This window comes from Trichosurus vulpecula, chromosome 5, assembly GCF_011100635.1.
Source record: "Trichosurus vulpecula isolate mTriVul1 chromosome 5, mTriVul1.pri, whole genome shotgun sequence".
Taxonomy (NCBI): domain Eukaryota; kingdom Metazoa; phylum Chordata; class Mammalia; order Diprotodontia; family Phalangeridae; genus Trichosurus; species Trichosurus vulpecula.
This window is the reverse complement of record NC_050577.1, coordinates 309389925-309458943: the sequence shown is the minus strand read 5'-3', so window position 1 is coordinate 309458943 and position 69019 is coordinate 309389925. Positions and strand designations below refer to the sequence as shown.

At 55.1% G+C, this 69019-nt stretch overlaps 2 protein-coding genes across 4 annotated transcripts; one reads left to right on the top strand and one right to left on the bottom strand.

Annotated features, from left to right (window-relative positions):
- Positions 1-16978: 16978 nt before the first annotated feature.
- On the top strand, positions 16979-26680 carry NUP50 (nucleoporin 50). The gene is made up of 8 exons (XM_036759167.1): positions 16979-17267; positions 17515-17593; positions 17886-17969; positions 19234-19417; positions 19980-20648; positions 20842-20923; positions 23427-23545; positions 24524-26680. The coding sequence occupies exons 2-8, from the start codon at positions 17525-17527 to the stop codon at positions 24724-24726; spliced, it is 1410 nt and encodes a 469-aa protein (XP_036615062.1). The 5' UTR covers positions 16979-17267; positions 17515-17524; the 3' UTR covers positions 24727-26680.
- A 1422-nt stretch (positions 26681-28102) lies between these two features.
- On the bottom strand, positions 28103-61769 carry KIAA0930 (KIAA0930 ortholog). Of its 3 annotated transcripts, none has more exons than XM_036759163.1 (10): positions 61478-61769; positions 40096-40253; positions 38383-38490; positions 37993-38070; positions 37290-37391; positions 36619-36759; positions 35747-35941; positions 34542-34704; positions 33934-34092; positions 28103-32175 (listed from the first exon to the last, which is right to left on the bottom strand). In XM_036759163.1, exons 1-10 carry the CDS (start codon positions 61674-61676, stop codon positions 32135-32137), a joined length of 1344 nt encoding a protein of 447 aa, XP_036615058.1. In that variant the 5' UTR covers positions 61677-61769; the 3' UTR covers positions 28103-32134. The 3 variants fall into 3 exon arrangements, with proteins under 3 accessions (XP_036615058.1, XP_036615061.1, XP_036615060.1); XM_036759166.1 differs by having other exon boundaries at positions 33934-34089; positions 61478-61554; XM_036759165.1 differs by having other exon boundaries at positions 38383-38487; positions 61478-61554.
- Positions 61770-69019: the final 7250 nt, after the last annotated feature.

Below are 69019 nucleotides of genomic sequence, written 5' to 3'. Positions count from 1 at the left end.
GTGGAATTTTTTTTGTTTGACTATATGTTAACAAGAGCACTCTTTTTCTTTTCTCCAGTGAGAGAGGAAAGTTAGGGATGGAGAGAGACAGAGAGAGACATGGAGACAGAGACAGAGAGAGAGGAGAGAGACAGAGAGAGACAGAAAGACAGAGACAGAAAGACAGAGAAAGTGACAGAGAGGGGGAAAAGAGAGACAGAGACAGAAAGAGAGAGACAGACAGAGAGAGAGACACAGAAAGAGACAGAGAGGAGAGAGACAGAGAGGGAGGGAGGGAGACAGGAGGGAGAGAGAGAGACAGAGAGTTCATTGATTTCTCTATTTTTTGTGGAGAGAAAAAAAAACAGAAGGAAGACCAGACAAACAGATAGGTTTATCATAAAAGGGAAAGCCAGCTGAATATAACAGAGACTTACATTTTGATGCACAATCCTCTTTTTCTGGTCTACTCTGTATAAACACATGCTCTTTCTGATTTTGTTGTTCAGTCATTTCTGTTGTCCAAAGCTTTGTGAGCCCATTTGGGGTTTTCTTGGCAAAGATACTAGAGTAGTTTGCCATTTTCTTCTCCAGCTCTTTTTGCAGATGAGGAAATTGAGGCAAACAGGGTGAAGTGACTTGCCCAGGGTCACACAGCTAGAAAACATCTGAGGTCAGATTTGAACTCAGGAAGATGAGTCTTCCTGACTCCAGACCTGGCACCCTATGCGCTATAGCGCCCCCTAGCTGCCCCAACCATTCTATTTGGTGCTGGTTAAATATGGAATAAAAATTAGAATTAGGAAAAGAAATAAACATCGATAGTCTAAATTCTCTTATTTTAAAGCATTATAGAATGAATTGAGAAGCAAAACCCATCAATATTGCTGCCAGGAGGTCCATTTGACTATTGGAATGTGCCTCTGGCAAGCTTGGGCAGCTTAGTGGTTTAGTGTTAGAATGCCAGCTCTGAACTCAGGAAGATCCGAGTTCAAATGTGGTGGATCATTCTAAAGCAGAGGTCTGACCAAGACAGGTCCCTGTGCTTGTGTCCCAGACTTGACTCAAGCTGGTCCCCTAGTAGATTAGTTCCAATGCTAGAATGAAATTAGACTCTCTCTAAGGAGACATGCTTAGTCACAACAGAGGAAGGACATTCAGGAAGAATATAGTGTGAGGACACCATGTTGAGTCCTGGTGTTGGTGATGCTGTCAGGGAGGGGGGAGAGAGGAGGGGGGAAAGAGAGAGAGAGAGGGGAGAGGGAAGGGAGGAGACATAGGAGGAGAGGGGAATCGTTGGGAGGAGGAAAGGGGAGGGGAAGGGAGAGAAACAGAATTCCTTGAGGCCTTTTATGCTTGGGCAATCAGGAAGCCATGTCTGCAACTTGAGCCAGTCCTCCAAAGCCAAGTGTCAAGAAGAGTGTCATCAAGTCTCAGCTGTGTGACAGAGGGCCTCAGAAAGAGACAGGCCAGCCCCTCCAGCAGGGCGCCAGGCAGTCCTGCGCCTACACACCCAGGGGCTCCCTGTTTCCTCTAGAATCGACTAGAGAGTCCTGTTTCACTTTCCCATCCCTCCACAACTTGGCCCAACCCAACTCTCCAGTCTTGCTATCTACTGGTCCCTTTCAGTCATTCAGTCAAAGTGGAGTTCTTGTACTTCATACATGGCACTCCCTTTCCTATCTCCAGGCTTTTGTATTAGCTGTTCCCCCTTTCTAACTACACTTCCTCCTCACCTGTGCCTCTTAAAATGCCTGGCTTCCTTCAAAACTCAGCTCAGTGTCCAACCCCTACAGGAAGCCTTCCCAACCCCTCCAGGTTGTGGCACCTTCCTGTCCCAAAATATTCCCTTGGATTTACTTTGCACTTACCTACTTCCGTACATAGGCATTGGGCCCCCGGTAGAGTGTCAGCTCCCTGTAGGCAGGGGGTGACTCATTTTTCTCTCTGTAGCCCCAGCACACAGCACAATGCCTGGCTGGTAGAGAGTGCTAACGAAATGCCTGTGGCTTGACCGAAAGGGTCTGCGCATGAAGAGGAGGAGGATGGGTTAGAAGGTGGGATTTGGTGCTTCCACTGCTCCCACTGAGCCCAAAGCCAGCCTTTGACCCCAAGGTCCTGATGGCCCTCAGTCGGTGGGACAGTCAGATGCCTCACCCTTGAACGGTGGCTCACCCAAGGTGCCTCACCAAGACCTTGGCCAGTCCACCCCCATGGTAGAGGACACAATGGCCACCATCTTAGCTCAACCGGGCATGCTCACAAGGCCAGCCCAGATTACACCTTGTTAGGGCATGAGGGGGCTTGCTCCCCAGCATCCCAACTGGGCCACCAAAAGCGCCCTCCCACGAGTCAGAAGCGCAAGATCTCCAGTACTTAGTACAATGCTTGGAACGTGGTAAGCACTTAAACACTCTTTGGCTTCAGATCCCAAGGCAATGTCCCCAGTCCCAAAGTCCCCATCCTGGGAGAATAATATGCCCCCGCAAGCCGACTTCCCCTTGGCTCCTCCTAAAACAACCCTAAAAACCTCCCTCCCTCCTAAACCAAACCCGAGAACTGAACCAGCACAGGTGCCTGACTCGCGAGGGAAGGATCGGAACTCTCCGGCGTCATCTAGTGGCTCCACACGGGGGAGCCTTGGAACACATCTGTACTACTACTGTAGCCCTGTCCTATGGCCACTGTATCCTGAGGACCAGATAACTTTCTTTGGAAACTGAAGTTGGAGGGAAGGGAAGGCGGCATCTCTCAGGAGACAAAGCTGAAATACTGTTAAGGACAGTGTGTCTGTGGGAGGCCAAGACCACTGGGTCTGACTGTGAAGAGAGGATGAAGACAGCCCAGTTCAGGAAAAAGCCATCGAGGGAGAAGATCCCTGAACAAGGCAGGCACCAGCACAAGTCCCTCATTCGCTGGCTGACTCCGGGAAGGTCACTTCCTCTCTAACGCTGTTTCTTCATCTCTCAGATGGAGATCCACCCCATCCAATGTTTTGGGCTATCAACAAAAGCCCCCTTTTCTAGAGCAGGCACCCCTTACTAGGGGAGGCGCCATGCAAACAACTATGTACAGACAAGCTGTGCACCAGAGACAGGGGAAATCATCTCCAAGGGAAGGCACCGGGATTTGGGGCGACCGGGAAGGGCTCCTTGGAGGGTCGGCTTTAGTCTAGTTTGTAGGAAGCCAGAAGCTAGAGGCCTGGCAGCCAGCCAGAGCAAATGCTGTGTGGGAGGAACAGCTCCAGGGCCAAGGTCCCCGCATTCCCAAGCATTGGGAGGGGAGGAAGGTGAACAAAGACTGCAAAGGTCCAAGGTTAGGTTAGGTTAGGTTAGGAAGGGTTTTATATTTATATTGGATCCTGAAGGAGTTTATCGACTAGAATCTGGTCGAGCTTGGGAAGGTCCCTTTGCCTCTGGAGCCAGGCAGCATGAGGCTAATCCCCCCCCTCCATGTGAGTGAGCCCTTCAAACACTTGAAGCTGGCTCTCAGGCTAAGTAAACCCTATGCCTCCAGCCACTCTTCATGCCACCATCCTGGCTACCTCCCCTCCAGCCTATTGACATCCCTTCTACCAAGGAATGCCCAGAACTCCACCAGACACTGTCCAGATGTGCCCAGAACACATGCCACTTTTGGCAAGAGGACTTCTCTCAGAAGAATCCTGAGATAATTCTGTAGCACAAGATTCAAGCCACGGTTCCACCCTCTGCTATGTATCCTGTGAGCCTCAGTTTCTTATCTGTAAAAGGAGGTGGGTCAAATTAGAGGCTTAAAATCCCCAGATGTTCAGTCTGAAGAAAAGCCTTGAAGTTGGGGAGGGGAAAGACAGCAACCCCAAAGATGGGAAGGGCCGGCACACGGAGGAGGGATTCGATGTCTTCCACTTGGTGAGGAGACAGAAGGAGGCCCGTGAAGAGAAGTTGCCAAATACATGGAAAGCTTCCTAGCAGTGGCCATTGTCCCAAAGTGTGATGGACCACCCAGAGGGTTGGAGGGCATCCCCACTAGCCGCTGATGGCCAGCTGTCAGGAACACAGCAGAGGCCACTCCCGCCCACATACAGATTGGACTGGCTGGCCTCTGGGCCTCCACAACTCCACCCCAGAGATTCCATGGCCCTGCTTAGAGCCCCTGTTAGGGAGGCAGCTAGATGGGGCATTCCCAAACACAGGGCATTCAATAAAGTTTTTTGGTGGCTGCTCTGCCCCCCAAGAAAGAAACACAGACACTGCCCCTGAGGAGGCCACTCCCAGGACCTGGCTAAGGTTGCCAGGGGTCTGACAGCAGCCATTGTGAGATACTGCCTGGGTCACAGTAGCACCCCTTGACATCATGTTTGAAGGTCCCTTCCTTATGGCCCAACCTAGGATACTGAAGAGCCTGCCTGGAACGGTGACAGGACCACATCCTCGGAAGCAGGGGTCGGCCAATCCCACAAAAGCACCTAGCCTGCTATGAACACCAGCCAGCAGCATCAGAAATGAAATTTAAACTGAACCTAAAATACGTCGAGTAAGTAGCTGCCTTTCTCCACCCACCCCCAGCCCAGGGTAAGCAGGCCCAGGGGCTCATAGTCCCTCAAAGACTCCTCCTAAATGGCAGCCTCCTCACAGCAGGCTTCTAAGGCCCACTGACACATAGACAGATGTTCAACAGATTCCATTCTAGAACAGGGACAAAAGGAGAGTGCTGTCTGAGTGGGCCCACCGCAAAGGAACCCAAAAAGGTCGGAGTGTGGTCCTTGGATTCTCACTCTGAGGGCCAGCTATCACCCCAGGGGGTTTGGTCCAAGGCCTGGCTGTCCCTTCACATCTCTCCCCACATTAGGGACTGGGCACGGCCACAGGCTGAGAGCTTGAGGTCTGTACTGAGAAGGCCTCAAGGCCCAGGACTAGTGGGGAGATAGGGACAGAGTGATGGGAAGAGCTCAGAATCTGAATTCCAGACTGGCTGGGGTCCTGCCTCAGACACTTAGAAATACAAAGATCAGCTATGTATTTATTCATCACCTACTAAGTGCAGAGGCCTTAGGAGCCCCTCGAGGCCGGGACCCATACTCTAAGATATTCCTTGCTCTCATGAAGCTTCTAAATAGAGTGCAGGGTGGGAGAGGGAGGCAGGGAGAAAGGTCAGAAGCCAACACAGATAACCATGATTTCCAGTAATGGTAGGGGACACACACACACACACACACACACACACACACACACACACACTCACTCAAAAACTGCATAGCCTAAACAAAGGCTTTGTGTTGGCTCTTGAGGCTTGAGGTTAGGATTTTGGTTAATTCCAAACTCCAGAAGAAAGCAGAGGTTTCCTAAGAAGGAGGGCTTTTCTGTTGGGCAGTCCTACAGCATAATGGGCGGCAGAGGAGCACAGACCTGGAGCTAGAAGGGGCCATATACAGGTCATTGAACCCCAGCCCTCCATTTGCTGAGAAGGAAACAGAAGCCCTGAGAGGGTCAGGCTGGTGCAGCTAGTTGGGCTGAGCTAGATTGGACTGGGCTGGGCTGGGAGAAGCTTCCTGGAGGTGAGACTGGGTGGTGGGGGGCGGGGCCTCCAAGGATGGGTAGGAGAGGTTAGAAATAGAATGAAGCCCTTTCTTGGGAGAGAAAGCCCCACATAAACAAGGCTGGAATCCAGGCTTCGGCCCCATCCAAGTGCCCAAATAACCGATGAACGGTCCAGGACCAATGATATTTGGTCCTGATCTGTATTATATTTTCTGTTAATGGATATATGTAGGAATAGCCCCCCATTCTCACAGTGAGCATCAGGCTCTAACAGCTCCAAATAAGCTCTCACAGTTTATCAGGTGAGACAAAGGATGGGCTTTCTAAAGCAGTACGTATGGATTTCACCTAGGCCACTGGAAAAGCAACCAAGGAGTCATTAGCACTTCATCTGTATTCGCTAAGCTGATCCAAGCATGTATTTACCCAGCACAGGGAAATGGCCCCCTGGCACCCACTTGGGTCTAAGGGGTAAATACTCTGCATCCTTCTGGTGGCTAAATCCAAACTCCTAGGCTAGACCACGAGAGCCCATGGAGAGCTCATGGGCTTAGAGGGCCACACATTTTCGCTGTTCTTCAGGAAGGCTCCAGAGGTTACAGGCCGGACCAGGAAAGAGACAGGTTCCTAAAAGCCTCCCACAATCCAGCTTCGGCTCCTTTCAGGCTGAGTTTCATACCATCTCCTGGGGCCCTCTGGTTCATTGCTACACTAGACTTTGTAGCTGTTACCTCTCACCTCTTTGCTCTTGCACAAGCTGTGCCCCCTGCCAGGAATACTGTCCTTCGTCCTGGCCATGCAGAATCTTTCTCTTCCTGAAGGAAGGCACCTGCAGTGCCACCTCTGCATGAACCTTCCCTGATCTCTCTTCCTCCTCAGACTTTCCTAGCCTTCTTTGTCATGCTGTCTCCTCCTCCCCCATCACATAACCTTGTATTGAGGACACCAGCCGGACATCACCCTCAGCCGATGACACAGTCCTTGACTATTTATCTCCATCTGCCCAGAGCCTCACACTGCCTTGAACATTAGAAAGGTCATGAAATGCCTGTATTTTTGTTAAACTGAATTTTCTTTCCTTTAAACCAAGGAGGAGACAGAATCATAGCCTACATTTCTGCAATCAGAATCCTTTGAAATGACCTCCTGAATGAAGGCTGGAGCAAAGGTGACACTCTCCATTTGATCGATGAGCAAACAGGCCAAGGGCAGAAGTTTGTCCCTGACTCCCATTGGGCCATGGACGATCTTCTCACTAAGCCTCCTGCCCCTTCATCGCGGCTCGATCTTAACAGAAGCCCAGAGGAGGCAGGTGGGCAAGGATGGTCACTTTATCTATGACAGGCATGACAGTCTTACAAGTGAGATCCCGGGTCTGGGAGAACACCAGCAGCCAGAGTCAGTGTGACTGACTGCCCAGAGGCACTGAGGGCAGAGCATGGCTCCTTGCTTCCCCTAGAAAGAGGCCTCAGTTTGCAGAGTGTCTTCTCTTCACCAAGAGATCTGGAGTCTCAGGAAGAGGGAGGGGTCACTAGAGGGTAGGCGAGAGTCCCAGAAGTCCCAGGGCTGGAGCGGAGACATTCCCTTTATTTCAAAGGGAAGGAGGTTCCCAGAGAGACAAAGGCCTTTCCCAAGACAGCTTGGTATCTGAGTGTCACAGTGTGCACCAAATTGAAGACTAGACTCAGAAGGCCTGAGAGGCTGAGGCTGCACTTACCTGCTCCATGGAGTTCAAGACCTTGATGTGCAGTTGACCCTTTGGGGCACGATCCTGCATCTGAGGCTGTCCCAGGGTTCCCTTGGAAGACGTAAGAATTGTGGAACCTCAAAGAATGACTGTGGGGCCATGTAGTCCAACTTCCCCCTCTCCTGCCTCATGAAAGAAACTGCCTCCTCCTGGACACTGCGACAGAATGGGGTGGGCAGAGACCCAGTGCTGCAGAGGTGACTTCTGTCAGGCCCAATTCTGCCTCCCTGTGACCTGCACACCAAGCTCCTAGGCCTGCCTGACATCTTCTGTTCTAAGCTCCCTCCCAGCCCTGCCATCTCCTGTTCTCAGGCCCCTCTCAGCTTTGCCATCCCCTGTTCTCAGTCCCCTCCTAGCTCTGACATCCCCTGTTCTCAGGCCCCTCTAGCTCTGCCATCTCCTGTTCTCAGGTCCCTCCCAGCCTTGACATTCCCTGTTCTCAATCCTCTCCCAGCTCTGCCATCCCCTGTTCTAAGACCCCTCCCAGCTCTGCCATCCCACTGTTGACTCACATTAAGCTTATGGTCCACTAAAACTCCCAGATCTATTTTTCAGGTGAAGTACTATCTGGCCACACCTCTCTTTGTGCTTGTGAAGAGGACTTTTTGAATCCATGTATGAGACTCATTTTTCCCTGCTCATGTTCATCTTATTCTGTTTTGCCCAGTGTTCTAGCCTGCTGAAATCTTTCTGGACCCAGATCTGGTCACCTCCCATTTCCGCCATCCCTTCAGCTTTTCATCACGTGCAGACATGCTCAGCAGGCCACCTATGCCTGTTTCCAAATGTCAAACCTCCCTAGATCCCTAGGGCACTCCACTAGAGGCTTCATCACCAGGCATCACTGCTTGGCCTCTTTTCCACCATACCAGGATTACTGCCAGTCACACCCCTCCCACGGGGTCCCGCTATTGTCCATCCTGCCTCTCTGATTCTGCATCATGACAACAGGGGGCAGCAGAAAGCAGACTAGACAGTGGTCAGGGGGACCTCAGTCCCAAATCTCGGCTTCCCCATTTCTTTGGGCTGTGTACCCTTTCGGAGGCTCAGTATTCACCTTGAAGGTGGGAATCATGCTCCCACCAGCCTCCTTGCAGCTGTGAAAACCCTTGGTAACCCTTAGCGGATTACAGCTGTGGGGACTGTGGCTCCTCTCTTCCCTGCTGGAGGGCTCAGGGAGTCTTCCAGACCCCACTGCAGGGCACGTGATGCAGGCTTCTCCCAGCCAGATCTCCGTAAGCCCCCTCCTGTCCTGCGAAGGGGGCAGAGCAGGACCAGAAGGACAGGGAAGACCAGTCCTGGCCCTTCTGCACACACAAGACTGCAGGCTCCCACCAGGAAGGGACCATCTTCTCCTTCCTCTGTTCCCCAGGGCTTAACACAATGCCCGGCACAAAGCAAGCACCAGAGAAATGCGCTCTATTCCTAGTATTATTTGGAAAGCAGAATATCACCTTTTTAACAGAAATAAAGCAGGCTTAGGAATGGGCAGCCTCCATCCTTCTGCACACCTGAAGCCAGTGTGGCCATGGATGGGACCAGGTGCTAATGAATAGAACCCCGCCCCCCAACCAATTCTGGGTGGGAGAGATCACCACACCTTGGGTGCTACAGGAAGGCTTTGGGATGGGAGGAAGGGCACTCCATCTTCACCTCACTATCTGTGTGGAGGGGAGTGGCTCCTGGTCTCTGACCAAGTCATCAGTCAGAGAAAGTAGATGTCTGCCCTCCTTTTGGCTGAGCAGCCCCATCTACCAGGCTCATTCACCATCACACTGGTGACAGATGTATAGAAAATTCAGGTGTGTCTCATGTGAAAAAAAGATCTGGGGGTTTGAGTGGCCCACAAGCTCAACTCATGCCCCAGTTGGAGCTATATCTGTCTGGAGGACGCGATGGCTCAGGAAGGACATCCATAATAAGCCCTTTGACGAGTCCAGAAAAGGGTGACACCAGGACGGTCGGACTGACTTCTCACGCTGCCCAAGTATGTCCCACGAGGTGATGTCCCTTACTGTCCTGGGGTACGAGAAGAAAACGACGCCTTCAGTCCCATCTCTTCGTCTGCGCAGTCACATTTTCTGTCTTCTGGCTTAATTTAGATGGAGTCAATGTCAGTGCGGATGGCGCTTCTTTCTTTCAGTGACGTCGCTTGGCTGCCGGCCACAGATTGTATATTTAGAATGCCAGCAGTAAAATTACTGTTTGGAGGTGGCTTCAAAGCGTGTGGTTCTCAGCCTCAGAGTCTGCCCCCTTTCCCAGCACCCGCCTCTGCTGCCGCAACGGCCAAAGGGGCCACCTGGGCTCCAGGCTGCCTAGTATTTTTATCCATTTCAGGGGTTGCCACAGCCAGGAAGCTCATTCCCTCTTGCCGCCTGCCTTCTGGGGACAAGTGTCCATGCTCAAGTCCTTAGAACAGCGAGCCGCTCAAACCCTGCCTAGTTTGGTGCAAAGACACACAGAGCTTGAACTGTGGCAGCCAACACTGAGAGAAGCCCGAGGGGCCCGGATGCCCCCAGATGCCCCAGTCAGGCACCCAGGAGAGGGACGGTGGACTGGATCCTCAGGGGAGGCGTGAGGACACAGCTGGCTGGCTCTGTTTTAGCCAGTTTTAGGCAGCAGCAGACCACATCTCCATGGCCACTGACTGGCTTCAAGTTCTTAAAAAATGTGTTTTCTGAAGGCTTTTTTGGTCTTCTCATCCTGTTTCCCGCCCACCTCCACAAAGCTGAACTCCCCTCTGTGACAATGAAAAATGATTCAGCAGAAAAGAGCGGCCGCACAAAGCTTGTCTGATGACTTATGCGCCATCCCCTCCCAGGGGTCCCCCTCCTCTCTGTGCTGCGAGGGAGGAGCATGTGGGGTTGTCCCTTCTCTGGGACTGTCCCTGGTTCCCTTGGCTCTACCACTGCTCAGACTTCAGCTTCCTCTAAGGCATCTTCTCACTGGAGTCGCCACAGTTGCCAGGTGGATTCTCCTGGTTGTCTTCATTCTTCATCAGGTCACACCAGTCTTTCCCCTTTCCCCAGAGTTCCTCCCAGGTGCCCCTTCTTAGTAAGCCCCATAACATTCTTTGGCACTTACGCCCACCCTTGGTAGAGAGTGCGCCCTCTGAGCCCATGGCAGGCTATGAGGTGGCCCCTACTGCATCACGGGCAGATCGGGGGTGTTAACAATGGGCTTGTGCCCGTGAGGATGATGGCAAGCAGGCTCTTCCCCCAGCACATCTGTCCCTTCTGGGGCAGGTCCTTGTCTAGATCAAGCACCCATACGAGAGGACAAATTCATGGCACAGCTTCCTCTGGGCAGGCACAGTGCTGGGCACTGGAGATCCACCCATGACAATCCCTGACCTCAAAGATGTGGCATTCAAAGGAAGGAAGATGGCACCCAAAGAGGCCCGGGGTGCTGGGCCTGGAGTCAGGGAGACCTAGGTAATCACTTAACCTCTGGTTCCCTCAGTCTTCCCCTCTGTGAAATGGGGATCATAATAGCACCTCCTCCCTTCCAAGGCTGTTGTAAGGGGGAAATATTTGTAAAATGCTTGCAAACCTTAACACTGTGTAAACGCGTGCTAACATTATCATTGTAGCAGGCATAAATCAAGGGAACAAATCCTTCTACACAAGGCAGAATGTGAAGCTACCATAATAAATGTCTCCAGGTGACACAGTGTGTTGGAGGATCATGATGATTTAGAGCCTTCAAGACCAGCTGGTCTAATCCTCCCATTTTATAGATGGCAAAATTGAGGCCTGGAGAGGCATGGACTTAACTGTAATTGAGAGGCTGAGAACCTGGAACAAGTTCAGAGAGCAGGAAAAGGGATTCTGGGAAAGTATCTCAGAAGAAAGAGGCAGTTTCACCCAGAACCCCCCTCCACTTCCAGGGTTACCACTGCATTTTTAGAGGTGGAGAGGCAGGGCAATTGGGGTTAAGTGACTTGCCCAAGGTCACACAGCTAGTAAGTATGTCCAGTGTCTGAAGTCACATTTGAACTCAGGTCCTCCTGACTCCAGGGCCAGTACTCTACTCACTGCGCCACCTAGCTGCCCCTACCACTGCATTTTTAGAACACTCTCATGTTGGTCCCCAAGCCTCTGGTGGCTATTGGCACTGGCATCCTTCCCGTCAGAAGCCCCAGCCTTCCTTTTCATAACTTGGCTCTTCGTTCATCCCATAGGGCCAAGCCACACGTGTGCCCCTCCCCTGTAGGACAGCCCCTCGAACACGTATGCCCAGCGGTCATCTCCCACCCACCACCACCTTCTCATCTCTCACCTTCCTGGCTGCCCCTCTGGCTATACTCAGGGAGGACCGTCATTTCCCTTCATCTGCATTTACTGCCTCTCTTAACCTGAAAAGCACATTCAAGACCTTGGCCACATGCCAGTAACCAAAATGGCCTTCATCTCGTCCCAGAATTCCCAGACCTTTTCCCCACAAACTGGTTTCTCATGGTGCCTCACCGTCCTATGCTAGTAAAGTCATGTGTGCCCCTGTTCCATTGCACCTTCCTCAATTCAGCCTGTCACCCTAACCTATGGAGACCCTAGCTATTTAAGGAGTCAGCTCTCCTTCCCAGCTTCAGTACGTCTACAGGAAACTCAATTCTGCCACGTGTCCTCATCATTGGTTAACAAAGCAAACACTGACAGGCTGAGCAGGCCATGGGCCGATCCCTGGGGCGCTCCCCTAGAGACCTCCCTCCCTGTTGATATTGGCCCATCAATAATAGATCTCTGCACGCGGTCGTTCCATAAAGCAAACCTTCATAGCTTTTTCCCATCTGCCCTGAACCACTGGGCTCCCATCCCTTGGTACAAATGAAAATCACCCACCAAGAAGAACTGGGCCAAAGCAGGCATGAGGTGCCCCCAGAGGCTGCGGGGGAGCTCTCCATCTGTCCCTGGAGGTCTCTGAGAAGGCTGTTGTCGGCTCCATGAATGCATTCCTTTGGGGGTCCGGTGTGGACTCGACACTGCTGAGGCCCCTTCCTGCCGCACTCTGAGATCCCGGGACTCTGGATCGCTGTTGACTTCAGCCGAGCCCAGCCCATCAAGGCTGACTCCCCTTATGAGATGGAGTGAGTTCTGTTCACCTCAGCCCCAGAACCACGGTTCTGAAAGCATCTTGGTCATCACAATGCAAGAAGACAAACCCCATTGCTCTAACAGCAAGATACTGGTGTGTGCTGTAGAGCGTAAGCACACCAAGGGCAGGGCCTCTAGTGCCCTCGGGTCTATCACCAGCATGTTGGAGCTACTTTAATGAACACCTGCTGACTGACTGACTGACTAATCCTATCAGTCCTTAGGAAAGCAGCCAGATCAGTACAGAGCCAATGGATGAATCCATTCTGGGGCCTGGGAGGGGCCTCAGGGGTGCTGGAGTCAGCTCCAAGGGGCTTGAAAGCTGGTTGTTAAATGTTCAGTGGGAGCATTTCAACCTTAGCTATCGGCAAATAGTGAATGTCACAAACTGGGGCTTGATTTACTGTTTTGTTCATTCTATAGACTTGAGAACACAATGGAGAAAACTATGATGCAGATTAAACTGAAAAGTGTAGGGAGGAGAACCAGTGATTAAATATTTCCCAGCACCCCAGGGTGCTGAAGAAGCCTCCCTGCATTTGGTCAGGTCTTCTCCGTTTGTTGGAGCAGGAGTCATGTTAACAATAAGAGCTCAGAAATGGGAAGGGATTTTCAGCTGAGGGAGGGATCCTTCATTCCTAGGAATGGAGGCCTGGGGTGGCTGGAGGCAAAAGAGAGCACACACACAGGCCCTGTCCGGGGTCCTCAGCCTGCCAGAGGCAGAAGAGCAGACAGAAATTAACCAGAACAGCCAGTGTGTTTGGGGGGCTGGCACAAGCAGAGAGTGGGGGGAATAGTAAGGCCAGTAGTCTGGCAGAGGAGCCACCACTTGGGGCTTTGTGGGGCTAGTTTGAGAAGATGGCGAAGAGCGCATTCACAGGGGTCTGTACTGGTGTGAGGTAAGACCCCGGGCAGCTCCAGGACAGAGACACAGCAAATACCAACCAGCATGGGGAAGCTGGGGGGCTTGCAGGGTCTTCTAAGCCCTGACTTTCTGTTCTAACTGAGCTCACTCCTCCTGACCTGACCCAGAATCCTCTTGTTTGAAGGGTGTACCAGTCAATGAAGGCTCAGGGTCCCCAGCAATCCCCTAGGCCTTGGAGCAGGACCTCCAGGTATATGGGGCTAGATCTAGACTTGTTTTCAGACCCAATTCCTGTGAGTGCACAGCTGTCCAGAGGTACTACGCCCCTGCCTCCACTACCCAGTGCTTGGTCACATTCCCACAAGAATGTAGCCTAGAGAGGGGCTCCCCTTGGGTCCATCTCCCCTTTCCCCACATATAAAGTCACCCAGGACTGTGGACAGACATGCAACTGACCAAGTGGCCCACGGTTTCAAAGGTGTGGAGGCTATACAGTCCTCTGACGCTCTAGAATGCCTGAGCTCAGCATAGAGAGAACAGGAGGCTGCATGTTTCTCAGCATCCGGGCTGGAGGCCAGATTTGCTCTCTCTTTTTCTCCTTTGAAGAAGCTTCAGGATACCACAGACCTGGGGGTTTCTAGGTCACAGCCCAGATCCTCATTTGCTGTCTGCTCCCTGGCCCTGGCACAGGAGTCTGATCCAGTGGTCACCTAGACACATCTCACACCTCTGGTAGAAACAAGAAAATCCCGGGCAGGACTGCAAACAGGTGGCACCTACTGACCGCTCCCAGCCACGGATTGGGGCACGCTCTCTCACTGGTCTCTGAGCCTATCAGGGCTAAGCACCTACCATGGGCCAAGGAAAGTAGTGGTTGTCGATAGTTTTATAAGGAAAAGATAAAAGTAACAGTCAGTGGAATGGAAAGGGAACATGGGATTTGCCAATTCTTTGACAGGCTGAGTGGCTCAAGTCCCACATGGCCCTATCCTCACTGTGAGAGCTAGGGGGCTGCTCGGAACTTTGCAGGGCTCTAAACAAGCAGTAGAAGGTGGACATTTCTGAAGCATTGTGCTGGACACAGAATATAAGCTCAAAAAAAGAACCAACATGGGCTCTTTGGGAACTGCCTTTGGAGAGGGGAGGTGGCCAGTGCGCGTCTATAGAAAGACTGGCTGGGCCAGAGCAGCGGAGGATGAGGCTGGAAAGCTAGTCTGGGGCCAGCCTGGGAAAGGCCTGAAAAGCCAAGCAGATGCCCAAGGGGGGCCACGAGTGCTTTTGAGTAAAGAAGGGGCTGGTCAAACCTGTGCCTGAACAAAATGGAGCAGAGAGAGACCAGAGAAAAGGAGGCTGGCAGGAATCCACCCAGTGGAATCGAGAGAGAAGCAGTGAGCCAAGAGGTGGGAGCAGGAACAGCATGAGCTGGACCTGGGACAAGGGCTAACCCAAGGCTGGGAGCCAAGGAGACCCCTCGAGGATGGAGCCTTTGGAAGAGCAAGGCTGGAGGGAGAAATGAGAGGAGGAGCTCCATTGGGATGGTCTCTGTGATTACAGGTTACACACCAGCTGTTGATTGGGCCCTTGGCACACAGCAGGTGCTCCACTAATGCTTGCTAACTGATCTGCATGGATGAAAAGGTTCACCAGAGCCTCTATTCCAAGTCTGTCCTGGTGAACTCCAAATTCAGGATCTGAGCCTAGGAAACATTCTGGCCCAGGCCTTGGCTCCATTGTCTTGGCAGCCCCCTAGCGATGGACTGGGGAGCAGGCAGCCTGCTATCTCAGGGCTGGGGGCTCGAGGGCCCACGCTGGGCCTGCTGGAGGCTCTGTGGCCCTGTAACAGTCACCACACCTCATGGTCCTAAACCTTCCCTCTCCTAAACCTCCCTATTCCTGCTAAGAGTACCACCACCCTCCTACAGGCTAGTCCTTCCTCCTTGATGAGCAGCGCTCTCCAGCGATGGCAAGCACTTCTTTTAAAGGGAGGACAGGGGACCCTATCCCAGGCTCTCCTCCCCTCGTCCTTCTGCTCCTGCTGAGGCCAGGCCAGGACTCTCCAGACCATCCTTCACTCGACAGAGCCAAGAATCAAAGCTCTGGAGTCGGTTAGTCGGCTTACTCAGTCCTCTCATTTTTAAAATGAGGAAGGTGAGGCCTGGAGAGAAGTGACCCGGCAGCGAATGATCTGCTGTGTTCAGGAGATGTGGCCAGTTAAGCTCACGGCCCCAGGTCACCCTGGGAGGACCCGGCAGAGCCAAAGCAGGACTTTGGCTCATGATTCAGCCTCCCCTCCTTGACGGGTCACAGGCCTGAAGCCAAGGAACCCAACAGTTACTGGCTGGGCAGCAGATGCCGAGGCCCCACCCCTTCCCCAGTCACATCATGAATGTGACAGCTGACTCTGGGGAGGCCCCTCGGCCAGTGGCACCCTCTGTAAAAGCTGCTTCCCAAAGGGGCCCCCCTAGAAGGACTGAGGAAGAAAAATGTTCTCTAAGAGCTTGGAAAAGCCCCAGGGAAGGTGAGTGGGACAGTTCAGGACCAAAGGAAAAAGGGCCTCTCATGGGGTGCCCAGAAGCTGAACCGGAACCAAGGGGACCTCTGTTCCACAGAAGAACATCTAATGTCCACCTGCAGCTTCTGCCCTGAACGGAATAGAGCCGGTCCACCCAGCTTTAGAAAGCGCCCTCCAAAACCTGCCTGATGTTCACCTTGGATTCCAAGGGAGGAAGAGAGAGGTGCGGGTGTGGGAGAAGCCCCCCTCAGAGGCTTACTAGCTGCATGACCCTGGCCAAGTCTGTGGGCTCAGCTTCCTCACCCACAAAACGGAGAAGATAAGCACGGCCACGCCCAACAGCTGTTGTGAGGACCAAGCCCAGACCCGGCACCTAGTAAGCGCGATCGTCTAGATGTTCCCCGAGATCTTCCTGCGGGGCACTCGGAGGACTAGGCCGGCTGTTCAGCAAATGTCCGAGCTCGTAGGGGCTTGGCTATGGACTGATGGGAGATGGAACGATCAGAGCACCGCGCCATTGCCCAGAACCTTTGGGTCTGCTTCTGCAAAGCAGTGAATCCCATCAGAGGCTCCGCCCCGGCCTGTGACCTCGCACGCAACGATGGCTCCAGGAGGGGTCAAGGAGGACATCACCGAGCCCGGGGCGGCGCACAACGGGTGCTCGCCAAAGAGGCCGTCTGTGGAGCAGTCACAGAGGGCGAGCGCCCCGGAGCTCGGAGGCCATACGAGGGCCCTACGGGGGGCTCTCCGAAGACCTCTGGAAGTGACTGGGTGGCACAGGACCTTCCAGGCAGAGGGGGCGCTGCGCTCTGGGAGCCGAGCACGATTGAGACAGCTCGAGGGAAGGGGTGTGCCAGTCTGGAGTAGGGAAAAGCACTGAAGGCGGTGGCTGCCCAAGGTGGAAGCTCTCTGGCCTCCCTTCACCTTCTCAGCCTCTAGGTGGCTTCTTAACACCAGGAGTGCGTGATCGGAACCACGCGGAGGGCAGGGTCTGGCTCCGCCCCCGCCGTCGGCTGCTGCTCCGTGATTGGCCAGCTAACTGGAGACGGAAGGCTCCGGCTTCCTCTCCGACATCCGGTCCCGCCCCAAAGTTCCGGGCGGCTGGGTCACGTGAGCACACGCCGACGCGGGCACGCACTGCACGCACGCCTTCCCGCCCTTCCGCCCATCGGCCCCTCCGGCGCCGGCTTGAGGGGAGAGAGGAGGCCTCGTGGCGCGCGGGCATCCGTTGGCGACCGTTGGCGCGCCTGCGTAGCGTCGTGCGGCGGGGCGCGGCGCCTGCGCGGTGAAGCCGGGAGGCGGCGCCTGCGCGCCAGAGAAGCCGACGCCGCTGCTGTGGGACGCGCATCTTTCCCGGTCCGCTCAAGTGGCTCGAGCCCTCCCCCCGGCCCCCCCCCCGCCCCCTTTCGCTCTCGGTGACCCCCCCCCCCAGCCGGGGCGCTCACGCGATGCGGACACGCGCGGCGGCCTCCTCAGGCTGAGGCGGAGTCGGAGGCGCCCGGGGCGATGCTGCGCAGCCAGGCCCGGGGAGCGACGAGCAGCCGCACGGCAGGTGAGGGCGAGGCCGCGGCGGGCCGGCCGGGGCAAAGGCGCGGGGGACCCTCCCCCACCGGGCCTGGGGCCTCGAAGGCCGACTCGGCCAGCCCTGGGGGGAGGGAGGTAGCGCCCCCTCGCGGCAGAGCCGGGATGGGGGGAGGGGCCGTGCGGGGTACACCGAGGCCCCCCATCCCCGGGGGGGGGTCCTCAGTCCCGTTCCTCTCTCCTCCCTCCCACCCTGACCCGAGGTTCGTCTGACTCAGGTACAAGAAAATGGCCAAAAGAAACGCGGAGAAGGAGCTGACAGACCGGAACTGGGACCAGGAGGACGACGTGGAGGAGGTGGGGGGGGAGGGGAGGAGGGGGCGGGGCAGTCTGGGGCGGGGGGGGGGGGGGGGGGGGAGGGGAGAGCCCTGGCCCGGGCACAGCCTTCGCGCTGCTCCTGCAGTGTGTGTGTGATGGGGCCGAGCGCCCCTCGGAGCCCGCGCCCTTTGGGGAGCACCGAAGCCGTTCCAGGGCTGGGAGTCAGGGCCTCTGAGTGGGCCCGGAGGGGGGAGTGTGTGTTCTAGACCGCTCTAGAACCAGGCCTGTCTCAGGACGGCTCCGGCCCCTAATCCCCTTCCTTCCCCCGCAGGTGGGCACGTTCTCGGTGGCAAGCGAGGAGGTCTTGAAGAACAGAGCCATCAAGAAGGCCAAGCGCCGGAGCGTGACCTTGGAGGTGAGGCTGGGCCGCACGGCCACTCAGGCCTGAGCCCCAGGGCCAGGCGGTCCTTCCCTCGGCTTTCTGGGTCTCAGGCTCGGGGCCTGTCCCGCCAGGCCGACGGGGCACCTGCTTCCCTGGGCTCTTTAAAGGAGAGGAGGTGATTGGTGTGGATTCCTTGGCCCAGGTTTCCCGTCCTCCCCCCAACACTTTGTAAAGGAGGCCATGCTAACGAGGGCGGGGCTTGAGCTCCCCAGCATCGAGTCTGACCCTGGTCCTGTGGTCCTTCCTGTGTCCTCGTCGGGCTCCCCCGGCCTCTCTGTGGCCTTAGCTGTGACTCATCCCATCCTATCTTGAGCTTTTTTATCAACGTAAAGGACTGAACCGTAGCAAAGTCATCTTTGTATGAGCCAGTCAGACGAGCAGAGAGACACGCCCTGGCAGAGACGAGCCCACACGGCCCCTCAGCTCCCACCACCACCAGCCCTGGGCTCGTGGACGGAGCTCGGTCAGGACGGTTTGTTTCCTTGCTTTAGACGGGGTCCCGTCCGGGCATCCCAGCTGGAGGCCGCTGGCCAGCGGGCATCAGGGGAGGGAGGTGCCTCTCAGCTCCTGTTGTGCTTGGGGAGCTCTCTGGGCCGGCCCCGCCCCTGAGCTGTGAGGTTGAGGTTCAGCCCATTATTGAAGACCCCGCAGGACACCGGAAAGCAGCCAGGCTTGGGGACCCAGTTTGTTTTTTTTTTTTTGCCAGGGGAGTCTAGTGTGATGTGATAAGTGCCCTTGCCTGTTCCCAGCTCAGCTTTTACGCTAACCCATCTGAAAAGCTGGTTAATGGTTGGTGAGGGGCCCTCTGCTGACCAGTATGTCAGAGGCGTTGGGGGCGCACAAGATGCACAGCACATTTTATGGAGGCGCTGCCAGGAGTAGAGAGATTCACGGAGGTGTCTTAGGAAGGATTTGAATTCAGACCTTCCTCCCTCGGTCTTCTGCCCCATCCATTGTGCCGGCTCTGCCTCAGTTTCATGGCAGTGGCACAGGCTGTTTGCATACAGGAGACCCCATTTTGTCATTATGCACAGAGACAGGGAGTCCAGGGTAGGGTGCAGTGCCTTTTTGGAGGAGGCTGTAGCCAAGCAGAACCTTGAGAGAAGGAGGAAGGTGTAGAGAGGGCAGGGGAGGGGAGGCGAGGTGCCACTCCCCTCATCTATTCTCTGCTGTCACGGGGGCACATGCACCATTCATGCTATCATCTTAACCAGTGATTTTCTGCTTTGTCTTTCAGTCTGAAAGCGGAGGGGCTTTTAAAGGGTTCAAAGGCCTGGTTGTACCCCGTGGAGAAGGAGGAGGGCTTTTCGGCAATGGCACCAGCATCAAACCTCTGGAAGGCCTGTCCAACGGTGGTAACGTGTCTTGTGCTCCGACCCCAGCCCCTGCCAAGGTTACGGCAGAAAAGAAGGTGACCTTTGGTGAGTTTACCCCGTGTGTGAGTCCCAAGCCTGTTTCCCATTGGAGAGGGTGGTCATTGGACGGGAGGCTTCCACGTGGGCACCTGACTCTGACCAAGCCTTTGCGGCCTACCTGTTCGTCCCCATGGCTCTTCCATGTCCAACGCTTAGTGGTTCTGAGGGAGATGGTGGGAATTCCAGCTTGACTCCCATCTATAGAACTGGAACCATGTCTCTCTGGTGCCCGGACCCCAAAGGCTCCCCACTTGGCCCCAAAGGGTGACATGGTCAGAAGGGGTAGCTGGGTACGAGATGTGCCATTGGGCCCTGCCAAGGAGCCGTCAGAGATGGCAGCAGAACCTGGGGAGCAAGGGGGGTCCTTGGTTTCCTTTCCACTAGTGAGTCAGCACCAAGGAGGCCAGGCACTGTTTACACTTTGCCTCAAAGAAAACCTCGAGTGAGGCGCACCTTGGTTACTGCTTGGTCTTTTGCCCTTCCTGTCCAGAGCAGGCTTTGGTGTTTAGGGCAGGGTATGGGAGGGCTCCACCATCCTCTGTTTCAAAGGCCTCTTCTTTCTGAACAGGCCGTGTCACAGCCAACGGCCCAGTGTCTCCCGTGGGAATGGACAAGGCCACCAACGCCAAGACCAATGGGGACAGCCAGCAGCCTTCCTCCTCCAGCCGCGGTGCCCCGGGGAAGGCCTGCAGTGCCAGTGCCTACCACAGACAGCTCGCTGCCTTAAACTGCTCTGTGCGAGACTGGATCGTCAAGCACGTGGACACCAACCCGCTCTGCGACCTGACACCCATCTTTAAGGACTACGAGAGATACCTCATGAGCATCGAGCAGCTGTCCGGCAGCGGCAGCAGCAGCGACAGTAGCTTGGAGAGGGAGGCCGGCCAGCAGCTCCTGGTGACCGAAGCTGGGCCTGCACCGTGTCAGCAGCCCCAGGACGCCCCCTTTGTATTTGATCCGGACAGAGGCGAGGGGGCCACCGACAAGCAGGCAGAAGCTCCGTCAGAGAAGAAGGCAGCCCCAGCTGTGGGAGCAGCCTCCGTGGCCTCCTTCCACTTTGGCCGCAAAGTCGACAGCTCGGTCCTGGGCCCCTTGGGCGCCGGCCCCATGGCAAAGTTCTCCTTCTCTCCTGGGAACTCAGGCATGTTTGGCAAAGATAGAGCCCAGCCGAGTCCTGTCTCTTCCTTCACCAAAATGCCAGTGAGCCACCCGGACGCGTCTGCTTCTGAAAGCAAAGGTAACGAGTCTCCCTACCATGCTGGCAAGGGGTGTGGGCGGGGGTCTCTAGTTACAAAGATGGGGTGATCTGGGGCAGTGGGTGGTTGGTGGGGGAGGTGCTCACATGTTCCCTCGGGGGCCACGGGTGCTCAGAAGTCAGGGCAAGGGGGCAGTGCCCTGGGCCTTACCCCTTGGCTGTGGGTCTGTCTAAGGTGCTGAAGAGGAAGAGAGCGAGGAGCCACCCAAAGCGATTATCACCGAGGTCAAAGAAGATGATGCCTTTTATTCCAAAAAGTAAGTGTGGCCTCCAGCGCCAAAGGCCACCACACCTGAAACAATGGGTGGGTTTCTCCTTCTGGAGGACGAATGCGTCCTTGTATTCGGTTCAGGACATGGTGATTCCCTCGTGCCCCAGCCCACTGGGGCACCCCCAGCATGGGAGGAGGGGACAGACCATGGCCCAGTGGGGTTGCGAAGGGCCTCTGGAAGCCACCCTTGGCTCCAGGAACTGCCACATAGGGTGGGGTGGGGCAGCCTGGATTCCAGGAGCAGATGGGGCTGCTTGGGAGGTTAGGGAAGAGGGCCTGACAGCTGGGCCAGGGTCTGGTTTGTCTCCAGGACTGAACCAAGCCAAGGTCTTGTGGCACCACCCCTGGGATTCTCCTCCCGGCTGCCCTCAGTCCAAAGGACTGCCATGGTTCAAATGCGTCTTTGTGTGATTCTGAGAGTGGCTAGCGTAGTGCCGGATCTGGAGCCAGACTCGAGTGCGAATGCACGCTCCTCCTTGGTCTGTTGGGCCCCCTCCCCCTTGCAGAATCTTCAAGCCAGAGCTTTAGCCCTCCAGGGATTCGCTCCCTTGTTTCAGGCCCAGGCACGTTCAGTGGTCTCTGAGCTCTGGTGGGAAGTGACCAAAAGGAGGCTAGAACATTCACAGACCAAGAACTGGGTTCCGTTCCGCAGCATCATGTACATGAGGGCTAAGCAAAGAAAAGGCAGAACCAGCAAGAACCCACGAGTGCCTGGGTCGTCCTTTCGGCTGCCTGGCGGCAGCATTGCCTTCCCTGAGGCTCCCTGAGTGCGCCTCTGCTCCCACCCCTCCCAGGCTGGTCTTTGGGGGTATCTGCAGAGGGCTCCTAGTTAGACCTCCTGGGCCTCTCCTGCCCTGCCGGACTCCTCATGAACTCCCCTGGTCCAGTTAGTTCAGCACATGTGGTGCCCCAAACAGCTTGTGACCTTCGTCCCCCAAGACCTCCCTGCCCCTCCAGGCCCAGGGCACCCCCACCATGCCTCATCCCTCAGTTTCCTGGCCCCATATCTGACCCCACACGTGTCAGAGCTCGTCGTTGGTCCTTCCACTGCGCCATTGGCATCCTGCCCCTTCTGCCCCCTCTGCCCCCTGCTGGCACAGACGCACCCGTTAGGCCGCCTCACTTCTTACCTGACACAGTTGTCTCCACCCATTCCATTCTGTCCTCTTAAGCCGCAGCCCAAGGGGTCCCTCCTGGGCATCGAACTTGAGGACAGAATTGGGGTGTTTTTGCAGAAATGCTCGTTCCTTTCTTTCTGTCCAGGTGGTCTCTAGTCTCCTCTCCTGTTTCTTGTCTCCACTGACCTTCTCTCAAACGTGCTCTCCTGTGAATTTCTCCTTGGTCTATGTCCCGTTCCGGCCATGGCCCTCATCCCACCAAAGAGGTCAGTTTTCCCAGTTTAGGGCATTTGACCTGCAGCCAAGGGCCAAGAGCTGCAGGCCTCATCTCTGGCCTCTGCTGAGTTCTTCTCTCCTGGGACGTCTCTGGCATCTCTGCTGTTCTCTCCAGTTGCAGCTGTTCTCTGAGTCAGTTTTCTCCCTCCCTTGGTTGGGTCTAAGCTCCTTGGAGACCTGGTCATTGTGCTCCTGCAGCCTTCAGTTGACCAGGAGCTGGACCTCTGTAGACACACCATCTTGTTGGGCTCCTTGCCCAGTCTACCCTGTTCTCGAGACACATACTTGTGCTGATGCCCCTCACATGGGTCCCCAATTCTTTGCTCAAGACTCGGCCGTCTTTGGCGTCACTTCTGGTTGGTGTGAAGATGGCTCTTGAGGCAAAGGGCTGGGCTGCTGACCCACAACCCTGGGCCATCCCGAGGGTCCTCAGCGTAGAGCTGGAAGAGGCCCATGAAACTCGCTGCTCCAAGATGGCAGAAGCGGGACCCAGGCTGAAGGGAGGCCTGGGCTGGGAGGAAAACCATGGCTACTCCGCCAGCTTCTGGTGATATGACAATGGCCATGGCCTCGAGCCCACAGGCCCATGGTGTCCTGGAGCTTCAGTGCCAGTGACGACTGGCGCTAGAAGTGGACCAAGCCCGGGTGTGGAACTGGAGACAGAATTGGTGGGAGGCCTCTCAGTGATTCCTCAAAGGCCATTGTCCTGAGTCACAAAAGGTCTGGGGCTCCCGAGGTTACTTAGTGACGCCGAAGGACATAGAAGAAAGGCTGAGTGTCAGGGCATCCAAAGTCCGCTGCCGCCGCCCAGAGGTGGAGCTACAGGGTCAGCATAGGACAACACTGAAGGTGCCCTAGCATGGTCAGGCAAGAGGGCCCTAGGAGTGAGGCCCAGGGCAAGGCTGGGGGCTGCCAAGCAGGCCCAGGAGGAAGAAGGTTGCCATGCTGGCCTCTGTTGCTCTTCATCCCGTCATTCTGGCGGAGGTGGGGGGTCCTCTTTTTTTTCTGCCTTTCAGCTCCCAGGGACCACCCTCCACTTAGGCTTGGGGGGCCCTTCATAATGCTAATAGAACATTTTTATTGACTTCTCCTCAGGTGCAAACTCTTTTACAAAAAAGATAATGAGTTTAAAGAGAAGGGTGTGGGCACACTGCACTTGAAACCAGCTGCCAATCAGAAGACCCAGCTTCTGGTTCGAGCTGACACCAACTTAGGTGAGTGGCCTGGGCACAGCTTACTAAGCAGCTTGTCACCTAGGGCCTGGCTGTATTTGTGGATGACTGTGCTGCCGAGTCGAACTCGTCACCCTTTGGCCAGAGCACGCAGGCCCTGGCTGCATGTCACTTGGATGGAATGGGAAAGGCCTTCGTTAAATAAACCCAGGCGTTCAGATTGGGGAGCGGAGGTGATGGATCGGGTCAAAGGCAGCCAGCACTCGGTGTAGAGGAGTTTAGGGCCCTTTCAGGACACTGGCTGCCAGGCTATTAGCCCTGGCCAGGAGATGTAGCCGCCAACCAGCCCCTCCCACCAAGATAACTCCCTTGTCCCCTCACCCCAGAGGCCCCTTTCCTTGCCTGTCTCCTCCAGGTCACCTTCTGGTCAGTGGGTTAGTTTTCCTTCCAGACCTTTGTACTTGACAACTGTGCTGGGTGGGTGGTCTCTTAGGGGAAGGGGCACAGGGCCACATCTTACTTGCTGAATTAATTCCTGACCCAGCTAAGGAACAGATTGAGTTTCAGAAATTCATTTGAAAGGACCAGTTTTTGCCCCCAAACAAAACAAATTTGTTACATGGTTCTTGGGTCTCCAGGCTAGCCTAGCAAAGACCAAAATGTTTCTGAACTGGGGGTCTGAGATTTCTCCTCTGTCCAGGGAGTGGCATCTTCCGTAGGATGTGTGATGAGAGGCCGGTGTTAGGACTGACCATTGTGTGTAAAGACTGACTCGGGGATGAGGGGGTACCCTGTGTAGAGACCCTCACTGTCCAGGGACCCCAGGGCTCTGAGGAGGCTGGTGGCAGGGGGAGTGAGGAGCAAGGCATAGCGGCCCCACTCCAGGAACGCAGAGGATGGGAGGGGACCCAGCCTCTAAGGCTGAGGCAGGGCTTCATCCGTTGGCATCTCTTTATGTGGGCTGGCCCATGGCCTGGGGGGCACTTCATGGGGCATATCCCCTCCTCCATCCCCGAGCAGGTAACATCCTCCTGAATGTCCTGGTTCCACCCAACATGCCGTGCTCCCGAACCGGCAAGAACAACGTGCTCATCGTCTGTGTCCCCAACCCGCCCATCAGCGAGAGGAATGCCACCGTCCCCGTGACGATGCTCATCCGCGTCAAGACCACAGAGGACGCTGATGAGCTGCACAAAATCTTACTGGAGAAGAAGGAGGCATGAGGGTGGCGGAGGCCTCTGATGCATTTGCCAAGCTGCTGCTTTATTCCCTTAAACTGATTTCTTTTATTCTTAACTTTCTACTTTGACATTCTGAGGACTTACAGGTATTCTGAAAGGTTTTGTGGGGGAAATTCCTATGGCCAATAAAAAGCTTTAACCGAACACGGGACGGCGTCAGGAGAGTGTGTTGCCTTCCTTCTGGGGAAGAGCAGCTTTGCGCACTGCCCCGTGGGGCCCCCGTCTGCTGGTGGCTGCTGGACCTGCCCCCCTCAGAGCCTGGGGTCACAGCGCCAGGCTCAGGAATCACCTTCCCAGCATGTGTGCATTTAGGGCCCTCAGCCCTTTGGTCAGGGCGTGGGGGTGTGGGGGGCTCTTGTTCCAGAGGGAACGCTGAGCCCCAACTGCTGCCCTGTAGATGAGGACAACTCAGCAATGAGGACCCTGTTCTAGCCCCATGGGTGAACGAGGCTGACAGGAAGAGGAAGCGGACACATGCCGTTCTGCAGGGAGAGTCCCTGGGGACTGACTTGCTTTGCTCTTGTGGGGCTGTCCTGAGACCCGTGGTGTCCCTTGTATCCAGTCCCCCCACGCCACCATGTAACCTTGGGAAGCTGGTGATGGTTTCTAAAAGGTGAGCTCACAGTTAGGGACCAGGGATTGCTGAGGTTTAAAGCAGTGTATCCCATGGTCCCAGTGCTTCAGAAGGGGGACACGGACCCTTTTTTAGGGGCTCTCGCTGATGGGTTGGTTTGGCTGCCCCCTGGGCCCTCTTCTGAATTCCCCATTTACTTCCCCAAGGGAGGGTCTGGCTCAGGTATGGACAATCTCGACATGTTCTTGGTCCTGCATTGTGTGCTATGTTGTGGGGAGGGGCAGCACTCCACTCCTCAGCATCTGTGCCCAGGAAAGTGCCCTGCGGATGGGTGTGGTTCACAGAAGCTTCAGTGACCTCTGCCCGGGTGCTCAGACAGGCGTTGAGTGAGAATGTGGGGGGCATGTTTGTCTTTTTTTTTTAAGTTAGTGGGTGTGGTGGTTCAGCCATGGCTGTTTCTGTGAGAACAGTAGGGAAATAACCTGGTGGGTGACAGCCCGTGGCCAAGACTCGGGGTGACTGGTGGGTCAGCCAAAGGTTGGCTTCTGGACCCCCGGGCAGGTGATTGACTTCAGCTGTGTTGAGGCTGGTTCCTTTTTCAGACCAATCGATAAGCACTAAGTTGTGTGTAGACTGAGTTTGAAAGTTAGATATTGAGCATCTGCCTGTGGTGAATGTGGACTTGTCCTGGGGCGGGCTGACACCTCTCCCGGCTTCACATTCCCTGGCACAGAAGGCATTTTATTTTTCAGGTGTTTGTCATTTTTGGCATCGAGGCGTGTACACGCCAGTGTGCACACATGTCCCCACTTTGATTACGTGGTGTTACCCAGGGCCCTTGGGTGTCTTGCCTGTTTGTCGTCTAGGCTGCATGCCAAAAATCTACCCCTTGCGGGGCAGGCATGGAGAAGCTCTGCCCAGAAATGAGCCCCCCCAACCAAGCCCCTGGAGGTGAAGGGGCAGGGCCCTTAGGAGAAGGGTGGCAGGGGAGCAGAGGTCAGGCAGCCTGGGGTGGGTGAGTGGTGCAAGCACAAAGGCAGGTCCGGGTGGGTACAGGCCTACACCCTGGCAGCCCTGCGTGGGCCAGGGGCAGGTGGCATGGTGCCTGAGGTGGGCGGTCATGTGTCCTTCCTCGCACTTAAGCGCATCCCTGGAAAGCCCAGATTGTAAGCATCACACATGGGAAGCTCGAGGCATGCTACCCACTAGTTGATTTCTGGTTTTCTGGGGGGAAATCCTTTTCTAAGACCAAACCCTTGGACTGTCCACTGTCATTTCTTGGTTGTATCGCTTTTGAATGGTCCCGCTGGGTACGTGTAACAAATCCACAAAATGTGAATAAACGGAAGTGAACAAAATCAAGCCATTTGGTGCCTGCGTTGTTGCCACTCGCTGCCCTCAGGATCATAGTGTGATGGCGCTCATGACGACCAACCCAGAATGAGAAGTGGGGCTGGAGAGGTGCCTAAGACAGGCGCCTTAGGCTTTGCCCATCCCAGGCTCATCTCCTCCACCTCCTGCCCAGCCTGGGGGAGACAGAAGCCTTGGACTGTAGATGTTTATGTAGCTGATTATCCCTGGGATCGGCTACAAAACACCATCGTGCGCACCATCAGCCAGGGAAAAGTTTGGGGATCCTAAGATGTCAGCCGTTTTATCCCGCCCTCCTCAGCCTAGAGAGGGTATGCCTGCAGGGGGCCCCAGGCGGGTCATGTGTGGGCTGATGTGAGAAGGCTCCTTTGTGCCCCTGGGGCTTCCATCTCCCCCACCCCCATGAACAAACTGGCCTCTTGCAGGTGCCCAGAGCTTAACAAGCCAGATGTGATTCCTTACTGTGGTGTACCTAAGTGTCTAAGTAAGGTCACCATTAATGGTCTTCGGGCTTGCGCAAGCCCGCTGGCCCCTGGACACCTCCACTGCCGTTTAGACCCAACCCTCTCTCCCAGTAACAGGAAAGGGATGGGAGCATCTATCCCCAGGTGATCCTGTGGCCCTTGACCCACAGCTGGGAGCCAGCCTGCCCCATGCCCCTGCCCGACAGCTGCAGCTGCAAGTGCTCCATGACCCTTGCTTTTCCAAGATGACCACCCCTGCCTGAAGGACTTCCAGCCTGGGCCGGGCTCCCATTCAGTAGCTGGCTTGGAACCCAGAGCCCTGGCCTTCATGTGCTCTGCAGGGACTGGGGTGGGATGGAGGGGCAATGGGGAGCCCAGCCCTGGAGGCCAGTGGTAGCCAAGGCCAGGGCCCCTCCCTTCCCTCCAGCCTGAAAGTCCCTCTCCCTGGTGAGCTCTACCAGCCTAGATAGGGCCTCTAGGTGACCACCTGCAGATTCTTTCTGGTTGGAAGGGCAGTGGTCCCACAGGCCCCTAATGCTACTTCTCCATGCCTCAAGGCCCATTCAGCCTCCTCAAACAACCGGGCAGCAACTCCTTTCAGGGGTTACCCAAACCGATGCTGTACATCCTTGGGCAGATTCCAGCTCTGACCCCAATTCTGACCTCAGAACCCCCAAACCCAAGGGATCCAGCAGCGTCAGCCTTCCTCGGGAATAAGGAGGAATTCTAGACATCTACCACCCATCCTTAAGAGGGATCGTTAGCCTGTGAGCTAGCTAGTTAATTGTCTTTAAGTATGCTGGGTTTTCCCTTGTAATCCCAAGCTTTTTTATGAATTTAAAGACGCGATGATAGCATCCAGGACACACCAAGACCCAAATTTAGCCATTACTTAGGCCTCACGCAGCTAGGTGATAAAACGTCATTTAATGGCAAAACAACTCAGGCGGGTACACCAAGAACAAAGTCAGACGCCACCTGGTACTCTGGCCCCAGATGAGCCGAGTTGTGAAATCACCTTCTGGACGACCTTCAGCCCACCCCCCAACCCCTAGAGCTGGATCCCAAGCCCATCCCCCTCCATCTATACTCTGAGACCTAGGAAGGGATGGGCCCATGCTTGCTCACAGTGCAGCCTTCTCCTCCCGGAAGGCCTTTCCAGAGCGACCGGGGCTGACCCAGAAGCCACGCCCTAATCAGGTGTGGCCAGATGCCCCAGTGTCTGCCAGGTGTCCAGAGGCTGGCACACACACCTCCTTGGCTGAAGACAGACCTTGTTGGGGAGCCCCAAGGTAGAGCTTTCCCTAGGGCAGCCATGGAAGGAGGTGATGGGGGCAGGGGTGGGGGCGTTTTCCCTTGGGAGGATGGCCAGCCCGGTGCTCAGAGTCCGACACACCAGCGCACCCAGGTCACCTTGAGTGTGATCCAACCATGTCAACACCAAAACATTTTTTTCCAGAGTGGGGAAGCCTTAACATAGTGGGAGGAAACTCCTTTGAACAGGTGTTTACAGGTGTGGAGACTTGGACAAGGATCAGGAAACACAGACAGGGTATTTACACCTTCCCATCCCCTGCCCCCTCCTACCAGCAGGAGGACCAGAGCTTTGCTCAGCACCCTAGGGGATGGGCATGTGGCTGCTCCCCAAGCTCCTGGGGGGCTCCGGACAGGGATTGTTAGGAGATGATCCCTCTGTGCCTCCGGGGCATAGAAAACTGTAAACACAAACTCTTGGACAGCTGCCCCTCTCTTTTAGCAGGAGGAGGGCTCCAGGATTGTTTGCACAAGCGCTGGGAAGACAACGCTCCCCTGCCCATATGTCCAGTCTTGGGGCCAACTCCTCTCTCGTCAGTAGAACAGCACATAGAAAGGGTCCAGTCCACAGGGGATGCAGGCAAAGCCAGGAAGACCCTCCCTTGGAAGAGGAGCCCTCTGTCCTAGGTTCTAGGTCAGTTGGTAAATACAGGAGAAAACATCAGAGCGTGGCAAACGTAAAGGGAAATGATCACTCCCAGAACATGCCATGGAGCAACCATTCCCGGAAGCTGGCGTGACAGTGATGGGCACACAGTAAGCGCTTAATAAGTGTTTGTTGTCTTGACGTACTCTATACTAAAAATGAGTTCTGTGCATGCCTTCTCCGTTCTCACTGCCCCAGGCTGTTTGTTCCCCATTTGTGTGGCCCAGACCCGGGGGCGGGGTGGGGCAGGGTGTCTTCAGTACTGCCAGCTGTCATCCCAGGTTCTCGAAGACCCCCAATGTTTCGGCCATCATTCTGCTGAGCAGGGAGGCTGGGTAAAGACACTGGCTGCAGATCTTGGGTCCCTTCCTCTTTCTGCCTTTGGCTGTCCCCCTACCCAACATCTGTCTGCGAGGCGAGGCCGACCAAGCTTTGGCATCCTAAACTCGGGGAAAGGAGATAGGTGTGGGTCCCACTGCAACCCACTTAGACACAGGGGAGGGAGAAGGTGTGGAGGGACACAGGGTGCCGGCCTTTCCCTTCTCTGGGTCAGTTTCCTAGCCGTAGAATGATGGTGTTCAAGGTCTCTTCCATTCTGGCCCTGGCAGGAAGACAGATGTCCAGGCCATTGCTGCTGCCCTACAAGTGTCTCTAGGCCAGCCCCTCCCCAGTCACACACTGGTTTTCCTCTAAGATAGGGCCCTTGGCCCCTGTGATGGTCAGTCTGAAGCCTGTGGCCGGGCTTCTCAGAAGGAAATGTTATACCTTGGTTATACAAAAGATGTCATTTTTTCCCAAGTTCACAGGATCCCCCTCTCAAAAAACAAGGGGTCCATGGACCCCAGCTAGGAACTCCTAGTCTAACTGTGCGTGGGCCCCAGGACTGGGCTCAGATCTTGCTAACAAGCACCAACCAACCAAGTGCCCTCTCCTGGGGAGTCTGTGGGCTCAGGGCCCCTGGGCAAGCCTTAGTCCACACTCGGTATCTCGGGTTTGGGTTAAGGCTAGAGTTGGCCCCTGGGGGTCTACTGAGGAGAGGGCGACCCATGCTAGCCGCCAAAGCGGGGCTGTCTAGGCTAACCTCATTTTAAAGCAAGGGAATGAGTGGCAGAGTGAGATTTGAACAGAGGTCCCAATCCAATTTCCTCCCTGCTAACCTTAGCGCTGCTCTAAAATGCTGGTGTGTGGGTCTGTCTGTGCGCACGTGTCCATGGGGGTTCAGGCAGGTGCACTTCCTCCTGATAGATCATCTGTACCCTCTGCAGGGACCCAAGCCCTTCCAGGGGCTGGCTGCTCCCCCTCCTTGAGGAATGAGCCCCACCCATGGCAGCTCCAGTGGACATGGAAGATTCCCCCCCTCCCCATTCCAGTGCGGGAGGGGGCATGTGACAGCATCTGGGACACACCCAGATTCTTTGGAGAGGCAGTGGGAGCTCCCAGATCTTGGAACCTGGGAAGCCCCAAAAGAGAGAAGAAACACACTAACTTTTGGCACATGGCTCACGATGGCGGCATGACTTCCAGCTTTGGACTGCATTATGTGGGGGGCAAGAAAGCAGCCTTGACGTGTTTCTGATGGATGTCACTGTGACCCCCTCCCCCAGCCTGGGTTTGAACACTTTCCCTGTGAGTGACCTGTCTGTCATCCCTTTCTCTCTCCTGACACCCTGTGAGGTAGGTGATTAGCCCCATTTTACAGATGGGTAAACTGAGGCACCGAGAAATGAAATCACTTGCCTGTGGTGTTCCCACCCCTGCACTAAGGCCAAGCTTGGGAAACGTTTCCTTCTGGAACCACCGACCACATGTCACCAGGAGCCCTCCCTGCCCCCCAGGCTGGCTCCCAAACTGGCCATAATGGACGAGGTCGGTAGGAGGTTTATTCCAGGTGGACCTGGAGAACCTCTGTCCTCTCCAGGACAACAGAACAGGCCCCCTTGTTAATAGGACAATGGGAATCCACCTCGTGCTGGATTCAAGCCTGGCACTGTGGAGCCCGCCAAGGGAGAGGAAAAAACGGAAATAAAAAAATTCAAGCTTCTGTTCGAAGGTTCCTTCCTCCATTGGGTGGCACTGATGCCCTCCCCCCAACCCCAGCCATCTTCACCAACTCCCGTCACGCCTCAGTGCATCAGACTGAAAAATGGGACCAATGTGCAGTCATAGAAAAGAGAAGCCTCTCCCAGCCCCGGCCCCAAGATTACAGACGACATTGCCTGACCGCCACTGTCGGGGCAGCTCAAACTCTCGGGGATCCTCGCTCGTGAGGGGCTGGAGAGTCCCACCAGGCATCCAGCCTCACTCTCCACCTCTCCGGGCTCTCTTGCAGCCTTGGCCCGGAGCGGGCATTCTCCAAATCGGTGGTGGGTATTCTTTGGCTGGAAGCAGAAGGGGGCTGGCAGTCCGGAAAACCCCCTTCCCACAGAGCACTTAAAGGGACTGCCCTCAGCCCGGCCAGACCCCAGCCTGAGCAAGGCCAGGGGGTGCATAAGAGTCCTGGGTGCACTCCTCCCTTGGCCCCCACCCCTACCCACAGAGAGTCATTAGTCACCAGAATAAGAGCCATCCCAGACCCAGGAGGTCATGGGACGTCACTGTGAGACCCTCCCCTCGGTGGGTTCAGACAGTTCCCAGCAAAGTTGTGGACACTCAGTTGGTTCTCTTCTGTTGGAAAGCTGCTTCTGTAATCAACTGTCTGAAAGAACGAGGATGGCGTGGCTTAGGTCACCCTCCCGGCCTCCTGTGGACCCACATCCTCATCAGGGCATCTGCAGCACGTGCACGTGGGGGCCAGCTGGCATGGAAGGAGACAGAGGCACTTCAGTTGGGGCGGCTGGTGTTCTCAGAGAGGCTTCCCTTGGGCAAGCCTGGCCAGGCAGGGGCAGATGCTGGACTCTGGACTCCGGGCGGTGGCGGCAGCGGCGGCAGCAGCAGCAGCAGGTGTCACAGAGAACCACGGCAGACAGGCACTTGCACTTGGCAGCAGCACCCAGGGCAATGCTGGCTCTCCAGGGCTCGCTGCTATGTCATCAGGATGGGTTTCTGCCGCACTTCCAGGATGTCTGCAGGACATAGCAGGGAGGAGGGAGAAGGGAGGAAGGAAAGGAAGAGAGAGAAGTGGAGAGAAGGAGAGGAAGAGAGAGAAGGGGAGAGAGGAAGGAGAGGAAGAGAGGAGAGAAGGTATAAAAGAAAAGAAGTGAATAGGGAAAGATGAAATAAAGGAATAGGAAGTAATGAAAATAGGAAGGGGAGATGAGGTGAAATGAAGGCGAGGAAGAGGAAAGAGAAAAGAAGTGAATGGAAAAATAGGAGGAAATGGAAGGAGAGAATAGGAAGAGGTGGATGAAAGGAGAGAGAAATGGAAAGACAGGAAAGGAGGAGGAAAAGAAAGATGAGCAGGAAGGGGAGAAGAGGGCAGTGATTAGAAAGAAAAAAAGATGAAGGAAAAGGAAACAGATGCAAAAGGGAGAAGAGGAAGGAGGAGCAAGAGACATGAGCATGAGAAGAATCAAAAGAAGGAATGGGGAGAGGAGGAGGAGGAGAGGAGAGACCCAAAGGGGAGCAAAATTATGAGAGATAGAAGGGAAAGAAAGATGAGAGAGAAGAGAGAAGAGGGAGGACAATGGAGTGAATGGAATGGCCCCCATAACACCCCATCCACTCAAGGGAAGAATGCAAGGGCTTGGCAAACCAGCCACGATTCCTGGCACTGCCTCACCCCCGAACTGACCAGCCCTCCCTTCTCTTGGAACTCGACTCTTCAGAGACTGACCAACTCAGCACCATGGGCAGAAGCGCCCCACCCCCCCCAAAGCCTTATGTCTCCGCCTTGTCCTCACACTGAGCACCTCGCCTTTACCAGGCATGATGCCGTAGCCCCATCCCTGCCTGTGTCCTCCCTTCCCCAATCCAACCTCCATCTGGCTGGCAAAGTCCCCATCCCAAATCACTGCTCAGTTCCTTCCATTCCCCTCCTCCAAAGTGGGTCCCCACTGTTGCACAACACGAGAAAACTCAAGGTAGTTGGGCCAGTCCAGGGTCCCTTCTGCAGGGATGTTGGCCGGGGTCTTCAAGCCCAAGGAGAGGCACAGTGGCCCCCGGGCCCTCCCTCTTCTCCCCTTTATAAGATAGCCGTTTCCAAGGATAACTCGGACAAGTCCTAGCTGTGTGACTCGAGGCAAGCTGCTGGCCCTCTCTGCAATACAGCCCCTTCATTGCCTCTTCCCTGGCCACTGATGATTATTGGGCCTGCCTCCCCATAGAAGAGCATCAGCTTCATGAGGACAGGCACTCTCCCTGCACAGTGCTTGGTACACAGTAAATGCATAATAAATGCTCCTCCATTCACTGCAGAGCCCACATGCTCTTCCCACTTTGGGTCAGTGGGATCCTTGGCCTTGGCTGTGTGTGTATCAAGCACTTGAATGCAAATTCTGTCCCAATTCTGATTCACAGCCGGGGTCTTCCCCTGACAAAGGGATCTGTGCCCACTCCACAGAGGAGGAAACAGGCTGAACGAGGGATGGTGCCCGTGAGCCAAGGATATGGGGAGGCCTAGAACCCCAGAACCTTCCCTTTACTCACCCTCAGTCCCTGTGACTCAACAAGTCACAAGTGGTTTATTAAGCACCAACTGTGTGCAGAAACAAGGTAGAGCAAACATGGTCCTGGTCTATACCTTCAACTCATGGTTTAAGAATCGACAAGACACACACAGCCCATGTTTCAGCCAGGCTGCCCCCCTGGAAGCCTCCCCTGCCTCCCCCATGAGAAACCAGCAGGGAGGAAGGGACGGGGAAGTGGGGAAGCCAGGAGGCTACCTGTTAAAATCCGATGCAGGGGTAACGTGATGTAGGTTAAGTGTGCATAGAGGAGAAAATTCCCATCGGCCCGGTTCAGTTTGAGCCACGACCCAACGAGTGACCGCCCTGTCCCAGACAGAGACCTCGACCGTAAATTGGTGGTATTGTGAAGGTCTGCTAAAGGAGAAGAGAACATGAGATGTCAGGGCTGGGAAGGGCCTGAGAACAGGGGATGTCAGAGCTGGAAGGGAACGTAAAACAAGGGATGTCAGAGCTAGGAGGGGCCTGAGAATAGGGGATGTCAGGGCTGGGAAGGTAGTTTAATTCCTTCATTTCTCCATAAACAAACAAGACCGAGGAGGCCGCTAACTGATCCACCCAAGGACCCACAAGTAGCAAGCATGAGAAACAGGATCTGAGCTCGTCCCCAGAGTCAGTGTTCCTTCCATCTTCCTCGTTACAACTTCTTTTTTACAGGTGAGAAGCTGAAGTCTCTAGAAGGTGCCAGGCTCCAGGCTGGGCCGCCTGACTAACCAGCCTACAACGGATAAAGCCAGACATGCCGGCCACTGAGCCCCACCCCCTCCACCCACATCCTTCACAGCCAAGAGACTCCTGGGCCTTACCCTCGTTGTCATCATCCCGGAAGAACTCCTCACTGTCATTGGCTGAGTGGGACTTCTTCATCTCCGCAATCCGATTGCGGGGTACTTTGCGCTTGAGGGAGGGGGAGAAGAAGGACGGCCGATTGTTTCGCTCTGGGGTGGGTGGCGTGCTGAAGGAGGTCACCTGGGGAAAGAGTAACAAGCATCATGCCCCTTGTCCTCAGGGGCTTCCCAGGTGCAGCCAAGCCAGCGGGAGGTCCAGAAGGATCTGTGGAGCGCTCACAGCGCCTGCTCTGTCCCTCAGAAGCTGGAGGACCCTGGGAAACACATCCCTAATTCTGAGTCTCCTCCCACCTCACCCCCACCCTCCCCCGAGTCTCAGTTTTCTCATCTGTAAAATGGGGTGGCCAGACTAGGGGTTCTCAGAAATTCTGGAGCGCGCATTCTGCAAATCTATGGCAAAACGTAGCCCTGAGAGCAATATGGCCTGGGCCTTGAGTGCCAGAGCCAGGACCAAACCCCAGAGTCCGGAGCCCCACATGCTACAACAGCTGCCCCTCTACCTGATGGGGGTGTGACTGGTGAGAACATGCATGACACCCTGGTACACATGCGAAATTCTCCCTGTGTGTGCATGTGCCCATGCATGCATGGTACACACACATACATGTTCACAAGGCACATATATGTACACACACTGGCACTGACATGTAAATCACATCTCACAGAAATGACCACACTGAGAGGCGGTACAGTGCCTTGGTCTCAGTGCCCTGCCCTCTGACATATCCCAGCTACTTGACCCTGCACAAGTCACTGAGCCCCTCAGTGCTCCAGGCCCCAAACAGAAGCCAGTGGAGGAATTGTTATCTCCAGGAGTCCCTTAGACCAGGGCCATGACAGTCTGGACAACAACCACAGCAGAAAAGGTCACCTCTCACCAGTGCCCCACAGGCCATCCCAGAGCACAGAGACAGGCCGGAGCTGCCCAAGTGCCCTAACCCGGGGGCCAGACTGGCATTCACGAGAGGACAGACTCCCCACAGACACCCCCACCCCGACTCTCACACAGTGCCCTAGACAGAGCCTGGATGCGACCATCCCCTCACCCTTCCCTGGCCCTGCACCAGCCCCATCTGATGCTCCTAGGCCCATCCTTCAAGGCCCAGCCCAGGGGCCACTGCCTCCAGGAAGCACTCCCTGACCTGTGCCCCCAGCACCCTTACTCTCTCGTGCATGGGTGAGGCTGGGTTGGAGTCTTCCTCAGTTCCATATGGGGACGTGTCACCAGTGGAAACGCGGCTGACCGCCATCTCTGCGTGTCCCTTCCCCTGCGGCCCCTTCATCCGCACAAACTCCATGTTGTTGTACTTGTAGAAGCCAAAAGACATCCGCTGGGCCATCTTAGCTGCCACACTCACCTGCCAGGGATGACACAGCAGCCGTCAACTGCAAGGCCCTCCAGGCACAGATGAGGCCATCCTAAGGAGCCCAACCACCTCTTGAGAGGAGACATTTGATTCCACTCAAAATTGTATAAGGAAAAATCCTATCTGTAAAATGGAAGGTCAGAGCTGGGAGGGGCCTGAGAACAGGGGATGTCAGAGCTGGGAGGGGCCTGAGAACTGGGGATGTCAGAGCTGGGAGGGCCTGAGAACTGGGGATGTCAGGGCTGGGAGGGGCCTGAGAACAGGGGATGTCAGGGCTGGGAGGGGCCTGAGAACAGGGGATGTCAGGGCTGGGAGGGGCCTGAGAACAGGGGATGTCAGGGCTGGGAGGGGCCTGAGAACAGGGGATGTCAGGGATGGGAGGGGCCTGAGAACTGGGGATGTCAGGGCGGGGAGGGGCCTGAGAACTGGGGATGTCAGGGCTGGGAGGGGCCTGAGAACTGGGGATGTCAGGGCTGGGAGGGGCCTGAGAACTGGGGATGTCAGGGCTGGGAGGGGCCTGAGAACTGGGGATGTCAGGGCTGGGAGTAGCTTCTCTGGCCACTTGTCTCCTAGCCTCAGCCCCTGCTGCCTGAGCCCAACCCTGCTCCATTACCCAAAGGCCACCGCCCCGCCCCTGGGCAAAGAGCATCCTGGCCTGAAGGTCTCACCCGGTTGTCATAGACTTTTTTGAGGGCCTCGTATCGGATGGAGCCTTGAAAGATGACACCCTGGAAGGTGTTGGCCTTGTCACTGGCCACCAGCTCCACACAGACCATCTCGCCTTCACCCACAGCCATGTCGCAGAAGACCTAGAGGGCAGCCAGGCACTTGGTCAGAGCCCCACCTCTGCCGGGGCCCTGCCTGCTCACCACCATGGCTGGACCTGGGTAACTTTGGGGTGGGGGGTGGAGAAGGTTACCCTATAGTTCTCAGGGTTTCAGGTTCCGTGCCTTGAAAAGGGGACAATCACCCCTCATGACAGTGACAGAAGGGGTGAAAGGCCTTTGGAAGCCATGAAGCACCTGTCCCCACACACATGCCTCAGCTTGACCCAGGACACCACCTACAGGGTTCATGTACACCCCGCTTATGGATGGGCAAGATGAGACCCAAAGAAGTAACTTGCCTGGGGTCTGACAGGCCCAGGACGGTGACAAAGGGAACGAGTGTAACCGTGGGGAGCCCCTCCCCTGTTCAGAGGGGGAAAGAGAGCGGCTCTGTTCTCCATGCAGCTCCCAAGCCATGAATCACAGTGCACATTTACGGAGAGCTGGATGTATGCAGAGCGCCGAGAAAGCCGCCAAGGAGCCCTGCCTCAGTCTCCCCAGCAGGCTCTCACCTCCTCAAAGTTGTCGATCATGAAGAAGATGTTGGGGTAGCTGATCTTGGACTCCTCCCCCTTGCTGTCCATCGGGTGCTTGCTGGGAGATGCGAACACTTGCTGGAAGAGGTTTGCAACCAGGTGAGTGAGTGAGGAGGGCCCCGGAGCCCACCCCCTGATCCTGCCTGGTCCAGGCCCCCCAGGGGCAGGGAGGCCAGAGGCTGAACAGCAGGCAAATGGTGGAGATGGGAGGAGGAGGCTGGGAGCTTTTGTGGGGGGATGGGCAGGAAGGGGAGTAAAGGGGAGAAGGGAAGAGAAAGGGAGGAAGAAGAGAAGGGGGAGGGGGTAAAGAGAAAGGGAGGGAGAGGAGGGGGAAAGCCACGGAGGAAGAGAAGGGAGAAGGGGGGAAGGGAAGGAGGCATGAGGGGAGGGGAGGACTTTGCTGAGGCAAGGCCAGATGGGGTCTGGAGGTATCCCATTTTGTGTCATTATTAGCCAGTAGACGCCTGCATAGGCTTCAGACTTTAGCTTGGACAATATAGGGACCTTGCTTCCCAGAGAGGGGAAGCAAATCCATGGAAAGCCAGACCAAATGTTTGATTATTGGTGGTTTTGATCACCTAGCGGTCGCAGCCAGACTCCAAGCTGACAGCCTGTGGTCAGTCCTAAGCAGCCCAGGGTCCCCACAATCCTCTGGGCTCACCTCGGGCAGTTACCTCACCTGGGACTTCTTCTTGTGGATGTGAATGTCACCTCCGTCCGAGCGTGTGCAGACAGCACATGTCACCACATAGTCAAGCTGGAAGAGCCCGGGGACAGGGTGGAGGTTATCAAGGCAGCCACATCAGGGCCCTTATGGGCTCCCCTAGCCTCAAGGCCTGTCCTGGCTGCTCTGGGGCAGGGGATCCTCCCCATCCCTCCCCCAGGGAGCCCTCACTGATGTCCTCTGCCTCCCAGGCCCGGTCATGCTCATAGCGGCTGACTTCCGTATGGAGCAGCCTCCCAGGAGGGCCAGGAGTACCCCAGCACCCGCCCCCCCCCATGAGGACTGCTACTGCCCTGCAGGCATGGGGGCCCACATGTGTACATGCACACATACACATGCTCTAACCTTCTGTAGGATGAGGTTCAGGCAGACGCTCTCCTCCCAGTCAATGTCGGGGTCCCCAAGGCCAGGCAGCTTCTTGGAGTCCCGCCGATAAACCTCCACATCTACCTGCTGGATGGGAGCCGGAGGTCCGTGAGTCCCCCAAGCCCATCCTTTTCCCACCCTGAGTGCTTGGCCTACACTCCCGGCCAATCCCTCCATCAGCCTCCACCCCACCCAGGGCCCAAGACAGCAGAACTGATGTCAGCTCAACATGAGAAAAACTTCCGCCAAACCAAGCTGTTTCCAAAAGGCTTCTCTGGAGGGAGGAGGCTCCCTGGCATGGCGGAGGGCCCTTGGGCTCAGCCGTCTGCCCCGCTAACATGGGCCTCCCATCTCTGCCTCTCGCTGCATGCCCAGGCAGCCCTTGGCACAGTGCTGGGCACACTGGACAGATGCTTCTCGAGGGACTAATGAGCCCTTTGGGGGGCTCTGGCCTGAGCCCCAACACCCCCACCCCCAACAGTGGGGACACAGTCTGGGCTTCAGAGAAGGAAGCAGGAAGGGCAGAGAGACAACAGCCAGGGACTCTCACTGGGAAGATGCCCCAAATGCCTATAAAACTGAGGGTGTCCCCAGCTTCTTCTGGGAAGGGCCGGCCTTGGCTGCCCAGCCCTGCCACAGGACCAATGGGTGTGGCCAAGGAACCAGCCAGACAACCCTATTAAAAGGGAGTGGTCATGCCTCCAAGCTTGGCCCCAGAGGAAAGGCCTCTGACCTCCCCCCTTGGCAGGGGAACGGGGAGGACCGTGGGGATGGAACACTGCAAGCCGTGGCTGGTGATTTGTTTTTCTCTGAACTGTTCTTTTCCCTCTGTTTTATTTTTTATTCTTTATCATAAGACTGCAGGGGAGGGGAGAAATAGTTTAAAATGAAGGCAATGTTTCAAACAAAATATTCCATACAATTTTTTTTAAAAAAAAGAGTTTAAATCCTCGATCTGATCTCGTCCTCTGCCCGGAACACTTGGTCTCCACACCCCCAGCACCAGCCCCCCATTCCCCATTTCCATGCAGGAGCCCATGATCTTCCTAGTCATCAGTGCCCAGCCACCGGCAGGGGTCAGCATTGTCTACCCTGGTCCCTCACTGGCTGCCTCTGTACCCTCAGCCCCCAGCCCAGGACCTGGAACACCCAGGAAAGGTGGCAGGCAGGAAGGGAGGAAGGGAGGAAGGGAGGAAGGAAGGAAGGAAGGAAGGAAGGAAGGAAGGAAGGAAGGAAGGAAGGAAGGAAGGGAGGGAGGGAAGGAGGGAGGGAGAAAGGAAGGAGGGAGAAAGGAAGGAAGGAGAGAGAAGGAGGATGGGAAGGAGGGAGGGAGGAAGGAAGGAAGGAGGGGAGAGAAGGAGGAAGGAAGGAAGGAAGGGAGGGAGGGAGGGAAGGGGGGAGGGAGAAAGGAAGGAAGGAGAGAGAAGGAGGGAGGGAGGGAGGGAGGGAGAGAAAGAGGGAGGGAGGAGGGAGAGGCTCTGGGGGCGTCCACTCAGGGGCAGCATCCTCCATGAACCCCGGACATGAGTCTCCGGAGCGGGGAGGGCCGCGGACTCCTGGAGCCTGGAGCTCCATTAGCCTGGCAGCACCTTGAGGGCAGGGACTGACTTTTCCCTCTTTTTGCATCAGCCTGCTGGCCGTGGACGGGAGCAGCCCTGCACAGGGGAAGGGGCCCCCGAGGCAGCCGTTCACCTTCTTGCCGTCCTCACTGGGGCTGTCGCTGCTCCCCACATAGGAGAGCTTCCTGCGCACATAGAACAGCATGTCGTCCTGCCTCGGGGCCCACTTCTCCATGAAGTATGTGGAGAACATCCAGGTCCAGAAGACGATCCGGTCATCCTTAAAGCACCCTGAGGAGGAAGCCAGAGGGGCTGATGGGGAGGAGACCGGCGACTGATCACCAGAGACACGCGCCCGCGTGCGCTGCGCAGCGCCCAGCGAGAGACAGGACTGGACAAAGCCGTCCTGCGGGTCAGGAGCCCATCTGGGACTTATGGGGGACCGAGGGAAAGTCCTTCCCCACCCCGGGCTGGGGTCAGCGCCTCTGTAAAACCAGAATGGGGGGGCTAGAATCAGGACCTCCTCAGACAGGCGTCTCTAACAGGCGCGGTGGCCGTGGGATCAGGAAGGGTTAGGCTTAGGGTCAGGGGGTTCCAGTCACACTTGATGTGTCCTGGCCGATTGCCTTGGGCAAGTCAAGTAAGTCCTGGCAGCCCAGGTGGTTCTCCAAGGCTACGAGTCACAAACTGTCTCTCTGCACCTGTCAAGAGTTCCCACGCCGCGCTTTTGGTGTAGGGGAGCAGGGGAGCGTGGCGGGGCAGGATGTGGGTGCAAAGAAAGGCAAGAGATTTAGGGCAGGACGAAGGGTGCCGGCAAGGGGAAAGAAAAGGAGAGAGGGGAGTCACGAAGAGGGGAGGGAAGACCTTTCCATGAAAGCCCACCGGCATTTCTGCAGGGGTCTGGGGTTCTCAATGCCTTCCTCCATCGGGCTGGGGGAGCATGAAGTACTCTGAGGCTTCCTGAGCAGGGGTAGGGCGGGGCTCTGAGTGGGAAGGGCAGAACTGAGCCCACCCCCAATCAGGAACCAGAGGGGCCTGTACCATTTCCTCAACTGACCTACACCCCAAGGATTGAAACAAACAAGGTCAAAGAAAACCCCAGTGAATCCAGTCCAATGGGGGCAGAGCCAAGGGACCATCTATTTTTCTGAATCTGCTCAGCCAGGTAGTTCACCAACCAGGCAGGTGTTTCCAGGACAGAAAGCGATCCTCTCTTTGGCTAAGCTCCCCACTGCCACACCCATGACCTCCCCATAGCCTCGAAAGCACTGTGTGAGAGAAGAAGCATTTTACAGATGAGAAAACTGAGGTACAGAGGGGGATGGTGAACAGACTGGCCTCATCCCTTGTGAGCATGTATGTCCATGTGAAAAGAGATCTAGAGGTCCCAGTGGACTACAAGTTCAATGACTCAGCAGCATCATCTAACAGCCAAAAAAAGCAATGGGATCTCCGGCAACCTTCAAAGGGGCATCATTTAAGGATCCGGGGCTAGTGAGCCTAGGCTGGGGCTGGCTCACAAGAGGAGGCTGGGCCGTTGACTACACCTAACCTGAAGGGCTGTCACTGGGAAGAGAGGTTAGATTTATTCTACTTGGCCCCAGAGGGCCGGGCTGAAAACGATGGATCGGCAGAGGCAGACCGAGACAGAAAGGCCTCCTGGCCAAAAAGCCTCTGCAAGAGTCGGGGCTGAGCCAGAGCAGAACGGGTGGCCTCCCTGGTGTAAGGGGAGGCTGGGAGGCTCCAGGCTTCCCTCCCTCTCTCTGCTTTGTCCTCCACGCAGCAGCCAAAACGACCTTCCCAAAGCCCCAGTCTGGTCACTCTCTCCATAAACGGTGATGGCTTCCACTGGCCTGGGGGAAAACGTTTAAAGCCTCCACAAGCCCCCTGGGCTCATTCCTCCCATCCTGCCCATGCCCGGCTTGCCCTTTCTCCTACCTGCCCACCTCCTTCCTAGGCAGCATTGCTCAGAAAGCCCTCCCAACGCTGTCACTCCCTCCCAAAGGGAGGAGCTGTTGGTAAAGTTGCATCTCTATGTCCTCAGTTACAGATGCCCTAGGTATGTTCCCCACTCCAGGATAGGCTGCCTCCTTGGCTCCAGGAGAGGAGGGGATGGGCCTTCCTGTGCCCTGGGACCTTAGAGCCTAGCCCAGTGCCTGGCACCCAGAAGCCCTTCCTCATAAATGCTGGCAGATCCATTTCTGGGACAGATCAAGGGACCCCTGAACAAAAATGGGGGCAAAGGATCTTGCAGACCTGACCAATGGGTTTTTTCTCCTATATACCCACCACAGAGACCCACCACATGCCCAAAGACTGACTGAGAGGGGCGGAGTCTCCCAGAGCAGGGCAGGGTGAGCACAATCACAAAGCAAGGGACCAGCACAGACACTCCTGCTTCTACCTTCCTCCCAGACACATCCTTCCTCCCAGGAATCAAAAGCTTCGGGAGGGTTAAGGACTGAGCAGGGGCCTGGGGCGGATGCTCAGGGGACATAATAGATTCCTATTCAGGTATGGATTGGACCAGACCAATTCAGAGCTGGCCCCCCTCTCCAGCCCTGACATCCCCAGTTCTCAGGCCCCTCCCAGCCTGACATTCTCTGATTTCTCAGGCCCAAGAATCTCAGCCTCCTTCATTTCTCACCTCTGTTAACTAATCTCCCAGATCCTCCCAGCTCTCCCATCTGTTCCTCTCAGGATTTCCCACAAGCCAAGGTGCTCACTCACTGATAAATTTTTTCCCCTTCTTTCCTTCCTGTTCCCAGGGATGCCATCACCTCATCTCTGCATGATGGAAGCTGGCTATTCTCTGCCCACCTACGGGGATCTTAACTGAAGAGGAGGAGGCTGAGAGGATCCCAGAGCTAGGCCCAGAAGGGAGCCCAGGGGCCATCCTGTCCACCGTTCATCTTACGTGCTGAAGAAAACAGCTACTCAGAGCAGGAAGGGCTTTGCCTGGGGTCCCGCAAAAAGTTGGTCTTGATGTCCAGGTTTGGACCCCTTTTTAGGGTTTGCTGCTTCTGAATTTTGTGACTCCTGAGAATACTGAGTTCATTCTTCAGTGGATAAGGGACCCCCAGGTCCAGTCTTCTGCACCCATGTGGACACAGCCTGTGCATTGACTCTCTGGGGATTCTGACCCCTTCCTTACCAAGGATCTCTGTGCCATGAGTTCTCTTCCTGTCCCATGGTTAGCAGGACAGCCACCAGTTACCCTTCTCCCAGCTCACCCTTCTTTTCTGGTCCGTGTGCCTATGACTTCAACACAAACATATTTGGTGGCTCTCCTCTCCATGAGCCCTCCAGGCTGCAGCCACCAACAGACCCTCCCTCACACAGCAGATTTCCATTTCCCTTCAGGATGCTCCTTCCTGAGTCTGAGTCCTCTGCAATGGCTCCAACCACACGGTATCACCAAGAGACGGTGGCAGTGACACGCCACAGGTCGGGGAGGTGGCAGCTTGGGATGCCCAGCTCCCTTTCCCTTCCCAATCCAGCCTCTTCCCAATTCTGGTGGGGCTGGCATGATGCAGACTGTGCCGTCCATCCCCAGTGGGCACCTGAGGTTTGGGAACCTGTTTTTTTTCCTGGCAGGAATTAGTCTTGTGTTTCTTCTGTGTCTCCCAAAAGAAGAGAACTGCTGGAGGGGGAGGCCTGCTGTACTGGGGTCTTCATAGCCTAGGTGCCTAGCAGATTCTCCTAGACCCAGCACACTGTCCGTACTTGCTAACTGTTCTACGTCCAAGACGGTCTCTGTTCAGAAGCTCCTTAGTGCTCTGACGACCCATAAGACCCTGAGGGATGCCCCTAACGAGCTTGGCTCGGGGACACAGCTCAACACCGATGCAATCCTCTGGGAAACTATTGTACTGTGCCTGATTCCTAGAGAGAGGACACAGCCAGCAGTGGAAGGCTTCAGGTTGAGCTCAGATCCACTTGTCACAGCTCAGAACAAGACTGGGCTCCCCGGGCTCCTGCACAGAATCATGGGAACTCCCCACTGAAGGGCTCCCACGTTCAAGCTCCTTATCTATGACCGGCAGCACAAATTACACCACTTGAGACCCCTGAATAAATCAGTAGTTGGACATAGGAGAAGTTGTCAGCCTCATCCCCCTAGAAGCAATCTTAGGGAGGTCTCGCTGATATCACCTTACCCTCACTACTTTCCTCCAGTCTCTGTAAGGCCACATCTAAGCATGTATTCTGCCTCTTCCCATCTTCTCCACCAAATGACATCCTCAATCATCCCCTCTGTCTTCAAACCCCGCCAGATTTCCCCCATTGTTAAAAAACTTCCCCTGGACCCAACAGCCTCTTCTCAAGCCCTTTCTCAGCCCAGGGAAAGGCTCCAAGCACTTGGACATTTCCTGCACTCTGCTGCTGCCAAGGGAGCCCGGGTCACTCCGTGGAGCTCCTCTGGTGAGCTTTAGAAGCCGCCACAGCCTGGCTCCAGAACCAGTGGATACTCCTCCACTCTGCAGAGTGGACACTGCATAAGCTGGCGCATCTCCCACCCCCAAACCTTTACACAGGCTGTGTCCATTTCCCTTCTTGCCCCCGCCTCAGAGCCTGTCATACTTTAAATGCAACCCAAGCACCCCCTTCTCCATGAAGCCATTGCCGCTGCTGGTGACCTCAGAGGATGTGGGTTCAGATCCGGCTCTGCTCCTCACTACCATGATCACCCTGGCCGAGTCACTGGGCCTCTATTTCCTTCTCTGTGAAATGAGGGGTAGACGGAGCAGCCTCTGAAGTTCCTTCCAGCTCCAGGGCCCCTGAACTCAGCACCCCGATCTTTTGCCCCTGTAAGTTTGCACACACAGTTCCCTGGATATAGAGGTTCCTCCTTTCCAGGGCCTCGAATCCTTCCCTTCCTCCAAGGTGGAGCTCAGGTTCCCCTCCCCCACCCCCAGCACAGTGCTAGGCACACAGAAGGCATGTCACAAAAAAGGGAGCTGTGAGGACTTCTTGGCAGGGAGACCAAAGGGCCTGCCAGCCCCTGTCCCACTCCCTTCTGGGCTTGGGGAACCCAGATTAGCCAGAAGCCCCACCCTTGCCCTCAGGGATGAAGGCAAGGCCACCTGTCAAGGACATACGGGACCTGAGCTGCCCTGGGCCCTCTCAAACCTGAAGAACTCAAGGACAGGGTTGGAAAAAGTAGTTCCCACACATGCTGGGCCACTGGGACCCTGGAACTAAATGGCTCTCTGTCTTCCCTGAATGGTGCCTTTGATCGCTGCCCTGGCAGGAGCCCCCTGGAGAACAAAGAGGCCATTTGCCAGGACACAAGGGCACTCGCTCTGCCTGAGTCCCTAGACAACCCTACCAGGGCCTGGGCTAACGCTCAAATCAAGCGGAGGGAAAGGGGGACCCAGTCCCAAGTCCCTTCCAGTCAGGTACTGTTCCCCAGTTCTTGAAGGGCAGAGTTTCCTTGTGGAAAGGCTGTAATGGAGGAAGCCTGGTAGCCCAGCAGGCAGCCCCCTGACTCAGAATCTTATCATTACCATGATTATCACGGGTGTTGGGCCCCCCATGGAGGACTCTCCTTCTACTGACGGGGTACAGGCCCTGGAAACCTCAGACGTCTGCCTGAGGCATTGAACCTTCCCAGCTAGAGACTTGATCAAGTGGTAAAATTTAAGGAGAGTTTAAGGTAGGGTTTCCAGGGCCTGTACCCCATCACTACCACTGTGGGCTGTGAAGCATCACCTCAGAGAGCTGCCTACCTGGGCTCCCAAGGGGCAAAGGGACTGACCAAGGCAGCTTTTCCAGCCACCACGCAAAGGCTGCCTGATGATTGCTCTTATACACAGTCAGTGGTTCTATCAGCCTGACCTTACAGCCTGGCAGCCACCAGCAGCCCCCATCAGCTCTCAGCAGCTTCCATCAGCCTCCATCAGCCCCCATCAGCTCCCATCAGCTCCCATCAGCTCTCAGCAGCTTCCATCAGCTGCCAGTAGCCCCCATCAGCTCTCAGCAGCTGCCATCAGCTACCATCAGTCCCCACCAGCTCTCAGCAGCTTCCGTCAGCATCCATCAGCCCCTATCAGCTCTCAGCAGCTTCCATCAGCTGCCAGCAGCCCCCATCAGCTCTCAGCAGCCACCAGCAGCCTCCATCAGCTCTCAGCAGCTTCCATCAGCCCCCATCAGCTCTCAACAGCCACCAGCAGCCCCCATCAGCCCCCATGAGCTCTCAGCAGCTTCCATCAGCCTTCATCAGCTCTCAGCAGCTGAGCATTGCCTGCAGCTGGAGTCAGGGCAGTCCTATCCGGATTCCACCACTTGAGGACTGGCAGACCCAGGCCAGGGGCTTTCCCTCTTTGGGCCTGTTTCCTCCTCTGTACAATGAAGGGGGCTAGGCTGGAGGGCGTCTGAGGTCTCCTCCAGTTCTAGGAAGCTGTGGAAGCTGAAGTGTTTCACCTCCACAAAGTGAGGGGGTGGGATCAGATGGACCTTAGGGTACAAGCCTCTCATTCTACAGAGAGTGAAACAGGTTCAGAGGCCAAGTGCCTCCTCTTCTGACCACACACTGCCTGAAGGAATAAGACTCAGCCCCTAATGAGTATGGCTGTCCTGACCCCTCCCCCAGGACTCCCCCAGCCAAGCAGACAGTGCCACGAAGTGGGAGGCCTGGACCAACTTCAGTGTTCTTTGGGGCGTTCCTCTCTATTCTCCCCCAAGGAACACACACACACACACACACACACACACACACACACACACAGCCCCAGCATGGTGTGGAATCCACACACACACACGCGCACGCTCACACATGCACAAATGAAACACACACACACACACCATGGCAAGTGAGGTCAGCAGAGGCCGATCCTCCAAAGCCCAGAGGGCGTTTCCGGGTCCTCTGAGGGTCAGCTGAGCCTCACAACAACCCCAAGACACAGCAAGCAATTCAGGAAGCCTCATTTTACAGAAGAAGGGATGGAGGCTAGAAGAAATCCACCCAGCACTGGGCCTGGTCACTTGGGATACAAAGAGGCAAAATGACCAGAGGGCCTGGTCTCAGGGAGCTCATGAACAGAGCAGGGGATGAAGAAAGAGGAAGTGAGCAGTAACTGGGCAAAGCAGAACTCCTTGGGGCTCTGTGGGATTGAAGGAGGGCCCGGGAGCCTTCCTCAGGGAGGCAGCATTCATGGCCTCAGCTGGGTGCTGATTGGGGTTAGAGGGGGGTGTCTGCTCCAGGCCCTGCCTCTGAGACCCTTACAAGGCTGGATAAGAATAGAAGGAAAGGCGACTGACTACAGGCATACCCCAAGATGTGGGTTTAATTCCTGAACACTGCAAGAAAGAGAGTCACAATTTTTGGCTTCCCAGTGCACACCCAAGTTATGTTTACACTACACTGGTCTGTCAAGTGGGTAAGAGGATTATGTCTAAAAACAAGGTGTGTGCCTTAATTAAAAATGCTTTATTGCTTAAAAAACAGACTAACCATCCCCCAAGCCCTCGGCAAGTGGTCATTCCTTTGCTGGTGGAAGGTCTCGCCTCCATGTGGATGGCTGCTGAAGCAATTTCTTAAATTGGGTCAATAGAGCAGCTGGCCCCATCCATGGACTCTTCCTTTCACTTGAACACTTAGAGGCCTAATTCAGCATTGTCGTGTCTCAGGGAACAAAGACTTCGGAGAAGAGGCCACAGTGGAGCAGTCCAAACACACGCTATGTTTGATGAAGTTCACCATCTTCTATGGGCGGGGTCTATGGCCCCCCAAGCAATCACAGGAAGTCACATAAACTCGATCTCAGATCACCACCACAGATATGCTGATAGTAACGACAAAGTCTGAAATGCCATGAGAATTACCAGATGTGACAGAGACACGACGTTGGAAAAATCGCCCTGACAGACTTGCTGCCACAGGGTGGCCACACACCTTCGATCGGTAAAAGCGAAGCATCTGTGAGGCACAATAAAACAAGGTCTCCTGCAAGGGTAGGTTAGTCTCTGAAGGGCCTTGAACGCCAGGGTCAGGAGTTTAGTGTTGACCCTGAAGAAAAGAGGGGGCCCCTAAAGAGTTTCAACTGGGAGAGCAGCCAGGAAGAAAGTGCCTTGGGAGGTAACTCATAATCCCATTAAGATCTTAGACTACAAAAACTTTAGTTTTAAAGGAGGGGCAGGCAGCGGCTGGGAATTCCGTAGGGAATTCCGTAGTCAGTACCGCTGAGACCACCTGTGGTGCCTGAGCTCAGTCCCTAGAGCCTCATTTTAGGAGGGGCAGATGGTCCTCCCGGCAACCAGAGGAAGGAGAGCCGGGCATCCCCTCAGAACAGTAGGCAAGCTTCTCCAGGAGAGGGAAAGGCATCTTCAAATACTGCAGGGCAATCATGGGTTAGCTTTGTTCTGCTTGGCCCCAGCGGCCAGAACTGGCAGGGAGCAGGGAGAAGCTACAGAGACCAATTGAGACTTAATGTGAGGAGAGACTTCCTAAGAATCCCCTCTTCTCCAAGGGTGAGCTGGACCAGCCCTAAAGCTGGGGGGATCCCCCTCATCAGGAAGGCTTCAGAGTGGCCTGTAGTCCTAGGGCAGTTGGCCTAGAGGCCTTTAATGACCCCAATCCCAGCTCAAGGGAGTCTGTCTATAAAGGGAGATTGTCACAGCACCCCCCCACCCCAGCAGCCTGTCAGGTCTCCTAGAGACAACTGAGGGTAAAAGCCAATCCCTTTATAATCTTCAGATGCTTGTGTGCGTGGGCTCGAGCGTGCGCGTGCGCGCGCACACACACAAAATGGGGCTAATCAGGCTCAGCTATTCCCTTCTGTAACCCAGCGTTGTAACTGCTGCCTACAGGGGCACGGCACATGCCAGAAGAGCCAACAGGCAGCCCAGGCCCTGGGCAGCCAGGGAGGCCAGGGCCATGATGCCCTGGGACTCATGGGTGCCAGCCCTTCCTTAAAACAGACTTGGGTTTGTAAGAATCTAGGGGACAGAACCAGGACCGAAGCAAGAGGTAAGAGGCAGGTGGTGACTTAGCAGAGGTCAAGGAGAGGACTGCTCAGGCATGGGGGCACTAGACAACCTCTCAGGATATGGGAATGGTGAGAGTGGACAGTCAAGTGGCCTTCTCAGGAGGTGGTGAGCTCCCTGTCACTGGAGGTCTCCAAGCATAGGCTCAAAACGGCCATCCCTCTGGGACGTTGGAGGAAAGAATTCCTGTTTCAGCCAGAGTTGTCCAGGGGTGGAAATGAGGGCCAGAGAGAAGGAGGAACTCACAAAGTCACCAAGAGCCAGAATTCGAACCCGGCCCCAAGGCTGGGTCAGTGCCATACTCACTGCCTCCCCTGCCTGCCCAGGACATCAGCACTTCTGGTTATCAGAACTAGAAAGCCCTCCAGGGAGGCTGCAGCCAAAGCAGGCACACAGGGATCCACACCCCCCCCCCCAACCCTCCCTCAGGGACCAGAAAGACTGTTGTACTATCGGACAGCCAGAGAGGGGATGATGGAACAGCTTTGACAAGATCATCCAATCAGTGAGGAACAAGGCTGAGCCTTAAAGCTGAGTCTCCAGGCTCCCAGACAAGGGTCTTCCTGCCTCCCTTCTGAAAGTAGCAAGCTGGAGCCAGGGTGGTCCTCCCAGCACCACTGGCCCCCACCCCCCTAGCCAAGGTGATCCTTCCAGCACCATCCTCCCTCCCCCAACCCCTACACTGAGGCTGGGGACAAAGGTCAGGTGACCTTCTCCCCCTGGGGCCCTGAGAAGACCATCCCATCTCCAGTCCCTGGAATCCTCCCACAAGCACTGCTGAGTCAAACTCATCATAACCAAGGGACCAGGAGTCAGGAGACCTGGATCCCCATATGACCTGGGGTGACTCTCCAAGCCTCAGCTTTCAACTCAGTAAAATGAGGACACTCCCATTTACCCTCCCCATCTCACTCGGCTGCTTTAAAGGGGAGCCAATCTTCTGATCTCAATGTAGAGATGGAAGGAACAGGGTGGGAGGGGGAGACATGGTATGTCTTATCCTAGGAGAGATGGACTGGAGAGATTAGGGAGGGGCCTCAGAGGCCACCTAGTCCAGCTCCTTCAATACACAGATTTGAGGAAAATGGGCCAGGATTCAAGCTGAGTGCTTCTCCCTCCCAATCCAGGCCAGTCACGCACTGGACAGAAAACAGAAGCTGCCTGCTCCTGAGGGGCTCCCAGCCCCAAGCAGTTTCTTCTTCCCAACAGCCTATGATGCAGGTGCAAAGCTCGGTGTTCTCTTTCCCAGAGGAGAAAACTGAACAAGTCAGCCTGTGAGGCAATGGCAAGGCTGGAGACTGGCACCCAGGTGGCCTTCCTTCCAGGCACCACCAGCTTTCAGTCTGGCTGGGGAAGTGAGGTGGAACGACCAGGGAGAAGCAAGCATAGGAACTGCTGCTGCAAGGGGGGAGAGGAAGGACAGGGTGGCCATAGCAAGGGGAAAAGAGGAAAGCCAAGAACCGGGCCTCGATGAGTAGACAGAATTTGGCCTGCTGGGCCCTTCTGAAGACTGCTCTGGAGCTCATGTGATAGAGAAGGTCCTCCTGAGGGCAATATATTCAGTCAGAAAGCTGAGAACGGAAGGAGCTGCAGCAGGACACCAGCAGGCAAAGGGAACTAGCATCTCACTGAGGCCAGCACTGCCCTGCCCAAAATCTCTTAGAGCAGAGATGGGGCAGGTGAAACAAGAATCATCCAGCGTGGGAGGAGGCCAAGAAATCTTGAGCCAGAAAATGAGTGATAGGGGAAGAGGAGGCAAAGGGACAATGAGCAAAGATCTCTGGAGGAAGGAAATTGAGTTCAAGACCTTAAACATAAACAGATAAAGTGACAGGTAAGATATTAGTGACCAAAAGGACCAAAGTCTCCAAGTGAGCCTAAACAACTCTGAACGGATACTGTAGGAAAAGGGAAGACGAATCAACACTCATGAGTCAGAGGACCCTGTGGATTCCCAAGGGAGCATGTTCAAAACTGCTTAAAGACAGAAATGAGAATTTACGGCCTACACAGGAGAAATAAATGGCAGAACAGAAAAACTTGAATCCATGGTGGCAAACCTCGCTCAAGAAACAAAAGAGAAAACAACTGACTGGAAATACAGAAGTAAAGGACAATCTGGAAGAAGAGGAGAAAACACAATAATATTAAAAGAAAAGATTATTTCCACACAAGCAAAACATGTTTATTTCGGAGACAGGATGCAGAGACTTAAAGATCATAGGTTTCCCAAAAGGCCCCAGAACACCAGAATGCAAGAAATTACACAAGAAAACTGCCCAGAGCTTCTAAAGCACCAATGTAAAGAATACAAAGATTGCCCTCAGATAAGCCCGCAGACTGAAGGAGAGAATTACGCAATGACCACAACGACGGAAACGAAATCAACTTTGAAAGACCTCAGAACTCTGACTAAAGCCACTAGGGCTACGTGATGGTCAGCTTCTCCTTGGTGGAATACAGGTGCACAGAGACAGACACGAGCTGTCAGACATGTACACAGTATGGATTTCCTCTGCTTGACTCTGTTTCCTGGCTGCAAGGAAGGGGAGGGAGAACCAACAGCCAGTCAAGAGAGCATCACTGAAACTTCCAAAAATAGAGAGAGGGGAAGCCCAGGAAGGGACACTGGCAGGCAGACAATTTTGTTAGTACTACCAGGTTAAATTTAATACATGCTCGTTGAAAAACAAACTGTCCCTGACATGAGTTCACAGCTCCATTTACAATGTTCTGTTTTCTTTTCATTTTGAAATGTTCAAGGTTGTTCAAATTTGTTAAGTTCATAATTTTAAAAGGATATTTTTCAAAGTTGAGTAGAAATCTGCCTCCCTGTGCTAGCCACCTATAGTGCCTGACTCTGCCCTCTGGGGCCAGGCAGAATGAGGTCCATCCATCAGCCCCAGGCTAGCCCTGTGAATGCAGGCAATGGCCAGCTAGAAATGTCTGTTCTGAGCCTGGTCCTGCAGTTCAGGCCAACCTCCCTATGCCCCCACCCCAAACTATCCTCTCCTAAGAGAAGCCAGGCAGACGGGGCTGCCCCTAAAGCTGGGGGACTGGCCTTTGTACCTTGACTCCTGTGTGACTCTAGCCAAATGGCTTCTCGATCTAGACCTCCTTCTCATCTGTGAAATGGGGAGAATGATCTCTGCAGCACTTGGGGGGCAGGGGGGACCAAAGGTCCTTAAGCCTTCAAGCATCAGAGCCTGAAATGACTCAGTCTCATGGGAAGCTCCCCCAAGGTAAGGAAGGTATGAGCTCCTTAACAACCTGTGGTCTCAGAGAAGGAGCGACCTGGAGCCCACGGGCCGCAACTGCTCCAGAGGCAGGAGTGCAGCTGGGGCTTCCTAACTCCACGGTCTGTTCCCCAGCCAATGGGCAACACTGCCTCCCACAGAATCATCTGACTCCTCACTTTACAGAAGGGGAAACTGAGGCAAACTTGGGCAAGTGCCCAAGGTGACAGGGGAGGCAGGCCCCCCACTTCCCAAATCAGGGTTTTCTGGTGAGTCTATCACTAGTGGCTCTTATCAGAGCTCCTTCCTGGAGGATTTGCCCTGGTGGACCAGAAAGCCTCACTGGCTCTAGGCAGAGGACTCGGGTTCAAATCCCACTTCTGACACTGAAGTGACCTCCTCAGGCCAGTCCCTTCCCCTCCCTGGACTGCAGGGTCCTCCTCTGTGAAATGAGTGAGACTTAAGACCTCCCAGCTCCAAACTGCCGGGCTGAGAAGATGAGGAAGCGACAGTTCAAGGATGCTGCTCCAATAAGAGGCAGCAGTTGACAAGACCCAGATTCAAATCCTGTCTCTGCTGCTCACTGGCTATGTGACCCTAGGTAAGTCATTGTCTTTCGCTGAGACTCAGCTTCCTCATGTGTAAAATGAAGATCCCAGAACCTGTTGAATGTTCCTCCCAGAGCTGTTCAGAGGCTTCGGCGAGGTCGGTCACGTATGGAAAATGTGTGAAGGCTGTGAGGCGCGATGGGTAAGGAAGGGCCTGGGAGCGCAGACCTCACTGCTTTACCAAGCCATGATCATCAAAGCACTTAGAGGAGCTGATTGGTGGAAGCGATCCTAGGGATATGATATACAGGGGCAAACAAGCACCGCAACCGAGCCTTGAGTCAAACCCAACTGGGCGAAGAACTCAGCGTCTGACAAAACCCCTGAGGAAACTGGCCAGAACTAGGCCAAAACCCACATCGCCCACTGGACTCAGACCATGGTTCTGTTCTAAACACTCATGGAGTGGGGAAGAAACTACCACCAACCCGTGAATAAAGCAGAGAGAAGTTCACAGGAGGGAAACGGATCATTTTGATCATATAAAATTAAAACGTTTTTGCACCAACAAAACCAACGCGGCTAAAATTAGAAGGAATAAACAGGGAATAGACTCCAGCTTATTGTAAGAGCCATTCTCCAATTAACAAGTGCTCAAAGGCTATGAACAGGCACTTTTAAAGGAATAAACCCAAGCTCCCAATGGCCAAATGAAAAAAGAGGCTCTAAATCATTAACAGTTAAAACAATTCTGAGGTTCCACCTCATACCCACCAGATAGGCTAAGTTGACAACGTGGCAAATGACAAACGGGGGGACTGTGGGAAACCAGGCACATTGACGCATCCTCGGCAGAGCTGCGAACTGGGCCAGGTATTCTGGAAAGGCGCTTGGAGCTGGGCCCCAAAAGCTGTCAAACCATGGCCCAGCCGTACTGCTACTGGTCTATACCCCCAGGGGCATCACAGAAAGGGGGAAAGGGCCTGTATTTGCAAAGATACTGATAACAGCTTGTTTTGTAGGGTGCCAAATGACAGGATGTCCAAAAATTGGGCAATGGCATGAAGGTGATGGGATACTAGAAACATTGCAGGGGGCAGTTTCAGAGAATCCTGGGAAGACTTATGCAAACTGATGCAGAGGAAGCAGAGCCAGAACAAGAAGAGAAACAATTAGGAATTCCACCATGGTGACCAAGAGAATTCCAGAGGACTCAACAGGAACCCTGCTGCCAGTCCCCAGAGGGCAGGGAAGGACTCCTTTTGGACACAGCCATGATGGGAGTTTGTTTGGCTAACTCTACACATCTGGACCAGAGGCTGAGGAGGTGAGGGGGAGAGAATGCAGATTTAAAAATAAAATTAATTTTTGAAAAAACCCTCTAAAGCGAGGGCTACAGAAACACCCGCCGTCATGAAGGAGGGAATCACAGGTCCCTGGGAGCAGTAAGTGATAAACTCAGCCCAGAGCAAGCTGCATTCCAAAGCAGGAACCTCCTCCTTCTGGCCCTGGGGGGAGGGGGGTGGGACAAAGAGGCCAAGGAACTGAAAACTCTGAGTCATGGCCACCCATCCCACTTCCTGCACCTCTGCAACTGGAGGAAGTCAGGGGGCTTCCCAGGCAAGCCCCTCTGAAGAAGGTTCACACTCACGTCCTCCTCCATCAGAGCCAGGATGGGAAGGAATCTCAGGGAACATCCCTGCCCAACCTCATTTTACAGAGAAGGAAACTGAGGTACACAGGTGAGATCACTTGCCCAAGGCCAACCACCCAGCAAGTAATGGAGGAAGGATTTGCACCCAAGCCAGCCTGCACAGCCAGGGTTCCTCCTGAGCTACCATAGCTGAAAAGTTCATCCCTGGGGGACCACTCTGCGGCACTGAGTCCCTCCCCACCAGGCCCAGCGGGTCCTTCCCTTCCCCAAAGCAACACAGACTCATCGAGGCCTTCATGGACCCCCTAGAGCTTGGGCCCCACTAGCAGAATCTTCCAGAGCCAGGGTCCTTCCCCTCTACTCCATGAAGTAGGATCAAGACACACATGAGTGGAAGGACAGTCATGCCTTGATGATTCTACCGGTTTAGGGAACTCCCAGAGAGAGGAAGCCCCCTCAGACGTTGCAGCTGCAGCTCGGACAGCATTTTCCATTTTCCATTTTCCAAGATGGAACCTGAGAAGCCCAGACAAGTGAAGCAAGTTCACCCCAGGCCACAGGCTGCCACCTAGTCATTCAAACTCTCCTGGCTTCAGCCTCCCAGCAGGGCAGCTGTTGGCCACCCCTCAGGAGGGGAGGAAGGGAGCAGAAGGGGCCTGGCTGCCGAGGAAGAAAGGAAAGAGATGAGGCTTCCCCCATACCCCCAGAGGGCTTTGTAGCCTAGTGGAAAGGGCCTGGTCAGGAAAAAGCCCACCTGGTCAGCAGTGAGTGCTGACAGCTGTGTGATGCCTGGCTGGGCCTCAGGGCCCACCTACTGAATGAGGGAAAGGGACTGGGCCAGGGCTCCCAACTGGGGGCTGGCAAACCATTACTGTTCTCTTTAATACACCGTTAACCATATTTCAACGGAGCTGGTTTCCTGTGTAGCTTTATTTCAAGCATATAAAAACAAAGATTCGGAGAAGTGCAGGGTCCCAGGCGTCACAGCCAAGATGCATTAAGGGCCACCTAGGCCAGGTTACTCGGCCTGGCCCGCACCAGCGCCAGGTTACAGGGCCCAGATTGTTTCTAAGGCAGGCCCAGCTCTGAATTCTCTGTCCTAAGGGCCCTCCCAGCTTGCCCGTCACCCCCCCAGCCACCATTTGCCATTTTATGGGGAAAACAGATTTGTGCAGCAGAGAAAACCAAACCCCTTCAGGCTTTTAATGAGAGTGCCTGGTTCTCTCTGTTCCCCGAGCTAGGGGCTGAGCCCAATGGGATCCAGTGGCCGCCTGCCTGGCAGTCTGGGCCAGAGCTTCCAGCCCTTCAACCCAGAGCCGGGCGCCCTCAGCATCCAGCCCTCCAAGGAGCTTATTCATTGGAGGCCGGATTTATCAGGTGCTCAGGTGGAGGGGCAGGCATGGGGGGGTGGGGTGCGGGGTGCCGAAGTTGGCCTCAGGAGTATGACTTGACTAAGGTCACACAGCAAGTTAATAATAAAACCAAGACTTGAATTCAGTTCTTCAGCCTGTCTAACTGAAGCTGCCAGGGGCCTTGACAGGAGCTGGCATGAGCCCCCACTTCCCAGGCTCCTGTACCTGAAGACAGGCTGGGACCACGGGCTCCCACGCCCCCTCCTCTGAGACCACCAGGCTTGCTCCCAGCCCAGGACCCATAACCATCATCTGCAAAGGCGCCACCGTTGCGACCCTGTCCTTGCCATGGCCGCCACCACCCACTGCTGCCCGACTTCCTCTGCAGGTGCCACAGACTGACCCCAGCTTCCCCGCTGCCACAGGTCCTGAAGCCCCTGCACAGGAAGTAACTGCCACAGAATCACTGGGCTTAGGGCATTGCCCTGTGCCTGAAGCAGCTACAGCATCCTGTCCTGGGAGCCTCCTGGCGCTGCTGTCGGCGCCCCTCCCCGCTTAGAACGGGAGCCCCTGGAGGCAGAGCCTGAAGCACTCTGCTTGGCACACAGTCAGTCGGCACTTAACGCTTTCTCATTCGTGACTTCTGACTCCATAGCACCACCCATCAGCCCCCTTAGGTAAGGCAGAACCAAGGAAATAGGGAAGTGGGGGGCAGGGGAGGGGAGGATGGAGAAAAATCCCAGGTCTTGAAGTTTGAACCTGAGGAAGTAAGAGACCAAGCCCCAGGGGAGGGGACGTCTCTAGCTCTGCTCAGAGTCAAGGGACCCACAGGACAATTCATGCCTCAGCTCAGAGGGGAGTCGCCCACCTGTCATGCTCCCTGCAAGGCAGGCCACCAGGGAGTGGGGGACTGGAAGGGACCCTAGGAAACAAATCCCAGCTCAGACAAAGACCAGAGGGGAGCTGTGGGAGGTTCAGTGGCTGAGGGCCAGGCCCAGCTTCAGCCCCGACACTCTGCACAAATACAGACAAATTAGTCTGGGACTCAGTTTCTCCATCTGTCTAAGAGGGATCATCGCCATGAGTGCTGAGTCATTAGCTTTGATGACAGAAATAATGGGAAGACACTTGGGAAGGGGTTGGTATGGTCTGGACTTGGGATTTCATTCCTGGTCAGAACCTGCCCCTGAGGAGGTGCCCAGGCCAGCACGGCGCTTCTTCTGCCCTGTCGCCGAGGCCTTTTGCTACCCTCCCTTTCAGCTCCCTCTCACACCCTTGCTCTCTGGAGGTCAGCCCTTTCCCACTCTCTGCTCCAGCTCTTGGCACAGGCTGGCCCATAATAAGGACTTAACCAAGGCTTTGTCTAGCTAACCATCTCTCACAGGTGTGGGCAGCTCCGGATGTCAGAACCCCCTCTGCCAACACAGACTGGCACCTCCCCGGTAACATCTGAGAGAGCTCCCTGGGGCACCACCAGTTAAGTGCCCTGTCCCAGATCCCATCGACAGGAAGCACCATGGCAGAGGCAGGCCTCCAACCTAGATCTCCTTGCTCCAAGGCAGACCTTCTATCCCCTGGTTCCACTGCCACCTTCTACTCTAAAAGCAGGGGCTCTCCTCTGCAGACCAGGATGGCCCAGGAGCTCCAGGGAAGGTTCCCACTCTAGGCCCAGCTGCATCCTCCCCCTTCTGTGGCTAAACCACGGACGGAAGGCCTTGGCAATCCAAGCTGCCGCCACGGCCACTCCTCTTTCTCTTAGCCCTGAACAATCTGCTTCGGGTGCCATCGATCCACCCAAACTGCCCTCTCCAAAGTCGCCAAAGGCCTATTCTTGATCCTCACTGTCCTCGGTCACTCCCTCTCCTCCCTGTGCTCCCCTCATGCTCAGCTGGACCTCCTGGTTCTCCTCCTCCCCCTCTGTCCCCTCCTCGGTCTCAGGACTGACACCTCCAGGTCATGCCCTCTGACCTTAGCTGTCCTTCAGGGTATAGCCTGGGCCCTCTGCTCTTCTCTCTTCCCTTGGAGAGCTCACTAGGTCCCAATGACTGTGCTCAGCTTGCTATGCTGCCCCAGACTCTGCTGACCTCCGCTCTCTCATTTCGAACAGCCTTACCAGACGTCTCTGACCAGATGTCCACTAGGGTCCAAAAGAGAACTGATTCTCTTTGCCCTTAACCCCCCTTCCCTATAACCATGGAGCCCACCCCCCATCCTCTAGGTTCCCAGCCTAGTAGTCATCCTGGACTCCTCTCTCACCCTCCCCATGCCGTCTGGTGCCAACACTCCTCAACTTTACCTTCATGAATACACCCGCTTGTCTCCTGCCCCTGCCCCCACCCTCGGGCAGGCCCTCATGCCCTTGCTCCTAGATTACTTCAGTGGCTGCTGGGGGGTCTGCCTGCCTCAGTCTGTCCAGCCTATACTCAGCTATGCCCTCCTAAAGCACAGGTCTGCCATATCATGCCCCCCAGCCGATGTTCAGGAACTCCCTAGCACCTCTGGTTGGCCTTCAGAGCCCTCCATAACCTGCCCCTTCCACCTCTCCAGCCTTCTTACACCTGCCCTGTCCCACATCTCTTTTGTCCTGTGCCCCTGGCACCCTGACTGTTTCACCAACCAGAGCCTCCATCTCTGAGCTCTCAGCATTTTCCTGGCTGTCCCCCAGGCCTGGAACACTCTCCCTCCTCATCTCTGCCTCCTGCCTTGTCTGGTTCCCCCTGACATCCCCCCTGCAGAGGAAGACCCCTCCCAGCCCTCTTCATATCTCCATGGTTGTCTGCCCCCATCAGACTGGGAGTTCCTTGAGAGAAGGGCTTGTCTTTGGCCTTTCTTTGAAACTCCAGCACTTAGCAGAGCACCTGGCACACAGCAGGCATTTAATAAATGCCTGACAGGCTGAGTGAGAAGAGAGAGGGACGGCCACACCAGCTGCAGGAAAGACTGCTCGTCAAACACCTGTATTCAGGAAGTGCTGGTTGGGGGGAAGGCAGGCTCTAGGTTGGAAAGGAGCTGGCTGCTACTCCAGGGGGGCATCATCTCCACAGACACGGAGGCGTTAGACACAGGGGAGGGTGCTGGGCCAAAGAGAAAGAGGTCGGTTTTAGGCAGCAGAGGGTGTTTGGGAGGCCTATTTGCCTGGGGGTCAAGAGTCCAAAGGGTAGCTGGTCTTGCTGGACCAGAGCCCGAGCAGGGCTGGAGGGAGACATCTGAGAGAGAGTGACAGGGACAGGTAATGCAGTGGGGAGCACAGAGCGTGGCCCTGCTTGTGTCCAACTGATCACCTCATCTGGTCAGTGCCCCTCACTGGCTCACTACTGCCTTCCCCGACCCTGAACCCTGGCAGTCAAGGTCCGGCACAGAGAGACTCCAACCTAACTCTGAAGCCTCCTTTCCCACCAGGTCTTAGCAAAACAAGATTCACACCTGACCACATTCCCCACTGCCCCGCCTTTGCCCACATCCCGAGCCATGCCATCTGCTGAAATCCCCCCACCACATCCTCAGACCTCCCTCCCCGAGTGCCTTCTGGTAGACTGACTGGCCCACAAGCATTTAGGAAGTGTCTCCTAGGTGCCGGGCACTGGAAATTCAGAAATGAAGAGCCAGATAGCCCAGGCTGAGGAGCTTATTCTCCTAGGGCCAGGGGAGAGCGGTACTAGCACCTAGGACAGGGGCAGCTCTGGAGGCAAGATCTCCTAGGATTACATTCTGGGCCACAAGGGGTGCCTGGGGCAGTGGGGGCTGGGGCCAGCCAGCTCTCTGCTGTGGCCCAGCACCCTACCCTCTGCTCTAGGATGGGGCTCCACCCCCTGAATAATCCTGGGAGCTCTCATTTCTGTCCTATTCACTTCAAGGTTCTGGGACATTCTCCTCACACCCACCCTGCTTGGCTGAGGTACTGCCAGAAAGAAAAACTGACCTTTTTCCCAGAGAAACCAAGGCTCAGAGAGGAGGAAGGATTCCCCAGATACCAGAGCTAAGAGGCATGGTTAAGCCAGGGCTCAAATAATGTCAAATGGCTGTCTCTGTCCCTCGGGACAGGATGACTATGGGCTGCCCCACCCCCACCCCAGGCCAAGTGTCATTTGCTCAAGGGACAACAACATGGGGGAGTGGGGGGTGGGATCTAAGGGATTTCCTGGCTTTTCTGAGCACTGGGAAGGTTCTGAAAGCCTAGAACTCCTCCTGGCTGGGGCTCCCCGGGTTGCAAGAAAGGCCCCAGTGACCAACTCCAGCCTGATGTCTGTGATTCCCAGTAGGAGCTCTCATTTCCAGGCTTCCTGGGGCCTCTGTTCCTCACAACCCTTCCTTAGAAGGCAGGCAGTGCAAAAGCCCCAGGACCTCAGAGCTGGAAAGGGTCTCAGCCCAGTCAACCCAAGAGGCCATGGGCCCCCACCTCCAGGGCTCTAGTGAGGACTCTGGGGCTCAGACAAGACAAGACATTGATTTAACTTGAAAGGTCAGCTAGCCCATGCACCCATTTCACAGAGGAGGAAGCTGAAGGCCAAAGGAGGCCTGAGGTCATTCAGGCAGGCAGGAAGGGAGGAAGAGTTTGAACCCAGGGCCTCTGACTCCCAGCAGAGCCGGAGCTGAGATGCCAGCTTATGTTATCCATAAATCCCTTCCACTCCCCCCTACCAAATGCCAACTGGGGGACAGTCTAAGCCTGGCACAGAGGCTGAGCCTCCTCCCCCTCCCACTGGGAATAAGATGAAGTCATTCACCTGGGTGGGAGGGGGTGTCTGACTCACTGAGTGTCTGAGGAGGTGAGAGGCCGGGCTGGGGGTGGGGAGATTTCCCGCTTCTGCCCTCACCCCTCCCGGCACTTCATCCCCACCTCTAATCCCAAGGGCACCTGGAATAATGGGAGGAGGGCCGGCCACCTCTGCCCACCTGCCTGCTCGATGCCCCCCAGATACACCAGAAAGGTCGTTCCCTGGGCCTGGAGCCCGCACTCCCGCGGGCCTTGGAAGGGCCTCAGAGTGGGGTGGCCAGCAGAGTCCCCCAGGGACCACCCCACCCATCCCAGCGTCCCAGCCTCTGCAGCCCGACCCACTTCAGCCTGGGAGACAAAGGCAGCGAGCGAGCAGGGAGCCCCGGGAGCTGCCATCGGAGATCTCCAAGCACCCGGACCTGGGGGCGCTCTACTTGCACACCCAGCACCCCGACAGCTGGCCCCTTGAGGGCTACTCTCACCGCCCAGGCGCAGCGACTGGGGGCGGGGGGTGGGGGACGAAGAGAGGGAGTGGGCTTTAGGAGGCAGGCGGCACCCTCTCCCCCACCTCCGCCTCCTGCAGGGCTGGCTCACCTGCAGGCGGGCAACGCCAGTGCCCCCCGCCTCTCGAGCCCCCTTTCCGGTGCCCCCCGCCCCCCCTCCGCCGGTGCCCCCCGCCCCCCGTTCCCCCTCCGCCGGTGCCCCCCGCCCCCCGGGCCCCCTCCGCCGGTGCCCCCCGCCCCCCGGGCCCCTCCGCCGGTGCCCCCCGCCCCCCGGGCCCCCTCCGCCGGTGCCCCCAGCCCCCCGGGCCCCCTCCGCCGGTGCCCCCCGCCCCCCCGGCCCCCCATGCCGGTGCCCCCCGGGCCCCTCTGCCAGTGCCCCCCCCGACCCCCTCTGCCGGTGCCCCCGCCCCCCGGCCCCCTCTGCCGGTGCCCCCCGCCCCCCGGCCCCCATCCGCCGATGCCCCCGGGCCTGCCCTCCCTGATGCCCCCCGCTCCCCCGCCCCGTGCCCCCGGCCCTTACCGAGGCCGCTGATCTCCTGGCGGAGGCCGAGGCGCCTCCGCTCCTCTGCGATGGCCCGCAGCATCTGCTGCAGGGAGCGGTCGCCGCCAGCGCCGTCTCGAGCCCCGCCGGCCCCCGGCCCCGCCGCCGGCCCCTCCTCCTCCTCCTCGTGGCTGGGCTCAGCGGATCGGACCGGGCCGGGCGTCCGCGACGAGGCCATGGGCTCATCTCAGGCGCGGGCGCCCAGGAGGGGGGGCCCCTGGGGAGGGGGACCCGAGATTGGGGGGAGCCCCGGGAGCGCCGAGGGGGCAGGGGGGGCTCTGGGGCTCCTCCTTGGGGATTCGCGGCGTCCGGCGTCCGGCCCGGCTTGAGCCCGGCAGCAGCGGCGGCTGGACCGGCAGCGCCCCACTGAGGGGGAGGGGGAGGAGACTGGAGGGAGGAGAGGGGGAGGGGGAGCTTCCGCCGCCCCGCCCCTCGGGCTCCGCCCCGCCCCGCCCCAGTCCCTCCCCTCCCAAGCCCACTCTGCGCCTGCGTCGAGGGAAGAGGACTGGAACTGGACGGATGGCTGCCCCCCCAGTTTCGGTGGCGTGCCCCCCCCTCGTGCCGGTGCCCACGCGGTGCCGAGGCTGCCTCCCGTGCTGTTCCCCCCTCCCCTCCCTGCACCTGAAGCCAGCTCGACCTGGCCTTCCCTATTCCAAGCCCAGTGGCCCGGCCACGTCCCCCCCGGCCGTGGACGGCCAAGGGCCTCAGTTTCCCCAGCGGGAAGCATGGCCCGAAGCTCGGAAGGACTCAGAGGCCACGAGAGCCAAAGGCTGCGAAGCCAGCGAGCGCCTTGTTGTACAAAGTTACTAGAGTGGTTACTAGGATACAAAGTTACCTCTGACTCTTGGGGTCCGTGGAGCCTTGGACAAGTCACTGCTCCCGAGGCCTCAGCATCCTCTTGGTTGTACTCCCGGAGGCTGTTTGCCCCTTCGAGGGCCTACTGCCTCATTGTTGGGGGCAGGCGGAGAAAGGCCAGGGGAACATTTGGAAGGGGATCCGCTGAGCATAGAGACTAAAGGGCAGCCCATCCAGGCCTGAGTGACCCCCACACTGCTTGCCCTTCGCCCCCAAAACTTGCCCCTCTGATGGGGTGCTCGGACCGCTTCCAAGTTCCCATTTCTCCCTAGCCTCAAAACCCTATCCCTGACAGTTCTCTCCCCAGCCCAAGGACACTATGCCTAGTAATTATTCATGAGTGAGCCCCAACTATGCCCATCCCAAGAACGAGCTGACCTCTGAAGAAATTCTCCTGTGAAAACACCACTGTCTTGTAACCATGATTCTCATGTACTGATGCCCAAAGTTATCATATTCGATCCAGAGGTCAAACTATAGACATCAGCTCTCAAAGCTATCATGCTGCAGACAGAACAGACCAAAAACACCCCCCTGAGAAACCTCTGCCCCGGTTTCCAGTAGTGAATAATGCCTCTGACCAAGATTGTAAGCTATCTCCTAATTAACGTCTGCCAGATGATCTGCTCCTTTTCCTCTAGAAGCCTAGGCATCCTTTCAGTAAGTCTGTCACCAGCTTCTTAGGGAGTTCTGTCCACCATATTGGCATTGCAATAAACCTTTGTCACCTTGACTTAAAGAATACTTGAGTCCATAAATTCATTCCAGACGATCCTGTCCAGTACTTCAGTCTTTGAGGGGTCCTTGAACCCCTTAAACTGCCATTTCCTGAGGCCCAGCAGAGCCTTGCCCACAGACCCCCAAACAAGCCTCTCATTGGGGGAGGAACCCAGAGTACACGGCTTTGTATATGGAGGATCCCAAAGGCAGAGGGTGGACTCTGCTGGCAACGTGAGCCTTGGCACTGCCTGACTGGCACTGGATGGCTCAGCCTTTGCTGACCTGGTGGGTCTACCTCCCGAAATCACTGGGGCTTCTCTGAACTCTTCCCAACCATACAGTCGGAGGTTTGCAAGAGGCCAGTCCCACCAAACTCCCCGGTTTGTCTGCCATCCCAATCACTGGGCACATTCTGTTCCTAGTTTTTTGTTGTCACTTACTGGCATCTGTGAATGTTATTTTGTAACCCAGTAGGTTTTTTTGGGTGTCAAGAGCCTGCCTGGGAGAGGCCCCCAAGTGTGATCTCTGTGGCTCAGAGGAGATGAACACTTGAGGGTACGGTATTTTCTTGCAAAAAACAATCCTTTTCCCATCAGCATTTTGCCTGGAGACAGCCTGGTCTAGTGGCTAGAACCCTGGAATCCAAATTCTGCTCCAGCAGGGAGGGGAAGGGAAGGGGAAGGGAATCATTGAGAGGGGCTTTCAAAGCCACATGGTATAATCATTTCCCACCATTGTGGCCAGTGAAACCAACAAGGTGTGAAACTAGACCTAAGGCGGAGGCTAGGCCCCTTCTGCCCGACTCCAGCCTGTGAGGGCCACAAAGCTCCCCAGCCTTGGCTGTGAGTGAGTGACTCAGGGCAGTACTGGAGGAGCCAACTGGCCTTCCCCAAGGGGTCAGGAGCTGGCAGGTCTGACACAGAATTCTACCCCCTCCTTGATCAACCAAGAGGCACGCTGATCAACCACAGGAGGTGTTCCTGGAATTCTGACTCCCTCCCTCACCTTGGCCTTTAGAATTCCAGACCCCAGCCTCTCCCAATCCCCCACTTGGCAGTTCTCTTTCTCCCAAGTAGATGGGTTAGTGAATGGGATGGATAATTGTGAAGACTTCACAGGGTATGTCTAATGGAGAGCTTTTGGGATTTGGCCTTGTAATTTTGGGAAGGCATGCCCTTCCCCCCCTCTCTCTCAGATGTTAGAAGACAATGAACTTCCTGTGAGCTATTTGTTCTCTGCTCCAGGAAGGGTCTCTCCTCCCGCCCAACCCCATTTCTTCTCCTAGACTTTCAGACACCACCCTGGCAGTTGAGTTCTGATAGGGAAAAACCTGAATGGACCGGATCAATCTTGGTCCTCTGTGTAGTTTTCACGCCTAGACTGTAAGCCCACCTCCCAGCCAATGGTGAGAAGGGATAGAGGTGGGTGGGAATCTTTTCATTAAGATTATAAATTAAGGCAGGTTCCCTTTTAACTCGTCTCCTCCATTATGGAGGTGTGCCCGAATCTTGCAAGGTTTGTAGAATAAATTTACTTTGTTTCTCCTAAGGATGTCTCTCCTATTATTTAAAAATTCTGTCCCATACAGTTAGGGTTAGAATAAGACTTATAAATGGGTGGGTTAGTGGGTGAGTGAATAGAGGGATGAGGGGTGGGTGGGTGGATATTGTCCTTCAATATGTAGCTGTTGTGGTCAATAAAGTACAAATTCATTAAAAGCACTACAGAATTCACAGCAGTTTTTTGTCATCATGGATGTTCTTCATCAGCTCTTCCCTAGTCCAGCTTTGACCTTGGGGAGGTCTCCTGAATGTTTGAGGCTGACAAGAGGTCTTATTGTTCTCAAACGCTGGGAAGCACTGACCTGAACAAGGTAGGCAGAGGCCACATGAGGAGGCAGAAAGAGCCCCAGACTTCCTCCAATCAGAGGGCAGGAGCTTGGGCCAGTTGGGTAGCCCACCTGAGCCTCTTTCCTCCTCTATAAGGGGCTAATAACTCTTGTACCCCCCCCACTAACAACTCCTCTGTCCTCATACAGCCCACTTTATTCACACAATGCCAGAAGGCAGAGACAGCAAGACCCCAGGCTTGTACCAGATGGGCCTTGACCATCTGGACTCCAGCCCCCCTCTCCTGCCAGTACAGGGGCCTCCTGAGCTGCCTCCCGCCACACACACACACTGGAGGAGGAGGTGCCCATCTGTAGCCAGAATGGCCTTTGTTTTCTTTGAATGACTCAGCTTACCTCATTGAGCCTCTGGACACTGTGGCTTGCTCTTCCGGGGCAGGAAGCCCAAAGAGCATTCCAGGAAGCAGACAACTTCCTGTGTGATGAGTCATGGGGCTGGCTGAGGGGAGGTGTTAACGGCTACGCTAGGGGGAGGGGCCAAGTCAAGAACCAATCGGCCCTGGTCGTTCAGGCGGTGCTTGATGATGTCAAAAAACTCTATAAGAGGGGAGAGGACAGCTTGAAGATCCTCTTTTCCTTTTCCGGTTGGAGCCAGAGACAGTTACAGCGACAGTTACAGCGACAGTTACAGCTACAGTTACAGCCACAGCCACAGCTGAAGCAGGAGCTGCCAGTAGCAGAGCTGACCTACGGGAGGAAGCTGAACAAAGACTTCAGTCCAGTGGGTAATCTTATTACCATAGAGGGGGAAACATGATTTTGCTTTACGCAATCATGCTTCTCTGTAGCCTCCTGGTTACTCTTTCAAGGCGTACTTATTGGGCCTGGAAGCTTTTGATCAATATATCAAAATGGGGTTGCTGGTTCATGGGTTGGTTACTGTGGAGCCTAAATAAATGTTTTGATTCTTCTGCCTTCTACTTTGAGAGTTTCTTATATCCGGCGGTTCCGAACGTTTCAGACATGTTTATGATCCTCTTTGAGATTATAAACTCTGCCCTCCTAATACATTTGGCGACCAGGATGGGATCGCTAGGTATAAGATCTCTATTTAGAAGCAGAACAATTTCAGAGGAAGAGATGAATATCCCAGGATGGGAGGATCCATTTTATTCCTCCCTAGCAAAAGAATTGGCTAAAAAAGCTGGACCCTGTGAAAACTGGGAACCAAGGCTACGGAGAGGAGATCCTAGGGATTTGGAAAAGTGTTTACAAGAAGTTGGGATTCAGTCAGGGGCATCACTATCTAGGCAAAGCTGGATAGTGTTATCAGCCTACCGGCTAGTATACGAAAGATTGAGATTGAGTGAAAGACATGGGGGCACTCCTACCCCACAGGAAGAAGGGGAATCTCAGATAGCAGGAGACCAAACTGACTCAAATGAGAACTTTTCTATTAATGTGGCTAAGAGCAACAGGAGACCAAAAAAGCCCAGAGTGCATTTCAACCCAGCCCAGAAAGAGCCTGACTGCCTGCTTCGTCCTAGCCATGGTGGCAGAGGAAGTGAGTGGGGGGAAAATGAGACAATGTTAGGGGCTGAGGCACAAAACACTACTGGGGTTCAGGATGTCCCTCACACAGAGAATAGGAGATGGTTAAATGATCAGACAAGGGCTCGACCCATACAAAGGAGGAAGACAGAAACCCGAGGTGAAGATTCAGTTACAAGGGAAATTCAGGAAGATTTCTCACCGCAAGAGGTCACAGATATTTTGAGTAGATTCAGCCAAAGAATAGGAGAACCATTGATATCTTGGATGGTAAGACTCAGTGATCAAGGGGCCAGTGGAATATCAGTAGATGGGACAGACTGCATGAGATTCATAGGTATCAGCCATGATCCTCTAGTTCAACAAGCTTTTAGGGAACATCATCAGCAAGGAGATGGTGATAGCAGGACTACTCTGTTGGCATTAGCCGCTGTGGGATGCAATAAGAGATATGCTACTGATTCTATGTGGCCCACTGAGCACAGACCCTGGTATTCACTTAGAGATTGTATCATGAGACTAAAGGAGGAGGTAATGAAGACTGCCATTATGATAGGAACTGCAGACAAATATTACAATGATCCAATGGGACTGCCTCATAGGAATTTAATAATTAGGACAGCTCCCCCTGCTTATAAACAACTAATTTTGAATTTATTACTTGGAGAAGTAGGGAGCCGTCTTACAACAGTGATAAATAAGATTTTACAGTTACATGACTTAGGTGACTGGGGAAGGGATAGATCTCCTCGAGAGAGAAGGGTGAATAACCAGCAAACTTGGCGCCAAAGGAGAGTAACAAGGAAAGAAATGTTTACTGCTTTATTGAGAGCAGGGGTAGGTTTTGAAATGATAGATGGAATTCCAACTAATGAATTATATAGAATGTACAGAGATAAAGGCCTTGATAACAGGAGAGATAGGGAAATAAGAACTGCTCCTGCAAATACTACAGATGTTGAACCTTCAAACCCAAGTGAATCACATGAAAGGGAATACTAGGGAACAGGCCGAGCCCCAGTCCAAATTAAGGAAATACACAGGCTGGATTGCAGACCTCACATTAACTTGACCATATATTGGAAAAATGGGTCAAGTACGGTAACTGAGGCATTAATAGATACTGGGGCCGAGGCCACCCTTATTTATGGAAATCCAGACAAGTTCAGCCATGGAACTCCTATTACCATCACAGGACTAGGAGGGACTGAAATATCAGCCAGGCAAGTTAAATTAATGATGAAAATTGGACAGTTGCCCAAGAAAGAATATAGTGTGGTTATTGTACCTATTCCCGAATACATCATTGGAATAGACATATTGAAGGGTATGACCTTAAATTTACCCGAAGGGAAATACCAATTTGCTGTGAGGAAAATGGGCATTAATGCAGTCTTAGTGGGGAAAATCAAGATGGATCCAATCACTTTGCCCGAACCTTCTAAAATAATTACTTTGAGGCAATATCGTGTGCCAGGTGGGCAAGATGAAATTGCCAACACTATAAGAGAATGTGTTGAGGCAGGAGTGTTAGTCCCTACAACTACTCAATGGAACAACCCTGTCTGGCCAGTCCGAAAGTCAGATGGGACATGGAGGATGACAGTAGATTATAGACAGCTGAACAAAGTGACTCCTCCCTTGTATGCTGCTGTTCCAGACACGGTTACTTTAATAGAGAGAATACAAAAACATGAAGGGACTTGGTATGCAGTTATTGATTTGGCCAATGCCTTCTTTACGATCCCAATAGACCCCAAGCAATGGAACCAGTTTGCTTTTACTTGGCAAGGCCGACAGTATACATTTACACGCCTGCCACAAGGATATATTCATAGCCCAACTATTTGCCACAGGATTGTAGCTGAGCATTTGGATGAATTAAAGCTACCTGGTGTACAGCTTACACATTACATAGATGATATCATGATACAGGGAAAGAATATAAAAGAAGTGGAGGAGAGTTTAGCATTATTAACTGACCATATGAAAAGCAAAGGATGGGAAATCAACCCCGCAAAGGTTCAGGGGCCAGCTCAAACTGTAAAATTCTTGGGGATACAGTGGAATAGAGGACTGCGAGAAATTCTCCCACAAGCTCGACAAAAAATTCAGGATTTTCCCACCCCTACTAATAAGAAAGAGGCCCAAAAGTTCATAGGGCTATTTGGTTATTGGAGACACCACATCCCACATTTGGGACAGATTTTAAAACCCTTGTATAAAGTCACCAGAAAGAAATATGAATTTGACTGGGGACTTGAACAAAGTAGAGCTTTTGAGGAAGCAAAGGCTGCTATTCAATTAGCTCTAGACTTATGGCCTATGCAAAATGGGCCAGTGGAGTTACAAGTGACTGTACAAGATGACTATGCAAATTGGAGTCTGTGGCAAAAACAACAAAGCCGAAGTGTACCTTTAGGCTTTTGGTCAAGGAAACTGCCCTCATCTGGAGTGCAATATACACCTTTTGAGAAGCAGCTGTTAGCTGCATATTGGGCTTTAGTAGAAACTGAGCAACTAACTCTGGGTCATGAAGTGGTATT

What these genes read in the sequence shown, in the direction of transcription:
- NUP50 (XM_036759167.1), top strand. Translation starts at nt 17,525, where the DNA reads ATGGCCAAAAGAAACGCGGAGAAGGAGCTGACAGACCGGAACTGGGAC. An exon ending in AGAAAAGAAGGTGACCTTTG is followed by an intron (nt 19,418 to 19,979) that starts GTGAGTTTACCC and finishes CTTTCTGAACAG; the next exon opens with GCCGTGTCACAGCCAACGGC. An exon ending in GTCTGCTTCTGAAAGCAAAG is followed by an intron (nt 20,649 to 20,841) that starts GTAACGAGTCTC and finishes GGTCTGTCTAAG; the next exon opens with GTGCTGAAGAGGAAGAGAGC.
- KIAA0930 (XM_036759163.1), bottom strand. Translation starts at nt 61,676, where the DNA reads ATGGCCTCGTCGCGGACGCCCGGCCCGGTCCGATCCGCTGAGCCCAGC. An exon ending in CCAGGAGATCAGCGGCCTCG is followed by an intron (nt 40,254 to 61,477) that starts GTAAGGGCCGGG and finishes CTTCCTCCTCAG; the next exon opens with GGTGCTTTAAGGATGACCGG. An exon ending in CCGGGATGATGACAACGAGG is followed by an intron (nt 34,093 to 34,541) that starts GTAAGGCCCAGG and finishes CTTCTCCTTTAG; the next exon opens with CAGACCTTCACAATACCACC.